Here is a 70,553-nt window from a genome sequence, read left to right as displayed (position 1 = left end):
ACTTATGTCATGGATAACACCGTGACATGTGTGCACACTCATGGCTATGTGCAAAACAAGAGCTGTGTTTGCGTCTTCTTGCACATGGGTGTGCAAAGAGATTGGTTTGCCCACAGTTGTGCACACACACATGTTCACACGTGTGTGTGAACATGTGTGTATGCAATGAAATCTTTTGCACATGAGTATGGTTTTGCACATAGTTGCATGAACATGAATGGTGTGTGCAATCAGTTGTCCAAACGTGCGTGTGTATGTGTGAATGCACAGGTATGTGAGTAGGGAAGCCTTTGCACATGTATGTACGCTTCTGCACATATGTTGATGTACAGATGCGTGTGAAATGGTGCGATTTGTACCCTCAGTAAGTTTGCAGATGACACCAAGTTGGGAGGATGTGTCAAACTGCCTGAGGGTAGGGAGGCCCTTCAGAGGGACTTGGATAGGCTGAATAGCTGGGCTGAGCTCAATGGGATGAGGTTCAATAAGACCAAGTGCCGGGTCCTGCACTTTGGCCACAATAACCCCATGCAATGCTATAGGCTTGGGGCAGAATGGCTTGAAGAATGTAGAGAGGAAAAGGACCTGGGGGTGTTGGTTGATGCTCGGCTCAACATGAGCCGGCAGTGTGCCCAGATGGCCAAGAAGGCCTACAGCATCCTGGCCTGTATTACAAATAGTGTAGCCAGCAGGAGCAGGGAGGTGATCATCCCCCTGTACTCAGCTCTGGTACGGCCGCACCTCGAGTACTGTGTTCAGTTTTGGGCCCCTCATTACAAGAAGGACATTGAGGCCCTGGAGCGTGTTCAGAGAAGGGCAACAAAACTGGTGAGGGGTCTGGAGCACAAGTCTTATGAGGAGCGGCTGAGGGAGCTGGGATTGTTTAGTCTGGAGAAGAGGAGGCTCAGAGGAGACCTTACTGCACTCTACCACTTTCTGAAAGGGGGGTTGTGGTGAGGAGGGTGTTGGCCTCTTCTCCCTGATAACTAATGACAGGACGAGAGGGAATGGCCACAAGTTGCGCCGGGGAAGATTTAGATTAGACCTGAGGAAACATTTTTTTTCTGAAAGAGTGGTCAGGCACTGGGATGGCATGCCTAGGGAGGTGGTTGAGGCACCATCCCTAGCGCTGTTCAAGAAGCATTTAGATGAGGTGCTAAAGGATTTGATTTAGTAGTTGGGTAGAGATAGTGATAGGAGGATGGTTGGACTAGATGAACTTGTAGGTCCTTTCCAACCTTATGAACTTATGATTTCCAAAAATGCACATGAACATGTGCAAGGATGGAATTGCACACATCTTCATGTCATCTTCATGTAAATGGGGCGTGCAAGGAGGCGTTTGCAAGTGAGAGTGCAGAGGTGGTGGGGTGGCCCCTGTGGGTATGTGCCTGAATGTGCGTGCATAAGGATGTAGTGACGCCATGATTTTCAAGCCATTGCTTCCTAGGGGCTAATTAAATAAAATACTTGAACAAAATTTCACACAGAGATTGCTGGTAAAGGTAAGCAATAACTGAAACGAGAGAGAAAGGCTCTGACCTTGCTGCTTGCTGTGCTGCTGGTACCCAGAAGGGCACAGGCATTTGGGATGGCTGCATGACTGAGGGGCCTCTTCTGAGTGCTTTCCAGCACCTTCAGGTTTATCTTGAAAGATGGTTCCGTTCCCATTTCTTCCCAGTGCTGCTCACTCCTTTAGGCAGTGACTCCTTTTCCACAGTGAGGCACAGCTAACTGGTGATAAAGCTTTACCCAAGGGGTGCACACCATCCCACTCCTCTGCCTGGTTGCAGTTGTATTTCATCTGCCTTTTCTTCAGGTCAAAGCAGAATGAGTTTGTCTGCTTCAGCAGAACAGCTGCCTTCATGGAGGTGCAGATGCAGTCCATAGATGAAATATGCTTTTGCTATCAAGGAGACAACAGATTTCCATGGTTATATGGGAATAGGGTAAATACGGCAACTATCATCTTCCTGAGAGAGCCACGGATGCTCTACAAGAACATACATCTGAATGTTTACCTGCTACCATTAGGTCCTAGCACTGAAAAGCCACATAGAACAACTTCAATCTTTTCCCCTTCTCCCTTTTTTCTTTTTAAAATCACTACTCATGTTAGCTGAGTAAACGAGAAGAGCACGAGCTCTTATTATTCCTCAGTTTGTTGCATCAGCTTTGATTATCTGACTAATTCCAACTAACTGATTAACTTCCAAGGAAGTTTGCACAGTCAGTGCAGTTATTACCACCTGTGGAGTTGTGGGGTAAATAACTCCCAAGGATGGTACTTCACAAAGAAATAGCATAGACGACGGTATATTTTGAGTTGTTCGATATAGAGAGTATACAAATAATACAAAAGAGAAGATGGCTCACCATCAGGATGTCAAGGCTCACACAGGACACCATGTGGGAGGAATCTCCAAGAAGAAATCCAACCCTAGTGGTGGTCAGCACTTAAATGGGGTTTGGGAGAGGTGGAGCCAGGCTCCACCCCTTCCAATCACACAGGTATATCACCTTCACCTGTGGCTCCATGGCTGACTTGGTGCTCACCTCAGGTGACCAATCAGTGATTCAGGCCGTGATTCAGCAGTTCCCATACATCAAGAAAGTGAACTATTTTGTAAATGTTTTGTATTTTTAGTTTAGATCAGGTGGAAAAAGCATTTGCACAGCTCTGACAGCAGCTGAAATCGCTTTGGGTGAAACATTTTATCTAAGCCATTTTCATTCATTTTTCTATATAAGCACTCCCTTGACTGCATAAAGCTTTTATGTTTAATAACTTGTAAATTTGCCGAGTCAAATTAAGCTGATAGACTTTTATTAGTGATACTGAATAAAATAAAAAATACCTCGACAGTTTTCCATAGTTTCAATTTTTTCTCTGTACCCCTAAATCTTGAAAGATGATGGCCATTTGCTAATCCAGGATCTGCATGTGAATCTAGTGGGAGTTTTGGTCACAAAGGGAATCGTGTGGGGAATGTAGGTTATGCTAAGATGAAAACAGCAAAGATTTTAATAAAACACTGTAGCTTGGGCCAACCTACATTGTGGTTTGTTCTCCGTTTGGTTGAAATGTTAATCATCCTACTTTATATAACAGCTAACCCTTTTAAAGAAGAACTCTTATTCTCAGCCAAACTTTATGAACTATATAGACATGAATTTACCTTTCAGGTATTGATGTGATTTCTTTTATTCTTCCTAATCTTATGCTGATGAAATTATTGCAGAATTCCTCATCTCCTTTTGTCTACTGTCTATTCATGCTCTTGGGGCTTTAATCAAAACTTCACTCCCTGTTACTGTGAGTCGACAGCAGGGATAAATGGGTGGAGGGATTGGCCTTACTGATTCCTTTGCAAATGTAGCATTTCTGGCAAAGAACCCAGGAAAGAATTCCTGAAAGGTAAAAACAGAATTTCCAGGAATTAATGCATATCTTTTGACTGAGCACAAAAGTTCATCTTTAAATAGTAGAAATAGCTGCCATATTGGGGTGGGTATTGAAACCGAATAAACCTGTGGTTGTCTTGCTGCTCCTAAAGTAGTGTACCAGTGAAGTTTGGGAAATACTTTCCTTAGAAAGTGCCAGCATCAGAACGTGTGATGATAAGATGTGACTTTTTATTTATTTATTTATTAGAGGAATGATTGTAGAGGAATGATAGGAAACTTGAGACCATGCAAGCTGCTAAATATTTTAGGAGCCTGGTTGAGATAGTACTTGAACATATGGGCAGTCATTTATGATGCAAATTTGTATCTGGCTGCTGCTTCCTCCTTTCCAGGTGGCCAAAGTTGACTACCAGACACGGTTGTTGTTTTTTTTTTTTTTTTCCTCCTGGTGTGAGCGTGATCAAACAGCAAGATTTAGTATAGCAAAAAACAAAGCAAGAAAAAAAAAAGCATGAAACTTGAGTAAAAGGGAGTATAGAAATTATTTAATGAAGCTTTTTTAGTTTAATATTCTTGAAGTCTTAGATGCTAGGTGTGAATGTCTGATTGAATGAGTAATTAATGTAAGTAATTCTCAAGCTGGAGCACCATTAGGCTTTTTGTCTATCACAAAGTAAGACCGTCTGTGCTTTTCTGTATGAACACCATGTCTTGTCCTTTTGCAGTAGTAGTTTCAGTAGGACGGTGGACACCTAAATTCTGTAAGCATTATGGGAAGGTAAAACAGCAGCTGATGTGTTTTGAAATACTACTGCTGAATTGATGGGCTGATGCTCGACTTAATTGAAGAGATATAACATTTAGAAGGTTCTGGGGCTGGCTGCTGGCTTTGAAGTAGAGGTTTGGATTCTCTGTACTTGTCAGTCTTCAGCCAGTCTGGGCTATGTGCACACCTCCACCAGCGTCCTCTTAACTTTTGCTTCTTTTATACACTATGGTACACCTGGTAGCACGTGCCGATTTGACTTGATTGAACTTGTACACAGACATAATTATTTTAGAATAGTAATTGCTTGGGCTATGTTCTCAGGCAGTTGGTTTGATTTTTGGATGGTCATCTGTGCAGCTGGACTCAGATTCTCGTGGATCCCTTCCAATGCAGTATAATCTAATTCTATGATGTTTTTTCTTTCCTCTTTTAAGCCTTGCAATATGTATTGAATAGCAAGAGATGACTGGTGTGGGATTAATGCATGTTCACAAAGCTTTCTGTCAAGTTGTGAAAGACTCCAGAACACAAAGTAGAAATACTCAGATACTTGAGCTTTCAAAACTTTCACCATTCTGTACTTGTTCTTCTTTAATACATACTGGTTTCTGAACTCATTAATTGAATTCCCATGTTCTGCTGTGAGTTTATAATATCATTGTGAAGACGGGATTAGAAGTTAAGTTTCACTGCGAGTTTATTGATGGAAATACAATAGTAAATGTCAATGAAAATACATTTTTGAAGAAGGAGATTTGAAGGGTTATGATTATTTTCCTTACCTCTACTCTAAACAGGTGGCAAACGTAGCCTAGCTCTTGAAAAGGTTTCCGTGTGTCGCCTGCACGTCGTCGTTTGGGGGGGGGGGGTTGTTGTGGGGGCGGGACCGGCCCCTGGCCGCGTTCCCTTTCCCCCACCACCAGCACCCCGGCCGCAGAGCCGGGCAGAGGTTTAAAGACTCGGGCTGTCCGCGTCGCGATCCGCGAGAGCGCGGGGCCGGAGTGCGGTCGGCCGGCCGGCGGGAAAGGGCGAGTGGTATGAGAGGAGACGTGGTGGCGCGCCTCCCCCCCGGCCTCTCCTGGCCGTAGATGTGTTACCCCGTCCTCCCCTCCCCCGCGGCCTCAGTCTCGGGCGGAGAGACTCCGCACGTTCAGGGCCACGCCGCCGCTTCGCCCCCGGGCCCCGTCGCGAGGCCGCGTCCCGTCCTTCGTCGCCGCCGCCTCCCTCCGCGCTTTCGCCCTCGGTCTCGCCGGCGTGGGGCGTCCCGCATCCCGCCTCCGGGCGCGCCCCCTTCCTTGGGGTTCGTCTCCCGCTGCAGCCTCAGATCTCGCGCCGCGCGGCGCAAAGGGGGAGGTCGGGCGGCTCAACCGGCGGGGTGCACCGCTTCCTTCCCTCCGGCACAGCTGGGAGTAGACCTGGCGGGCCGAGCTTCCTGGCGGCCTTTTCCGCCCCGAGCCAGGGGGTTGACCTGGCCGACTTTTTTTTTCTTTTCCCTTCCCTGCCCCTTTCAATTCCCTTTCTCCTTTCCTTTTTCTTTTCGCCTTTTCTTTCCTCTTTCCTTATCTATCTGTCTGTCTATCTACCATCTAATCTCTTCCAGAGCCCCCGCCCCCCACTTGCGGCGTCTGCCACGACAGCTGCCTGCCTGGCTGGCTGCGAGCAGACGGGTAGAGCTGTGGGCCGGCTCGCTTACCCCTCCCGTCCCCAGGGCTGCAGCGTATTTTTTTTTTCCACCTAACATTTCATTATTTCTTTAACTTTTTTTGCGGCAACATTTATTTATTTATTTATTTCCATGTATATATATAACTATATATATAATTTCAACATTCCAGTTCTTATTTATTTACCTTTTGCTCTTTTTAATTATTTTTTCATTCTCTCACGATTTTTTTTAAGTTTTTAAAAATTTTTAGGTATCATTTATTTTTTCCCTTTTCATAGTTATTTCAGAAAAAGAAAATTATTTTTGTATTTTTTTATTTCTGTACTTTATCTCAAAATATTTAACTTTCATAAGTATTCATTTCTTTAATTATTTACTTTTCATCCGGTTTTAATTGTATTTTTTAAATTTTTATTTTTTAATTATCATTTATTCGGTTCCAAATACATATATATTCAATTCTTTAATCAATTTTATTTAATTGTAGCTCTTTTTAATTATTTTTTCATAATTTAGTTCACAATTTATTTTTTCTCATTGTTCAACTTTTTAATTATTTACTTTTCCATTTCTAATTATTTATTTTTATGTATTTATTTCACGAAATAATATATTTTAAATGGTTTTTATTTTGTGACTGTTTTTAAATTATATTTCTTTATTTTTTTTTCAATAATTTTATTCCTTTTTAATTATATATTTTTCACAATTTATATGATTTTTTCCATTTTCAAATCTATTTTCACAAACTTTTGTAAAAGAAAACGTATTTTCATATTTATTTTTTTCATTTTAAAAATTATTTATTTCGCGAAAAAAAAAAAAATTTCATGTTTTGTTTTTGTTTCACAAAAATATTTTTTATACTATTTTTTATTTTTCACCTGTCGAAAATATCTATTTCATACTTGTCTCTCGAAAGTAAATTTTATTACAAAAATATAACATCGTTCGATTATTTTTTTTCCTATATATATATTTAACTATTTATGTAACTGCGATTGTGCCCCCTGCCCCCCCCCCCATCCTTCTCCCCGCCCACCGCTGCAGCGCATTCCATGAGGGCGGGCTGGCTGGCGGGCAGACGGGTAGACCTGTCGGCCTGCTCGCTTCCCCCTCCCAGGCCCCTCTGCCCCGTGTTTTTTTTTTTCATTTATTTATCCGTGATTGTTTTTATTTTTACTTCTTAATTATTTTTGTCCAGCCGAAGATTCCTTCTTCAGCGGGGTAGATGTGATGAGGCGGCCAGGCTGGGCTCCGCGTCTCTCTCCCTCTGCCTCCCTCCCTCCCTTAACACCCCCCCCCCTCCCCCCCTCCAACCTTACCTGCCACAGATCCACCCCGCCCGACATCTGTGTCATGTTTTTACCAAACTTTTTATTACTTTTAAGTGTTTTGTTTTTTTTTGGGGGGGAGGAGGAGTTGGTGGTGGTGGTGAAAGGCGGTGTTTTTTTGTTTTTGTTTTTTAATTAAAATGAATAATTATTGAATTAATTATTGAATAATGAATGCTTTCTTTGGGTTTTTGTCTCAAGACAAAAATACGTTTTCATCTTTTTAATTTGTTTTCCTCGTATTTATCTTTATTTTTTTGTTTTTTCAATTTCTGGCCGTTTTTTTTTTCAGTGGGGGGGAGTGGTTGGTCAGGAGGGCTGCCTCTTTATTTTTATATAACTTGTATACATATTTAGGTATGTATGTACGTACGTACGTTTGTATTGTGCACCTAAACCCCATTTCTTTTTTTTTTTTTTCTCCCAGTCACAACACTCCATCCAGACTCGGCAGCCAGCTTTCCCTGAACCTCCATCCTGGATCCGCCGGCCAATTGCTTTTGAATTTTTCCTCCCCCATATTCTTCCTCCCTCCCTTCCTTCCTTCCCTGAGATCAATCGTCTTGTCAGCTGCCTGTCCGTCCTTCCTTCTGCTCACCAGGTCTTCATTCACTTGAGCGAGCTGTGGGGTTTTTCCACCTTGCACCCTATCCCCCTCACCGTGGACGCACCCTGGCCTGCTGTCCTTCCTTTGGGCTGCCCTTCCTTTGGTTGTTTTGGGGCTGTTGGTTAGGGTCAGAGTTGAGCACTCCGTGGCGGCTTGGAGATGGCGCTGCCGGGTGGCTTGCTGTGTCCGGCTAAGTGTGCCCGTCTCGGGCGAACCTCTCACGCTTCCCAAACGGCGGCGGCGAGAGATCACAGCGCATGTGTCTTAAAAACGCCGGCCACGTTTACGCAGCTACAGCCGTTCCGCACTTCCCGAACGGCGGCGGCAAGAGCTCGCTGCCCGTTGCATCTCGAAATGCCGGCCAGGTCTACCCAGCTAATACCATCTCGCGAGTCTCGAACGTTGGCGTCCAGTGCTCGATGCTGGTGCCACTTGGGAACGCCGGCCACGTCTTCCCGGCTACAGCCGATCCGGTCGCTCGTCGCCAGCGGCGGCGGACGAGGGTGGCAGCCAAGCGCCGTGCCATCCGCGACCACGTCTACCCGGTATCGACGTAGTAGGGCGTGCCAAGCCGAGGCGCCTAGAGGGCGCTTCAGGGGCGTCGTGCAATGTCCGGCCGCGTCTACTGAGCTCCGATGGAGCTGAGCGATCCGAGCCGGCGTCTAGAGGGCGCTGCTAGGGCGTCTTGCCATCGCCTGCCACGTCTACCTGGTTCCGACGGAGTCGAGCGCTCTGCGGCGGATTGGAGATGGCGCAGCCGGTTGGCTTGCCGACTCCAGGCAAGTGTGCCCAGAACCGGGCAAACCTCTTCGCACCTGGCGATCCTCGGCCACGTCTACCCGGTTCTGACTGAGCTGAGCGATCCGAAGAGGCGGATAGAGGGCGCCACCGGTTCTGCTTGCCATCTCCGGCAACGACTACCCGGTTTTGACGTAGTTGGAGTGCCAATAGGAGGTGCCTTGAGGGCGCTACGATTTCATCGTGCAATGTCCGGCCACGTCTACCCGGCAACAGCCGTAACGCGCTAACGGGAACGGCTGCGGCGAGAGCTCGCTGCCTGTGCGTTTCGGAAACGCCAGCCAGGTCTACCCTGCTAAAGCCGTCTAGAACGTTTGTGTCCGGTGCTCCATGCCGCTGCCGCTAGGGAACGCCGGACACGTCTTCCCGGCTACTGGTCGCCCGTCGTGAACGGCGGCGGCGGCGGACGTAGGAGGCTGCGAGGGCGCCGTGCGATCTCCGGCCACGTCTACCCGGTTCCAAAGCAGTTGGGCGTGCCAAACGGAGGCGCCTAGAGGGCGCTCCGAGGTCGTCGTGCAATGTTCGGCCACGTCTACCGAGCTCCGACGGAGCTGAGCGAAATGAGGACGCGTCTAGTGAGCGCTGCCGGGGCGGCTTGCCGTCGCCTGCCACGTCTTCCCGATTCCGATGGAGCCGAGCGCTCCGCGGCGGATTGGAGATGGCGCAGTCGGATGGCTTGCTGTCTCCGGCCAAGTGTGCCCAGAATTGGGTGAAACTCGCGCTTCCCTAACAGCGGCGGGTTCTTAGTAAAGTTTAAGAAAGTTTCAGTAAAGAATAAAAAAAAAAAAAAAGCATTCTCTTTTTAAACTGCTCTTAAAGGGACTGTATTTCATCATTTTTTAACTTGTTATGCTCAGAATGTACTGGGACTTAATTAAGTTTGCCAGTCTGATCCATGGAGCTTGGTCTCTATATGATAAACTAAAAACACTGATGGACTTACCTACCTAGCTTTTGTATACAATGTGCCATTCATTTCCGGAGGGAGTAACTCCAGATGGAATTGCTAACTCTATGGAACTTGTGATTTTTAAACACTCCTGGCCTGTCCTTTGAATTCAGTATGCGTTTTCTGGATGCTCATCAAGTTCTCGTAATGATTGTGGTGTCAGTCTCCCTGAACGTACTCTTCATCAGTATCTGTATTTATAATACTTTGAGAAAGCCTTCCCCAGAGCCAGAGAATACTGACTGGCAGGAGGTTTGGAGGGACTTAAGAGAGACTTTAGAGAAATGGGCAACACCGGTGTCATGGAACTTTTCTCCTGAACACCTGCAAGATCCTGAGAACTTAAGCAGATATTTGAGACAGGGATGTTGCGGCTCAAAGAGACCTGAGGAGGCCCGAAGTACTTGGGGTCTGGCTTATGCTTACCGAGCCTTATTCAATACTATCCTAAAGAGGCATCGAGTTTTTGAAATAGAGCAAGAGAGTCTCCGAGCTGAAAGGGACAATCTCCTGATCCAGAAAGAGACTCATTTAGCTGACAATCAGACACTCCAGTCCAATCTAGACTCCCTCCAGACCAAGCGAGTTGCCCTCCAGTCTCAACAAGAAGCTCTCCAATCCAACATGGACATCCTCCAACCTGAAAGAGACACCCTCCAGTCCAAGTGAGACATCCTCCTGTCTGAACGGTACTCCTTCAGAACTGAGCGAGGTACCTACCAGCCACAATAGCCCCTGCCCCCCAGCCAGGGGGGAGAAACACGCTTCTCGGTGGCGAGAAATCACAGCGCGTTTAAAAATGCCGGCCACGTCTACCCGGCTAATCTTTCTTGCGCTTCCCTAACGGTGGCGGGGAGAGTTTGCTGCCCATTGCGTCTCAAAATGCCGGCCAGGTCTACACAGCTGTCTCTCGCGTCTCGAATGGTGGCGTCCGATGCTCGATGCCGGTGCCGCTAGGGAACGCCAGACACGTCTTCCTGGCTACGGAAACGACCCGGTCTCTCATCACAAGCGGCGGCGGCAGCAGACGGAGGTGGCAGCCGGGGCACCGTGCGATCTTCGGCCACGTCTACCCGGTTTCGACGGAGTTCAGCGTGCTAAGCGGAGGCGCTTAGAGGGCGCCCCAGGGTCGTCGTGCAATGTTCGGCCATGTCTACCCTACTCCGACGGAGCTGAGCGATCCGAGGAGGCGTCAAGAGAGTGCTGCTGGGGAGGCTTGCGGTCTGCGGTGACGTCTACCTGGTTTCGACAGAGATTAAATGGGAGTATTCTTGGCCATCCTAAGCGAAACCACAGCAACTAAAGAAAAAGTTTCAGGACGTGCACAATTGGTTTCTTTTTGATGAACTAATCTATTGGTTGATAGGCTAAAACGTGCATCCCTTTTGCTAATCCAGCCTGTATCACCTCCACAGTGCCTGCTGGCATCTCATTTCTCTATAGATACAGAGATAAGAACAGAGGCTGCGTGAGAGTCAGCACTGACCCAGAATTCATATGGGCTTCAGGAGACAAAGAGCAGCGTGATGCCTCAGTAGAAGCAGACAGAATCCAAATGCATGTTTAGGAATAATAACCAATAATATTTATTACACACTCACATATAAATGAACAGCAAAAAAATGTAGCAATTAATAGAAATAGATAACCATTTTAAAGGTGAAAATGCATAATATGAGCCTGCTACAGGAATGACAGTGAGTCAGTTGTAGAGAAAGATTCTCATGTTTAAACCCTGCTGAAATGTGTCCTTGCCATCATTTTCCCCACTGCATCCTTGAGTTCCTGGTTCCTCATGCTGTAGATGAGGGGATTCAGTGTTGGAGGCGCTACTGAGTACAAAAATGACACCACCAGGTTCAGGGATGGGGAGAACAGGGAAGCGGAATTCAGGTAGGCAAAGAAGCCCGTGCCCACATACAGGGAAACCACGGCCAGGTGAGGGAGACACATGGAGAAGGCTTTTTGCCGGCATTACTCAGAGGGCATCCGCAGTACGGCCCTGAAAATGTGCACGTAGGACAGCACTATGAATACAAAGCACCCAAATATGGCAAGAACACTTACCACAATAAATCCAGTTTCCCTGAGGTAGTCTGAATGCGAGCATGAGAGCTTGAGGATTTGTGGAATTTCACAAAAAACTAATGGTCCAGAACATTGCCCTGGCACAGTGGTATAGAAAATGTATTGGCAGTGTGCAGCAGAGCATAGAGAACAGCAGTGCCCCAGGCAGCTGCAGCCATGGTGGCACAAGCTCTGCTGCCCAGGAGGGTCCCGTAGTGCAGAGGCTTGCAGATGGCAACAAAGCAGTCATAGGCCATGACTGTGAGAAGGGAATACTCTGCTGAAAACAAAAACAAAAAGAAAAACCTGTGCAGCACATCCTGCGTAGGAGATGGCCCTAGTGTCCCAGAGGGCATTGGCCATGGCTTTGGGGAGAGTGGTGGAGATGCAGCCCAGGTCGAGGTGGATGAGGTTGAGGAGGAAGAAGTCCATGGGGGTGTGCAGGCACTGGTCGCAGGCTACGGCTGTGCTGATGAGGCCGTTGCCCATGAGGGCAGCCAGGTAGATGCCCAGGAAGAGCCAGAAGTGCAGGAGCTGCAGCTGCCGCGTGACTGCCAATGCCAGCAGGAGGAATTCGCTGATGGAGCTGCTGTTGGGCATCTGCTCTGCTGTTCCTGGGCATGGAGTTGCTGTCAGGAGTGCAGAAGATAATGACAAATCAAGATTTGGAAATGATAAAGTAGAGTCTCTATGGATAAGGATCAGGGTGATGGACATTAGGAGTGACATCGTGGTGGGGGTCTGTTATAGACCACCTAGTCAGGATGAAGAAATAGACAAGGTGTTCTATAAACAACTCATAGATGTTGCACGATGGCCAGCACTCATTCTCATGGGGGACTTCAACTTCCCTGACATATGCTTGAAATATAATACTGAGCAGAGGAAGCAGTCCATGAGATTTCTAGAATGTGTGTATGACTGCTTCCTGACACAGCTGGTGCAAGAGCCTACCAGGGGAGATGCCTTGCTAGACCTACTCTTCACTAACAGGGAAGGACTAGTAGGAGATGTGAAGGTTGGAGATTGTCTTGGCCAGAGTGACCATGAAATGGTGGAGTTTGCTATTCTTGGTGATGTCAAGAGGGTGACTAGCAAAACTGCTACCTTGGACTTCCGGAGGGTAGACTTATTCATTGACTTAGTCCTTTTCAGGACGCTTGTTGCAAGGGTCCCTTGGGACTCGCTCCTGAGGGGTAAAGGGGTCCAGAAAGCCTGGATGCTCCTCAAGATGGAAATCTTAAAGGCACAGGAGCAGGCTGTCCCGGAGTCCCGTAAGTCGAGCTGGAGGAGAAAAAGACCAGTGTGGATGAACCGGGAACTTTTGTTGAGACTCCGAGAGAAAAGAAGAGTCTATGTCCTCTGGAAGATGGGACAGGCTACTTGGGGTGACTAGAGACAACTGGACAAGATTTGCAGGCAGAAAATTAGAAACGCTAAAGCCCAGCTTGAACTTAGACTGGCTACTGCTGTAAAGGAGAACAGGAAACCCTTTTACATTTTTACATATTAACAGCAAGAGAAAAACTAAGGAAAATTTATCTCCTTTACTTGATGAGGCAGGGAATGTAACCACAGATGATAAGGAAAAGACTGAGGTTCTCAATGCCTTCTTCACATCTGTCTTTAATAGACAGAGCAATTGTCCACAGGGTGCTTGCCCTGTCCTGGAAGTCTGGGACGGAACACATATTGCACCCTCCGTGATCCAAGCAGAGACGGTCAGAGATCTACTCCTCCATCTGAACTGCCACAACTCCATGGGACCAGATGGGATCCACCCAAGGGTGCTGAGGGAGCTGGCAGAGGTGATTGCCAAGCCACTTTCTGCCATCTATCAGCATTCCTGGTTATCTGGAGAGGTCCCACCAGATTGGAGGCTTGCCGATGTGACTCCCATCTACAAGAAAGGCCGTAAGGAAGACCCAGGGAACTACAGGCCTGTCAGCCTGACCTCGGTATCAGGGAAAGTTATGGAGCAGATGATCTTGAGGGAGATCACACGACACGTGCATGGCAACCAGGGGATCAGACCCAGCCAGCACGGGTTCACAAGGGGCAGGTCGTGCTTGTCCAACCTCTTCTCCTTCTATGACTGGGTGACCAGACTGGTAGATGAGGAAAAACTGTTGATGTAGTCTACCTGGACTTCAGTAAGGCCTTCGACACGGTCTCCCACAGTATTCTCCTGAGGAAACTGGCAGCCTGTGGTGTGCACAGCTTCACTCTTCTCTGGGTGGAGAACTGGCTGGAGGGCCGTGCCCAGCGGGTAGTGGTAAATGGAGTTATGTCCAGCTGGCATCCTGTTACGAGTGGTGTCCCCCAGGGGTCAGTTTTGGGGCCCGTCTTGTTTAATATCTTTATTGATGACCTAGACAAGGGGATTGAGTGTACCCTCAGAAAGTTTGCAGACACCAAGATGGGACGATGTGTCGATCTGCCTGAGGGTAGGGACCTTCAGAGGGATTTGGATAGGCTGAATAGCTGGGCTGAGCTCAATGGGATGAGGTTCAGTAAGGCCAAGTGCCGGGTCCTGCACTTTGGCCACAATAACTCCTTGCAATGCTATAGGCTTGGGGCAGAATGGCTTGAATGTAGAGAGGAAAAGGACCTGGGGGTGTTGGTTGATGCTCGGCTTAACATGATCCAGCAGTGTGCCCAGGTGGCCAAGAAGGCCAACAGCATCCTGGCCTGTATTACAAATAGTGTAGCCAGCAGGAGCAGGGAGGTGATCAACCCCCTGTACTCAGCTCTGGTACGGCCGCACCTCAAGTACTGTGTTCAGTTTTGGGCCCCTCATTACAAGAAGGACATTGAGGCCCTGGAGCGTGTTCAGAGAAGGGCAACAAAACTGGTAAGGGGTCTGGAGCACAAGTCTCATGAGGAGCGGCTGAGGGAGCTGGGATTGTTTAGTCTGGAGAAAAGGAAGCTCAGAGGAGACCTTATTGCACTCTACCACTTTCTGAAAGGGGGGTTGTGGTGAGGAAGGGGTTGGCCTCTTCTCCCTGATAACTAATGACAGGACGAGAGGGAATGGCCACAAATTGTGCTGAGGAAGATTTAGAATAGATTTAGAAACATTAGAATAGATTTAGATTTAGAAACATTTCTTCTCAGAAAGAGTGGTCAGGTACTGGAATGGCCTGCCTAGGGAGGTGGTTGAGGCACCATCCCTAGCGCTGTTCAAGAAGCGTTTAGAAGAGGTGCTAAGGGATTGGATTTAGTAGTTTAGTGGGTAGGGATGGCGATAAGAGGATGGTTGGACTACATGATCTTGTAGGTTATTTCCAACCTAATGAATCTATGAATCTATGAGTCTATAAACTGCTCATCACACAACGCCCACCCTTTCTCAAGGGACGTGAGCAAGACCTCATCACTGCGCTTCTTAAAACAGACACCTAACATCCATTTCACCAACCCCACAGCATTTCCATGCATATAGCATCACTCTGCTTCTTCCCTCGACTTTGTTCTTCAGGCTATGGGAAAGATTTGCATCCTGAAGGTCAGATCACAGCTCTGAAGAGCCTCAGGGAGATGCATCATAACTCTCATTAAGGGAAAGCCAACACTTTTCCAGCTTCACAGACTGCATTGCCCACATCTGCAGGTACTGCAGAGGGTGACGGACACATGCCTGAGTAGATGTTCCTATACTCTGAAGGAGCTCTGGCTGCAGAGGATCTAACAGCCGTGAGGGCTGTTTCTGGGTGGGGGCTTGCTCTGCAGAAGGTGTCCACGATAAAGGCAGTTATATGTTTTCTTCCGGGAAATTCTTATTCTCAAAAGATTAAGCTATTACTTTTCTCTCATTCCCTGATCATATCTCTCATGCCTGCAGACTTTTCACCTGGAAAGGGTTTCCTCATCTTTTTCCTGTATGAACCTACAGACACCAGCTCAGACACAATGCATTCCTCTTTGTTGATCAGAACCAATCCTGTTAGCAGGCACTGTGTAGGTGCATGCTCATGTTTGCAAGTGAGAAAGGGAACATAAGAGAAACTCAATTGATTCAGCAAGGAAAATACATGCTCATTAAAGCAAGAGAGATTGATAGCATTTTAGGACTGAGCTGTGTGCTCAGCATTTTAGGACTGAGCTGTGTGCTTAGCTGTGTGCTCAAACATGATATATGATGTTCTGTTTCTCACTTTACATCTTTACACTCCCCTAGAAACTGTGTACTGAGCTGTGTGCTCAGCATTTTAGGACTGAGCTGTGTGCATAGGTGTGTGCTCAAACATGATATACGATGTTCTCTTTCTCACTTTACATCTTTACACTCCCCTAGAAGCAGAAAATAGGAAACACAGCAGAAAATCCCAGTATTGGTCTTCCTTGTGGAAATTCCCCTTTGGTGCAGAGTAGCTGTGAGCTCTTTGCCCCTGGGCAGGCTGAGTGTTGAGCCTGGCAGGCGGCAGAGTCCCTACCCCGGCACGCAGCCCCTTGGGGCACAGCATTGACCCTGCTCTGCACGACAGCCCTGGGCACCCGGCTGCACAGCCTGCGGCCGTCCTGGGACAAGTGTGGCTGGGCAAGGCTGGGATGCTGGGGGAAGTTTTCTGCTGTGTGCCTTGCTTTCATTAGAGACATTCTTCTCCTGAGGGAAGGCCATTTGTAGCACCCATCTTGGTATATGGATGTGCACTTCTAGGAGCTGGTTTGGAAGGTGCTGATAAATTTTGTTCCCAATGGGGTGCTCAGCACGTGGTACAGCACAGGGAGCTGAAGTTGGCAGGATGGGTGCTGGGAGCATTGTGAGGCAGAGGAGTCATCCAGGGATGGCACTTGGTATCTACAGGGAGACAGTTCCTTTGCACAGGATAATCCAGAGGCATTTACGATTGGTGGGAGCTGATTTCAGCCCACTCGTATCAGAAGGATAATGTTGATTAGATAAGGCCAAAGTGGAAGTTAGGAGAGTGGGCTCTCCCAAAGTGGGAGTTAGTGCTGGGGGCAGGAGGGGGGAGTTAAGGCTTTCATGTAGAGTTAAGGCTTTCATGTAGGTTCGACCTACAGCTCTCATTACCTGAACACCTGGTAATTCCTGGTCAATTGGCGCACAGTGCTTTTTTTTTTTTTTTTTAACTCTTTCTTCTGACTGCCAGACTTCTGTCTCGAACATGTAACAACTCTTCTAGACAGAAGCTTAAAACAACAGCTTTGCACAGTAACATAGGACCATAAGGTGCTGTTACTGAAACAGCCCCAGGCAAGGCTACAAGACTAAAAGAAGCTGAAGACAGGTCAGCTACTAAAAGCACATCTTCTTTATGATTCAAAGTAGCCATGAAACTTCTCTTTAAATAAAAAAAACACCACCACATCTGATGTAAGCACCTTTAACTTTCACAGCTGTCTCCTAACTGCAGGGCCTCCAGCTTTTTGATAAAACATCAGAGATTCCAAAGGGGTAGAGAAGTTCCTTAGCCACACAGGATGGGAGTAGCCTTGCTATTTATCAGTGAGCATTTATAAAGCCTAAATCTCAAGTATAGAATGCAATCCCTGTCTAATGAAATGGAAGTGCTTTATAAGGCGCGTTTGTAGTTAGTCCTGGGAAGTCTGGGAGGCTGCATGGCGTGGGTGCCTGGCTTTTCTTACAGTACAGAAAGCTTTTAAATACCAAGGACAGTGGTATTGGTGTATTACAGAGTGCACTGGCCTTCTGTCCCTACTTCTAACTGAATGCTGCTATCAGCTACACTTGTGGTACAGGAGGGAATACTGTTTCACAGCGCACACATAGCACACAACTATTCTGCATGTGCCACGACTTTGCAGGAATCCCCTTGCCTACACAGAACTGAAAGGTGTTCTGTGGCCTCCAGCTTAAGGTCAGTAGGAGCACTCACTGCTCTAAAAGCTGCAGGACCTGACCTGGGGCAGATAACTGGCAGTGCAGCTTACTCAGACAAGCACCCCTCAGGGCTGTGCTTGATGCTGCAGCAGGGAAGCCCTCAGCTGGAGCAGAGGTTATTCCCTGTTGAAGAAACTTACAGTCTGCAGCCTGACATGCAATAGTATGTCCCAGATTCAGTGAACCCTCCAGGAAAAGTGGCTTCATTGCCTGCAGTGAGAGACTTACCTTGCCAAGGGCTGTGAGAATTGTTCCTGCGGTGAGCTCACAGCCTGCTTATGTGCCACACAGCCTGAAAGCTCTCTTCCTACTCTTCTCTCCCCTTCACGGGCAGTTCAAGTCCCTAGCCCTGCTGTATGCTGCACGAGTGCTGCTCCTGGGCACAGCTGTCTCTCTGCAGCACTGCCCACTCATAGAAGCTCCTTGTGTCCCAGGTGCCCCACACAGCTCAGCAGCAGAGGATGTGATTTCTTCTTCCCAGTCATCTCCCTTGAGATGTCCTGGGGATTCCAGAGCTGACAGCTCCTGAAAGGCAGCGGGATGTCCACTGCAAAACATACTTCAAAGTCAGATCAGTTAATCACCACATGTCCACTGGATTCCAGGAGCATGGTTGGACACATCTGCACATGAGAGAAGCAGATGTCCAATCTGGAAACCTCTGCTCGTGGCATGTATGACAAAGGGGACAGATCAGGACAGGGAGGGGTTGGCTTCCCTTATACAGCACAGTGATTCAGCTGAGGCAGTGCTGATTCAGCTGAGATAGACACCTCCTTCCTGAGCATCAGTTGGAGCCAGAAGGAGGTATGCTTGGCCATCCTAAACGCCACCAGAGCCCTGTGCCTTTTGCACCTATCCCCATGGAGCATGTACTGTTATTCTGCTGACCAAATGGATGAGCTCACAAAAGAAGAGCCGGATCTTCCTCTCTGCTCCATCTGTGGCATACTGTGCAGTTGAAGGCATTACAAAGCTATGACACATCTCCATTCTTTCTGTGATGACACCTGAGTTTACTCTGGGCTCTCATTTTAAAGGCATCAGAAGAAGCCTAGGGATATGTCTGTTCCCAGTTGACAGGAAGGTGGCAAAAAAGGTTGTTCCAGTTTTAAAGAAGAGCAAGAAAGAAGACCCCAGCAATTAATAAGGACCTGTCAGTGTCACTTCAGTGCCAGGTAAAATTATGGTTAAAGTGATGCAGGGAGTTATTAAAAAACAGTTGTTTTTGGTCACAGCCAACTCTGGTTCATGAGGGGAAGATCCTGTTTAACTTCATGTCCTTTGGTGACACGGTCACCCATGTAGTTGATCAAGGGAAGCCAGCTGATGTTATATGTTAGGATTTCAGTAGAGCATTTGTTTCTCACATTACCCTTCTGGAAAAATGTTCTGGCATATGGAGAGATAGGAACGCACTGTGATGGGTGAGCGTTTGGCTGAAGGGTCAGTAAAATAACCCAGTGGGTTATTGTAAATGAGGTTCCATCAGCTTGGCAAGTGGTCACTAACAGGGATTCCCAGGGCTGTGCACAGTGCTGTCTCAGTTCACAGGAGCTCAGTGACAAGATCCATGTGACAACATTCTTGGTGGTGTGGACATCAGTGATGTCAGAATAACTGAGTTGTTGCAGTGGTCTGTATTACAGTGATGCCAGAGTCACTGGGCTGTCACAGCAGGCAGGAGTGTGTTGATGTTGGAGTTACAGCACAGAGTTGCCAGAGTCACAGTGCTGTGAAGGAGAGACAAGGAGTGATGACACATCAATACAGACTGAGGGCTGATCTGCAGGAAAGGAGCTCTGCACATGAGTTAGCATCAAACATGGCATCCCCAGAGCCAAACTCTCCCAGTGAGGCTGTGGTGCCTCCACCTTGGGCCTGAGAGATCTGAAGTTCAAAGGTTCATTGTGGTTGACTACTACTTTTTCAGACTGGGCCCTTCTCACATCCAAATCCTGTGCTGAGACACATTGCCCATGTGGGACTTGGGCCTCACAACATCTTGCACCCCACGCAGAGAGCTGCTGTCCCCTTGTCTATTCACTTGATATCACACAAACCTCCATCCCTATGCCACAGGAAGGTCCCTGAGCCAACATGAGGGACAAGATCTCCCTTCTAATGCTCTGAGGATAAGGGCTCGGCCTTTCTGCTTCGTGAGATAACAAAGGGTTTTCTCAGCATCACAGCCACCATCACAGTCCCTTTGTCAGCCTGTAACCTTGGCTTCCAGTGATCTGCTCCAACAAGTCCCTGGGGAGGCTGTGTTGATAATGGCCCTCCGTGGGGCCTATTATTACTCCAAAGTCACTGCTACTTCTGACTTTAACTTCTTGAGCTCTTTCTGCTAACTTCTCTCTGCACTGGATGTTGATGGACTCAGCAGCTAATTTCCCCTGGGGCCCATTACAGTCTAAAGAGCCCTCCTGTGCCTTCCTGTCATCTTCTTCAAGTGTTCAGAACTTGTACAGCAAGTTGGAGAAGTGTCTGGAGAGAGTCTAAAGATGAAGAGGCTCGTGAACATCTAATAGGCCAAATTGTTTATTTAATTACAGTCTGGCTTCAAAAAGAATTTGGAGCGGCACTCAGCAATGGATGTTGATCCAGGATGTCCCCGAATGAGTTTGTTCTGACACTGTGCAGACAAACATCCTCCTCAACTTTGCCACCCCATTTCTACTCACATTGGCCCCATGGGAAGTGCATGACTTTTCCTCTGAAGTCACCCTCTCAGTGTTAAACCTCCTTTGCACGGACTTCAACTTGCTTTCCTCAGAGAACCAGCTGCACATGGACAAAGAAAGATTTTTTTCTTTTTTTTTTTGTGAACAAACAGAAAGGAACACGATGCAATTGAATGAACAGTAAAACAGTCTTCAACTGCATGCCATGTCCAAGCTGCATCTCATAAATCTTGTCTTTCACAGGGAACATTTGTATAAGAAATGAGTTAGACAGAGATAGGAAGGGATAGATATAAATACAGTTAAGGAGTTGTCAGAAGAGTTCATTTGACTTTGGATAGATGGATGGAGCAAGTTCCAAACTCCCTGATGGTCACGAAGCAGCCAGGGAATTGGGAGGTATCTGAGTGAAGACCGAGCAAGGGATGGGGGGAATCTGGAGAGCAGTGGGAAGAGCATGTGTCCAGATGACCTGCTGAAAACATGCCCTGACATGTGGTCATTTATTTTTTTTATTCTTTTTTGCAATGTTACTGACATTAGCATCTTTCAGACTTACAGCTTCAAAAAGGAAAGAAGATCCATTTGTGCCTTGCACAGAGGCTGGTGCCCCCAAAACATCCTGCCCAGAACTGCCAGTGGCAGCCCTCAGGGTTTGCACTGACTGAGTCACACTGTGTACCGATCTCTTTTCATTTCCTCAGATCTTGTTTTAGATGGTCACATACAGCACAGGACGCTTCATGCCCTGTAAACATCTGATCACAATTCCTCACAAACCCTCCTTGCTGGTGAGTATGAGATCCAGTAGAGCACCTCTTCTCTTTAATTCCTCTTTGGCTTGGTCATGAAGCTGTCAGCTGCGCTCTCCAGGGATCTTCTGGATGGCTTATGCCCTGCTGTGCTATCTCTAGAAGATGCTGGAGTGAGTAAAGCCCCTGACAGTGACAAGGGCCTCAAAATGTGAGGCTCCTGTTTGTCTTTTTAGGTCCCCTTCCTCTTGTTCTTCCTGATCAAGAAACCAGTAACAGGCACTGCTGGTCTCCTCTTTAAGCCATTTCTATCAGTTCACAGTGGGATCCTCTGCCCTCTCCAGGCAGAGCTCAGTGTGCTCTCACAGACAGAGCAGTAGCCTATCCTTGTCCTCCTTGACCACCCCCTGTGAAGAGTCCTTATCCCTCTTTTTCATCGCTTCACAGGTGGGAACCATCCTGCCATGTTTCTGTGATCCAAGAAGATCCTAGGTCTGCAAATGCAAACAGATTTCTAGCTCAAGGAGTTCATAGTTTTGGTGTTCTCCTTAGTGTAAAGACACTTTAGAAAGCTTTCCATTCCCAAAGCATCACTGGATGTATCCTGGCTGGATCCTGTGTCTACACAATGGTAGTGGTGCTCAGAAGGTGGAACGCGGGCAATAGAGCCATTGTGGGGCTTGGAGCTGTCCAGCCAGCACCAACACTCCTAGGGCATGGCTTTCCAGAAGGTGCTGTGCTGCATTTTGCCAGCTGGCTGTGGGTGTGCTGGAGACCCCAGGGAACTGACATTCAAAAGAGAGCCCAGAACAAACTCAGGTGTCATCATTGAAGGAGCGTAGGTGTGTCCTAGCTTTGTAATGCCTTGAACTCCAGAATATGACACAGATGGAGCAGAGACAATGACCTGGCTCTTACGCTGAGCTCATCCATTCGGTCAGCGGTATAACTCGGCATGCTCCAAGGGGACAGGTGAAAAATGATACTCTCAGGTGTCCTAAAATCAGAGCTCTGGTGTCATTTAGGATGGCCAAGAATACTCCCATTCACATTTGGCTCCCAGCTAATGCTCAGAAAGGAGGTGGCTATCTCTGATGTTGTCTACCACAGCTTGCAGGCAGTGTTGCCCACATCTAGGTGCACCCCAGACACCTTGTTCATCAGCAATTGTCTGTAAGTGAGCAAGTGACTCTCCTGAAATTTTTGCACATGGATGGTGGTGAGGCTCTGGAACAGATTGCCCAAGTAGTTGGTGGATGCCCCATCCATGGAGGCATTCAAGGCCATGTTGGATGGGTTGTTGGACAACATGATCAGGGGGGTGGCAACGCTGCCCATGGCAGGGGGGTTGGGAGTGAGTGACTGTAATGTCCCTTCCAACCTAAGCCATTCTACGTCTCCATTATGTGTGATTCTGTGATCATCCAGCAGCCTTTCAGAAGCTGTTGGCAATGGACACTCACGGACATCTCCAGGGAGATGGGGAGAAGAAAATCACATCCTCTCCTGCTGAGTTGAGCTGGTCCCCTGGGACACAAAGTGCTCATACAAGCGGGCAGAGCTGCAGAGAAACAGCTGTGCCCGGGAGCAGTTCCTGTGAACCACGTATTAATGCTGGGGGCATGATCTGCAGGTGACAGAGGGAGAAGAGAGAGAGGAGAGGGAACTTACAGGATGTGTGGGATGTGAGCAGGCTGTGAGCTCACTGGAGCAGCATTACTCACAGCCTTTAACACAGTAAGTCTCTCGCTGCAGGCAATGCAGCTGCTTTTCCTGGAGGGATCAGTAAATCGGGGATATCTCATGGCAGCTCAGGCTGCAATCGCTCGTTGTTTCTTTCTCATGGAAAAAGACCTGCTCCATCTGAGGGCTTCCCTGCTGCAACGTCAGAACACAGCCCTGAGGGCTGCGTGTGCCAGGACGGCTGCAGGCTGTGCTGCTGGGGGTGCAGCCGGGTGCCCAGGGCTGTCGTGCAGAGCAGGGTCCCTGCTGTGCCCCAGGGGCTGTGCCGGGTCAGCGACTCTGCCGCCTGCCAGGCTCAGCACTCAGCCTGCCCGGGGAGCTGCCCAGGGTGCTGTGGGGAGACGTGTGGGCAGGGCAGGGGACTTCTGCTGCCACAGCTGCTGTCTGGGGCAGGGCATCACAGCTGCACTGCACCCCAGAATGTTTCCAAGGGTGCTTTGCAAGAGGAGAGACAAGGCAGGGATTTTCCATTTGCTGTTCTTAGGGAAGGGGAAAGGGTTGGAGGCAGGAATCTGAAAGGAGCTGGGAAAAAGCAACACATCTCTGAGAATCCTGCATTGCTCCTTTCTCAATCTGCCGTTCTGTGAACAGTCTCCTAAGATGCTTTCAGCCTTCCCTCTCCCTTGTCATTTACAGCAGACGTGAACACACGCTTACCCTGCCAACAGGACACTTCATCAAAGGCAAACCTAATTGCACAGAGTTTGGAATGAGAGCTCTGAGTGCAGACAGGGTAAAGGTATGGGATGTGGGAACTGATTTTCTCTGAGGATGGTCTTGATTTGTCATAATCTTCTGCACTCCTAACAGCAACTCCACGCCCAGGAATAGCAGAGCAGATGCCCAACAGCAGCTCCATCAGCGAGTTCCTCCTGCTGGCGTTGGCAGACACGCGGCAGCTGCAGCTCCTGCACTTCTGGCTCTTCCTGGGCATCTACCTGGCTGCCCTCCTGGGCAACGGCCTCATCAGCACAGCCGTAGCCTGTGACCAGAGCCTGCACACACCCATGTACTTCTTCCTCCTCAACCTCGCCCTCCTCGACCTGGGCTGCATCTCCACCACCCTCCCCAAAGCCATGGCCAATGTCCTCTGGGACACCAGGGCCATCTCCTACGCAGGATGTGCTGCACAGGTCTTTTTCTTTTTGTTTTTATTTTCAGCAGAGTATTCCCTTCTCACAGTCATGGCCTATGACCGTTTTGTTGCCATCTGCAAGCCTCTGCACTACGAGACCCTCCTGAGCAGCAGAGCTTGTGCCACCATGGCTGCAGCTGCCTGGGGCACTGGTGTTCTCTATGCTCTGCTGCACACTGCCAATACATTTTCTATACCACTGTGCCAGGGCAATGTTCTGGACCAGATTTTTTGTGAAATTCCACAAATCCTCAAGCTCTCATGCTCGCAATCAGACTCCCTTAGGGAAACTGGATTTATTGTGGTAAGTGTTCTTGTCATATTTGGGTGCTTTGTATTCATAGTGCTGTCCTACGTGCACGTTTTCAGGGCCGTGCTGAGGATGCCCTCTGAGCAAGGCCGGCAAAAAGCCTTCTCCATGTGCCTCCCTCACCTGGCCGTGGTTTCCCTGTTTGTTGGCACGGACTTCTTTGCCTACCTGAATCCCCCTTCCCTGTTCTCCCCATCCCTGAACCTGGTGGTGTCATTTTTGTACTCAGTAGTGCCTCCAACACTGAACCCCCTCATCTACAGCATGAGGAACCAGGAACTCAAGGATGCAGTGAGGAAAATGATGGCAAGGACACATTTCAGGAGGGATTAACTTCTCATCTTTCTCTACAACTGACTCACTGTTGTTCCTGTAGCAGGCTCATATTATGCACTTTCACCTTTAAAATGCTTATCTATTTCTATTGATACATTTTTTTTGCTGTTCATTTATATGTGTGAGTGTGTAATAAATATTATTGGTTATTATTCCTAAACATGCGTTTGGATTCTGTCTGCTTCTACTGAGGCATCACGCTGCTCTCTATCTCCTGGAGCCCATACGAATTCTGGGTCAGTGCTGACTCTCACACAGCCTCTGTTCTTATCTCTGTATCTATAGAGAAATGAGATGCCAGCAGGCACTGTGGAGGTGATACAGGCTGGATTAGCATAAGGGATGTTCGTATTAGGCTAGGGACCAATAGATTAGTTCATCAAAAGGAATCCAATTGTGCTCATCCTGAAACTTTTTCTTGGGTTGCATATAAATTGTTTTGACTTATAGTGCACCAAATTAGAAAGTTGCTCGTTACGTTATAACAAGCAATGGGAATTTGCCATACTGGGGAGAAAAGAGCTCACAGGTGATCCTGAGGGCATTGTGTTGAGGAGGAAAATGAAATCAAAGGGAGGAAGTAGGTGCTGTAGGAAGGAGGATGTGAGGAGTCAGGGGCTGTGCTGGGGGCACACCTCCGTAGCCCTGCATGCATGCTGCCCCATGCGGTGCCTGCACAGAGCTCCCAGGGGCTGCCTGAGGGGTGGTGGAGCCGGGCTGTCCTGCAGAGGGGAATAGACACGGAGACACTGTGCTGAAGGGCTGGGGCCCCAAAATCACCCCGGAACTCAGCAACCCCGGATGTGCTGTGCTCACCTTGCCTGGCTCTGCTGCTCTCTCACTGCCCCTCCTCAACAGGACATGGGGGGAAGTAAATTAAACAGCTCTCAGGTGGAAACAAAAAGCACCTTATTTTTTCCTTGCTTAGAGCCTAATGATAACAAATGTTGTGTATTAATGGCTGAAATGGAAGTGATTTGCTATGTTTGTATTTCAGTTTTGTTGTCTCACATCCTGACCTTTTCTTTAACATGGAACAATAATAACTTCCTAAATTAGCCCTGTGTACAAGTTAGTTATTGCTGTTCTTGCATGAGCCAGCAGTGCACGCTTGCAGCCTGAGAGGCCAAGTGTACCCAATTATGCTCATCCTGAAACTTTTTCTTGGGTTGCTCTGGTTTCGCTTAGGATGGCCCTGAATACTCCCCTTTACATCTGGCCCCCAGCTGATGCTCAGAAAGGAGGTGGCTATCTCTGAGGTTGTCTATCGCAGCTTCCAGACACTTTTGTGTAGGGTATTTTTGAGAAGAAGTGTAAGCAGTCCTTGCCATAACGTTAGCAATTGTTTGAAAAGTAGCACACACAAACAGAACAGAAACTGTGTAGAACAGCAGAAAGGCATTTACCAGCGAGAAGAAGATGTGTGCTTTGGCCACAGTAGCGACTAGATGAACAACTGGAACAAACATAGCAGGTGCACGATCGTATACTGTGAACCAACCAGATCTTAGCACATACTGCCTTTCTGTGTATATATGCTTTGAGTTATTGCTTAATAAACAAACATTAGCTTGCAAGAAAAAAAAAAAAAGAAAAGAAAAAAAAAGAAATAGCCTCCAGCCCTCACAATAACTGGGATTCCGTGTTTTTACTTATTGTTTTTTCAATTGTTGTATTGTAAATAACTTCTGCATGCCATAGTGAATGATGAAAAACATCTGGATTATCCACTGGATGGTATATTAGTAACAACACTGGTCATGGTATAACAAAAATGGGTGATTTTTCTGTGGTACCAATGTTGCCTTAAGAATTAGAATTATTAGGCATAATTTAGGTTGCTGTGCGCTATTTTTTTCTATTTTTAGTGATAGATTAAATATAAACTGTACAGGATTTATGTTTCCACTGCTGGAATCCATGGAAATAACTTTTTTTAGTGTAGTCTTATCTTTTCATTATGATGTTATTAGCCTATCAATTAGCTTTTTCTTAGTTTGTCAAGGCAAAACCAGGAAAGGAATCCCAGGCAAAACCAGGAAAGGAATCCCAGACAAAGGGATGGCACTGTACTGTAGAATGATTCACTCTCTTTCATCCACTAATCAGAATTTTAAAAATATGACTATGCATAACTTGAGACAAAGGCACACACTATCTTACTTCAATTTACCATATGATTCTAACAGAGAATGCTTGGGTATTGCCCAACAGATGTTTTAGTCCACTGATTCTTTCAATTGGCACCTATGTCAGGGGCCTTTAGAAGAACGATCTTGGGAAGGAACAATTACCTGCCATGAGAGAAAAGGTCTAGGAGGAGAAGCGGTTCACTGATTAAGTGCATGTTTTCTCCTTTGCCACAAGTGGACATGCCCTCTATTGCAATAGCAAGTAAAAAACCTTTGTTGCTCCACCAAGATCTTTGCCTGATAAAAATTGATTGATTCTGAGCTTTTCTTGCGCAAGAAAACATGAGGGAGGTGTGGGGATAGAGGGGAGAGTGGGAATAGAGGGGGGAATGTGGGGATATGGGGCGCAGAGACCCCATTCCCTCCCAAATGGGGGCCTCAGCAGAGCTTTTGGTTTCGCTTTCAATTCTGCATGGTATGGGTGAAAGCCGGGCAGCCATTGGTTCCAATGCGGCCCACAGGTGGAGCACACGCTGGGATTGTCTGTGTTGCAGTGCCTCAAAGCCCCTCTTGATGTGGGCAGAGTCCCAGCTTCAGGGTGGTTTGCAGCAATTGGGAGCAGTTTGGGGAATTTTTCAGGTCACTGGGGGCACTTTAGGGGTAATTCTGGGAGAACTTGGGACAAATCAGGAGCACTTGAGAGGGAGTTTGTAAAATTTTTGAGGCAGTTTGTGGCAGTTAGGGAACCGGGAGCAGCATGCGGTCCTCAGAAGGGCAAAGATAGAACCAGAGTCCATCTGCAGAGCCCCCTCAGCACTGGAATCCCAGTGGGTGGGTGGGCATGTGGGTGCAGCACACTATAGAGACATACTTGGCTAGTGGAGGACATGATTATGTGTGCCTAGGCTAAGGTCTAAGGCCTACAGGCTGTGGTGCGTGTGATACAGACTCTGGTCAGTCACAGTCCTTGACAAATTCAGCAAGAAAAGAGAGATGCATAAGCAGAAAATAAGCTGTATTGGCAGAAGAGCAAAAAGTTACAATTTAGGGTGAGGTAAGAAACTGCTTGCTGCCAACAAATCAGAGAAGAAACTTAGGTGCGTGACTGCCTCGTGCTAACCCCTTACCAATCGATTATGGAGGCGTTACACGTGATTCACACCTGCAAACAATCAGGAGTATGCTTTGTATTCTTTAAGAGTTGTATTTTTTCCTATAAACTGTCACTGTTATCACTCTAATAAAGTGGCAGAGTCCGTTCTTTTTCTGCTGACAGCACACGGCCATCCAGCAGCACCACTAGGGCTGGCTGTTGATGTTCTGTTCAAAGTAGCGAGGAATGCGTCTTGACACCTCCCAGCAGCCTGCCAGAGCCAGAGCCAGAGCCTGGGGCTCCTTTGTGTTCCTCTGCCCTCCTCGCAGCACTTCTCACCTTGCCCACCCCTCCCATCTTCCTGCAGGTCCTTCTGCTGGGAGCACCGCCCGCAGCAGGCAGTGGAGGCAGTGCCAGTGCAGGACACCATGTGCATCATCTGCATGGACCCCGTGGGGGACAGCAGCTCATATGGCACCATGGTGTGCCCATCCTGCAAACACACCTGGTTCCACCGGGCCTGCGTCCAGGTTAGAGCCCTTCCCTTGCCCCGTGGGAACGGTGGGAGCTTAGCAGCATCAGGTCCTGCTCACGCTGATGCTACTTGTGTTTCTGCTGCAGGAACAGGCCATGTGCGCTGGAATTTATTGCTTCCGGTGTCCCCTCTGCAGAGACAGGGACAAGTTTATCCCAAAAATGCTCATCCTGGGGATCTGAAACCCAGTCAGGTTGGTGTCTTTCAGCTAGTTCCCAAGATGTGAGGATACATGAGATGTTCCTGCCCAGGGACTGACAACCCCGGCAGGCCTGGCCCTTTGCTGCCATTAAACCAGGCCTCAGCATCATTGGGAAGCTGGAGCTGGGGATTGGGTGGAGGAGGAAGGATGCCATGGATTAGTTTTATTTCTGGCGTAGTGGGTGCTCATGATGTTCCCTCCCTTCTCTGACAGGAGGCCAACATGGGAGGACAATGATGCATATGCATCACTACCAGAGAGGCACGAGCGCTGCAATGCCAGCGAGTGCTGTTACCCACATGGCAGGGAGCAGGGAGAGGGAGCAGGGTGAGTTACCTCAGCAGCCCTCTGGGGCTCTGCATGGGATCACAGCCTCAGCGCAGGGTTGGGGAGCATGGACTGAACAGCAGAGCTGTGCCAGGCACTCTCTGGCTCAGGTCAATTAGTCCTCATGTCCACAACCCATTTGTTTCCCCAGGCTCTGGGAGCTGCTGCTCTGCACTCCTGCGCTGCACAGGGCACCCATCGGTGCTGATCCAACTTGAGTGAGAGCACCTCCACCTGGGAGTACAATGCCTGCGCTGGAGAGGGCACCAGTAAGAGGCAAACAGCTGTGTGCTGCATGCTCAGGGCGGCCTTGCTTATGTCCCTTTACCCTGGAGAGGTGGGAGTCAGTCCCACCCCCAGGCAGGAGTTCAATCCTGCTCACCTTCCTGCCTCTCTTACAGACTCCAGCACCACCAGCCAGCATGGACTGGGGCCATCCCAAGGCTCCCCAGCTCTGGAGAGCAGTACTTCCAGCACCACCAGCCAGGCACCATCAGAGCCAGATCGTGGGTCCCGTGTGCCTGAGAGCAGCAGCCTGTCCAGACGGTATGGGACAGACCATGGGAGAATCTCCCCACGTTTATCTCGAGTTGAAAATAGCTTTAATGAGCTCCGAGAGCACCATGGGAGCTGCCGTAATGCTGCCCCAGACTTGGCCAGACAGGGAAAGTCAGAGTCCTTGAGGCCCTCCCTAGCATGTGGCTACAACCTCCAGCCCAGGGAGGGCGTGCTCAGACACAAAGTCGCTCTCCACTGCAGTGCCAGGTCCCAGGTTCCACAAGCCAGCCCCAAACACGCCGTGGGAGCAGGCACCCACCAACCCCAAGTGCTGAGAGCTGTACCCACAGCTTCAGCCAACGGGCAGCACTGGGGTCCTCGAGGGGTTCCACAGCAGCTGATGGAAGCCAGTGCACACAGCCAGGGAGGGCCCGGACTCGAAGCTGCTCCCCTCACCAACGTTGTGATGCAGTGTCCCAGAGTCAGCCTTGTTTACTCTGCAGGAGTCGGTTCAGGAGGACAGAGCCAGCCCAGGAGCCAAGCCACTCCCGGGTACCACGTTGGGCCCTGAACATCAACAGCCAGTCCCAACAATGCCATGGGAGCAGCAGTTTTTGACATCTTGGGGCTGCTGCCAGATGCAGATGGGCCAGGACCTGGTTGGACTGTTGAACCTGATGACCTTTTTGGTCTTTTCTAATCTTAATGACTCTGCAAATCTAAATGCACTTGAGAGGAGGTCTGAGGAGCAGATAAAAGGCTGCGGGGCTCAGGCCAAGCTGAGGAGGTGCATGGACGGCAGGAGGAAAGGGATTTTCACATCTAGAACGGAAAGAAGAAGCAGAGGAAGAAGAGGAAGATCCAGGCGAGGGGCCCTCCTCAAACCCACTACCACCGAGAAAGGCAACTAAGAAAAGTGAGAGACATGGAGAGGACAGTGATATGAGGAAGTCACTGCTACCGCTATTGATGCCTGAAGATGATTGAAATCCAAAGCTCAAGAAAGGCGTTTGTACAGCGCTCAGATGAAACTATTGTCACCTGGCTGCTTCAGTGTTGGGACAGTGGTGCCAGCAGCATTTTAAGAATTAAATTTAGTGAAGATGTGAAGTTTTATCTTTACAGCTATTCTGGACTTATCTTTCCATGCTGAAGCATGCGGTCATATACAGAACAAAGTTATGGGGATACAGAAAGGAGAACAAAGTAGGTAGGGAGAAAGTAAATGATTTGCTAAATTTTACAGCAGGCAAGAAACAAAAAAATTCTGGAGATAGATCTGAAATTTGTGAAGCTGTAACCATGTTAAAGAACCCTTCTGGTTCTTTACTGAAATTGAAGGTACTTCTTGGGCTGTTTGCATACCCATTAACTTCTTTTTGTTCAATGCATCTTCCATCTTGTAAAGGTTTGTCTGATGTTAAAAGCTTCCGAAGGCATTCACTGCTATTAAGGCAAGCCCCCATCCTTAGATCCGTAGTAGTGTTAAGTTAAAGGTGTTTGGCTGAGGTGGCTTGGAACCTTCAGCTGTTCCTGCAATTGTAGCACCTTTTGTCTTTGCCAGGATGTAATGCGTGGACAAAAGCCTCCACTAGGACAGTCATTGAGAACTCTGTGGATGCCACCCTACTGCAAGCCTCTATCATATTGACCAGGTTAGCTTGTCTCGGTAATGACATCAAAATCCTATGGCAGTCCATATTTGCATTCTCTATGTCCAGTTTCATGATAATGGCACTTTTTGCATCCTCATCTGCCACCTGTTTATTAAGGGCACCAAGTAACCTACTGATAAATTGCATGTCAGATTCTTGTGGTCCCCGCCTAACTTGTGTGAATGATGTCTCCCTTTGTCCATCCTCAGAGAGGGTTAACAGCGCCTTCAAGGCAAATTGCACTGAAGTGCACGGAGCATCTTCTGGTAGTTGTGCTTGAAGTTGTGGATTATTAAAGGGAGTGGCTCCTGTCAATTGGGCTGTACCTATCCCAAATAGGGGATCTGGCTGAGGTCGCTCCAAATTCCTAAGTGCTTCATCTTCACACAAGTGCTGCCAATGATCTTTTCATAGCTACCTTTGTGCAGGTTTCAACAACAGACTGGCTAATTGGCCACAATCATATGGCATTAATAGCTGGGTAGCGAAGATATTGTCCAGCAATGCCTGAGTAAATGGCGCTCCCAGACCGCATGTAAGAACCGCCTTGCAGATTGTTTTTTATTAAATCCCAATGAAACTGTCTCAATTCTTGGGGTCCAGTCTCCCATACCAAGACTGTAAATGTTTGTGGGACAGGAATCTCCTCTTTTGCTGCCTGCTGAAATACCTTTTTAACTCTTAAAGAATACAAAGCGTACTCCAGATTGTTTGCAGGTGTGAATCACGTGTAACGCCTCCATAATCGATTGGTAAGGGGTTAGCACGAGGCAGTCACGCACCTAAGTTTCTTCTCTGATTTGTTGGCAGCAAGCAGTTTCTTACCTCACCCTAAATTGTAACTTTTTGCTCTTCTGCTAGTACAGCTCTTTTTCTGCTTATGCATCTCTCTTTTCTTGCTGAATTTGTCAAGGACTGTGACTGACCAGAGTCTGTATCACATGCACCACAGCCTGTAGGCCTTAGACCTTAGTCTGGGCTCACATAATCATGTCCTCCACTGGCCAAGTATGTCTCTATAGTGTGCTGCACCCACATGCCCACCCACCCACTGGGATTCCAGTGCTGAGGGGGCTCTGCAGATGGACTCTGGTTCTATCTTTGCCCTTCTGAGGACCGCATGCTGCTCCCGGTTCCCTAACTGCCACAAACTGCCTCCAAAATTTTACAAACTCCCTCTCAAGTGCTCCTGATTTGTCCCAGGTTCTCCCAGAATTACCCCTAAAGTGCCCCCAGTGACCTGAAAAATTCCCCAAACTGCTCCCAATTGCTGCAAACCACCCTGAAGCTGGGACTCTGCCCACATCAAGAGGGGCTTTGAGGCACTGCAACACAGACAATCCCAGCGTGTGCTCCACCTGTGGGCAGCACTGGAACCAATGGCCACCCGGCTTTCACCCATACCATGCAGAATTGAAAGCGAAACCAAAAGCTCTGCTGAGGCCCCCATTTGGGAGAGAATGGGGTCTCTGCGCCCCATATCCCCACATTCCCCACTCTATCCCCACTCTCCCCTCTATCCCCACACCTCCCTCATGTTTTCTTGCGCAAGAAAAGCTCAGAATCAATCAATTTTTATCAGGCAAAGATCTTGGTGGAGCAACAAAGGTTTTTTACTTGCTATTGCAATAGAGGGCATGTCCACTTGTGGCAAAGGAGAAAACATGCACTTAATCTGTGAACCGCTTCTCCTCCTAGACCTTTTCTCTCATGGCAGGTAATTGTTCCTTCCCAAGATCGTTCTTCTAAAGGCCCCTGACATAGGTGCCAATTGAAAGAATCAGTGGACTAAAACATCTGTTGGGCAATACCCAAGCATTCTCTGTTAGAATCATATGGTAAATTGAAGTAAGATAGTGTGTGCCTTTGTCTCAAGTTATGCATAGTCATATTTTTAAAATTCTGATTAGTGGATGAAAGAGAGTGAATCATTCTACAGTACAGTGTCATCCCTTTGTCTGGGATTCCTTTCCTGGTTTTGCCTGGGATTCCTTTCCTGGTTTTGCCTTGACAAACTAAGGAAAAGCTAATTGATAGGCTAATAACATCATAATGAAAAGATAAGACTACACTAAAAAAAGTTATTTCCATGGATTCCAGCAGTGGAAACATAAATCCTGTACAGTTTATATTTAATCTATCACTAAAAATAGAAAAAAATAGCGCACAGCAACCTAAATTATGCCTAATAATTCTAATTCTTAAGGCAACATTGGTACCACAGAAAAATCACCCATTTTTGTTATACCATGACCAGTGTTGTTACTAATATACCATCCAGTGGATAATCCAGATGTTTTTCATCATTCACTATGGCATGCAGAAGTTATTTACAATACAACAATTGAAAAAACAATAAGTAAAAACACGGAATCCCAGTTATTGTGAGGGCTGGAGGCTATTTCTTTTTTTTTCTTTTCTTTTTTTTTTTTTTCTTGCAAGCTAATGTTTGTTTATTAAGCAATAACTCAAAGCATATATACACAGAAAGGCAGTATGTGCTAAGATCTGGTTGGTTCACAGTATACGATCGTGCACCTGCTATGTTTGTTCCAGTTGTTCATCTAGTTGCTACTGTGGCCAAAGCACACATCTTCTTCTCGCTGGTAAATGCCTTTCTGCTGTTCTACACAGTTTCTGTTCTGTTTGTGTGTGCTACTTTTCAAACAATTGCTAACGTTATGGCAAGGATTGCTTACACTTCTTTTCAAAGATCCCCTACACAAAAGTGTCACAAATCCATCTCTCATATCTCTTCATAGAGATAAGGAAGTGATGTGGGACCATGCCAGAGGCCTTTCAGAAGTCCAGGTAAATCTCAGAACTAAGGTTGTGTTACAGTAAAACACATCTTTTTATAGCACATACAATTAAATTGTTCATTAAATTGTTTCTTTGCCTTGCAGTACCTGCAGCTAGCACCTTGGTAGATAAGAGTGTTTCTGTAACTAAGCAACCTTCACTTAGGAATCCAGAGCACTGTGACTGACAGTGTCTGCAGTTCAGCAGATGTCCAAAGCATTGAGAGGTGAATCGTTCCCAGCTCTCCAGTGACACAACAGTGTGGGTCGGACAGTAAGAACAGCAATAACTAACTTGTACACAGGGCTAATTTAGGAAGTTATTATTGTTCCATGTTAAAGAAAAGGTCAGGATGTGAGACAACAAAACTGAAATACAAACATAGCAAATCACTTCCATTTCAGCCATTAATACACAACATTTGTTATCATTAGGCTCTAAGCAAGGAAAAAATAAGGTGCTTTTTGTCTCCACCTGAGAGCTGTTTAATTTATTTCCCCCCCCGTCCTGTTGAGGAGGGGCAGTGAGAGAGCAGCAGAGCCAGGCAAGGTGAGCACAGCACATCCGGAGTTGCTGAGTTCCGGGGTGGTTTTGGGGCCCCAGCCCTTCAGCACAGTGTCTCCGTGTCTATTCCCCTCTGCAGGACAGCCCGGCTCCACCACCCCTCAGGCAGCCCCTGGGAGCTCTGTGCAGGCACCGCATGGGGCAGCATGCATGCAGGGCTACGGAGGTGTGCCCCCAGCACAGCCCCTGACTCCTCACATCCTCCTTCCTACAGCACCTACTTCCTCCCTTTGATTTCATTTTCCTCCTCAACACAGTGCCCTCAGGATCACCTGTTAGCTCTTTTCTCCCCAGTATGGCAAATTCCCATTGCTTGTTATAACGTAACGAGCAACTTTCTAATTTGGTGCACTATAAGTCAAAACAATTTATATGCAACCCAAGAAAAAGTTTCAGGATGAGCACAATTGGATTCCTTTTGATGAACTAATCTATTGGTCCTTAGGCTAAAACGAACATCCCTTATGCTAATCCAGCCTGTATCACCTCCACAGTGCCTGCTGGCATCTCATTTTTCTATAGATACAGAGATAAGAAGAGAGGCTGCGTGAGAGTCAGCACTGGCCCAGAATTCGTATGGGCTCCAGGAGATAGAGAGCAGCATGATGCCTCAGTAGAAGCAGACAGAATCAAAACGCATGTTTAGGAATAATAACCAATAATATTTATTACACACTCACACATATAAATGAACAGCAAAAAAAATGTATCAATTAATAGAAATAGATAATCATTTTAAAGGTGAAAATGCATAATATGAGCCTGCTACAGGAACAACAGTGAGTCAGTTGTAGAGAAAGATGAGAAGTTAATCCCTCCTGAAATGTGTCCTTGCCATCATTTTCCTCACTGCATCCTTGAGTTCCTGGTTCCTCATGCTGTAGATGAGGGGGTTCAGTGTTGGAGGCACTACTGAGTACAAAAATGACACCACCAGGTTCAGGGATGGGGAGAACAGGGAAGGGGGATTCAGGTAGGCAAAGAAGACCGTGCCCACAAACAGGGAAACCACGGCCAGGTGAGGGAGGCACATGGAGAAGGCTTTTTGCCGGCATTGATCAGAGGGCATCCTCAGCACGACCCTGAAAATGTGCACGTAGGACAGCACAATGAATACAAAGCACCCAAATACAGCAAGAACACTTACCACAATAAATCCAGTTTCCCTAAGGTAGTCTGATTGCGAGCATGAGAGCTTGAGGATTTGTGGAATTTCACAAAAAATCTGGTCCACGGCATTGCCCTGGCACAGTGGTATAGAAAATGTATTGGCAGTGTGCAGCAGAGCATAGAGAACACCAGTGCCCCAGGCAGCTGCAGCCATGGTGGCACAAGCTCTGCTGCTCAGGAGGGTCTCGTAGTGCAGAGGCTTGCAGATGGCAACAAAACGGTCATAGGCCATGACTGTGAGAAGGGAATACTCTGCTGAAAATAAAAACAAAAAGAAAAAGACCTGTGCAGCACATCCTGCGTAGGAGATGGCCCTGGTGTCCCAGAGGGCATTGGCCATGGCTTTGGGGAGGGTGGTGGAGATGCAGCCCAGGTCCAGGAGGGCGAGGTTGAGGAGGAAGAAGTACATGGGTGTGTGCAGGCGCTGGTCGCAGGCTACGGCTGTGCTGATGAGGCCGTTGCCCAGGAGGGCAGCCAGGTAGATGCCCAGGAAGAGCCAGAAGTGCAGGAGCTGCAGCTGCCGCGTGTCTGCCAACGCCAGCAGGATAAACTCGCTGATGGAGCTGCTGTTGGGCATCTGCTCTGCTATTCCTGGGCGTGGAGTTGCTGTTAGGAGTGCAGAAGATAATGACAAATCAAGACCATCCTCAGAGAAAATCAGTTCCCACATCCCATATCTTTACCCTGTCTACACTCAGACCTCTCATTCCAAACTCTGTGCAATTAGTTTTGCTTTACTGTCTTCACTTACTTGACATACGGTGTTAAAGGCTGTGACTAATGCTGCTCCAGTGAGCTCACAGCCTGCTCACATCCCACATATCCTGAAAGTTCCCTCTCCTTTCTCTCTTCTCCCCGTCACCTGCCGATCATGTCCCCAGCATTAATACGTGGTGCACAGGAACTGCTCCTGGGCACAGCTGTTTCTCTGCAGCTCTGCCTGCTTGTATGAGCACTTTGTGTCCCAGGGGACCAGCCCAACTCAGCGGGAGAGGATGTGATTTTCTTCTCCCCATCTCCCTGGAGATGTCCGTGACTCTCCATGGCCAACAGCTTCTGAAAGGCTGCTGGATGATCGCAGACTCACACATAATGGAGACGTAGAATGGCTTAGGTTGGAAGGGATATTAAAGTCACTCACTCCCAGCCCCCTGCCATGGGCAGCGTTGCCAACCCCCAGATCATGTTGTCCAACAACCCATCCAACATGGCCTTGAATGCCTCCATGGATGGGGCATCCACCACCTCCTTGGGCAGTCTGTTCCAGAGCTTCACCACCATCCATGTGCAAAAATTTCAGGAGAGTCACTTGCTCACTTACAGACAATTGCTGATGAACAAGGTGCCTGGGGTGCACCTAGATGTGGGCAACACTGCCTGCAAGCTGTGGTAGACAACTTCAGAGATAGCCACCTCCTTTCTGAGCATTAGCTGGGAGCCAAATGTGAATGGGAGTATTCTTGGTCATCCTAAATGACACCAGAGCTCTGATTTTAGGACACCTAAAGAGTCCTATATATATATATATAGGACTATATATATATACCTATATCCTATATACTGAGAGTATCATTTTTCACCTGTCCCCTCGGAGCATGCCGAGTTATACCGCTGACCGAATGGATGAGCTCAGCGTAAGAGCCAGGTCATTGTCTCTGCTCCATCTGTGCCATATTCTGGAGTTCAAGGCATTACAAAGCTAGGACACACCTACGCTCCTTCAATGATGACACCTGAGTTTGTTCTGGGCTCTCTTATGAACTTATGAACTTACGAACTCTTATGTACTTATGAACTTATGAACTCTTTTGAATGGTAGTTCCCTGGGGTCTCCAGCACACCCACAGCCAGCTGGCAAAATGCAGCACAGCACCTTCAGGAAAGCCATGCCCTAGGAGTGTTGGTGCTGGCTGGACAGCTCCAAGCCCCACAATGGCTCTATTGCCCGCGTTCCACCTTCTGAGCACCACTACCATTGTGTAGACACAGGATCCAGCCAGGATACATCCAGTGATGCTTTGGGAATGGAAAGCTTTCTAAAGTGTCTTTACACTAAGGAGAACACCAAAACTATGAACTCCTTGAGCTAGAAATCTTTTTGCATTTGCAGACCTAGGATCTTCTTGGATCACAGAAACATGGCAGGATGGTTCCCACCTGTGAAGCGATGAAAAACAAGGGATAAGGCCTCTTCACAGGGGGTGGTCAAGGAAGGCTACTGCTCTGTCTGTGAAAGCACACTGAGCTCTGCCTGGAGAGGGCAGAGGATCCCACTGTGAACTGATGGAAATGGCTTAAAGAGGAGACCAGCAGTGCCTGTTACTGGTTTCCAGGTCAGGAAGAATAAGAGGAAGGGGACCTAAAAAGACAAACAGGAGCCTCACATTTTGAGGCCCTTGTCACAGTCAGGGGCTTTACTCACTCCAACATCTTCTGGAGAGGCAGCACAGCAGGGCATAAGCCATCCAGAAGATCCCTGGAGAGCACGGCTGACAGCTTCATGACCAAGCCAAAGAAGAACTAAAGAGAAGAGGTGCTCTGCTGGATCTCATACTCACCAGCAAGGAGGGTTTGTGAGGAATGTGAAGGTCAAAGGCGTCCTGGGCTGCAGTGGCCATGGCATGGTGGAGCTCAGGTGTCTGTAGAGAGGGCAAAAGAGAAGCTCACAACTTTGGGCTTCAGCAGAACACAGCTTGGCTTCTTCAAATGTCTGTGGGGTACGGGAAGGCAAGGTAAGTCTCTGAGGGGAATAGGGTCAAAAAAGGTCTTATCTACATAAGGACCAGAACTTCCAAGTAGAAAAAGTCCATTCCAAGGAAGAGAAAGCCAAGCAGCAATGTCAGAAGTCTTGCAGGAATGGGAAAGATTGCCCTGATCAAACCCAAACAGAGCAGTGCAGAGATTTTTCCCAGTGTTCCTGCTGAGATGAGTTTAGCAAAGCTAGAGTTCCACTGCAATTGAACGTGTCCAGGCATATCAAAGGGAGGTAGAGCTTAAAGAAATGTGTAGGCAGGAAAAGGAAGGCTAGGGAGACTGTGGGCCCACAGTAGAATGGGGCAAGGAACCTGGTGAGACAGGACATGGAAAAATCACTGATACTCATTTCCTTCCTGATCTCACTGTTTATCAGTTGGATTGGGCCTCTTGGTATCCTATGTGCCAGAGACAGTTGGGAAATGCTGATGCAAGAAGAGGTGAACTCCGAGCACCTAAGGAAAGAGGATCCAGAGTTGGAAGAGACTGACAGAAATCACAGAATCCTTGAGTGGCTTGGGTTGGAAGGAGAGAAAGCAATACCCAGAGTAGTGCCTTCCCATTTCAGATGCTGGAGACAAGAAAGATGTCAGCAAGCTGAACGGGGCTTGGGAAGGCTCAAACAAGAGGTCTGGGTTTGAACGCTTCACGTGTGAGGAGAGGCTGAGGGACCTGGGCCTGTCCAGCCTGGAGAAGGGAAGGCTGAAGAGGATCTCACTGCAGCCTGCCAGAACCTGGAGGACGTGATGGAGAGCACAAAGCCAGGCCCTTCCCCATGGTGCGTGTTGAGAAATAAAAGAGAGGTTTGGCCTGTGCTTCAGAAAAGCACCTTTTTCACCACCAGCTGATGCAAGAATTGGTGCATGTCATCCAATGAGGCTCTGCAGTCTCTGCCCATGGAGGCTTGGAAAATCCATCAGGTGCAAATTCTGAACAACTTGGTGTGTCCCTCTTTCTGACAGGTTGGGCTGCAGACATCCCCCAGGTTCTCTTCCAGCCTGGCTTATCTTGTGATCCTATGGCCGACAGCTGATGGGAAGAGAGCAGATGTTTACAGGGCATGAAGCGTCCTGTGCTGTATGTAACCATCTAAAACAAGATCTGAGGAAATGAAAAGAGATCGGTACACAGTGTGACTCAGTCAGTGCAAACCCTGAGGGCTGCCATGGGCAGTTCTAGGCAGGATGTTTTGGGGGCACCAGCCTCTGTGCAAGGCACAAATGGACCTTCTTTCCTTTTTGAAGCTGTAAGTCTGAAAGATGCTAATGTCAGTAATACTGCAAAAAGAATAAAAAAATAAATGACCACATGTCAGGGCATGTTTTCAGCAAGTCATCTGGACACATGCTCTTCCCACTGCTCTCCAGATTTTCCCCATCTCTTGCTCGGTCTTCACTCAGATACCTCCCAATTCCCTGGCTGCTTCGTGACCATCAGGGAGTTTGGAACTTGCTCCATCCATCTATCCAAAGTCAAATGAACTCTTCTGACAACTCCTTAACTATATTTATATCTATCCCTTCCTATCTCTGTCTAACTCATTTCTTATACAAATGTTCCCTGTGAAAGACAAACTTTATGAGATGCAGCTTGGACATGGCATGCAGTTGAAGACTGTTTTACTGTTCATTCAATTGCATCGTGTTCCTTTCTGTTTGTTCACAAAAAAAAAAAAAGAAAAAAATCTTTCTTTGTCCATGTGCAGCTGGTTCTCTGAGGAAAGCAAGTTGAAGTCCGTGCAAAGGAGGTTTAACACTGAGAGGGTGACTTCTGAGGAAAAGTCATGCATTCCCCATGGGGCCAATGTGAGTAGAAATGGGGTGGCAAAGTTGAGGAGGATGTTTGTCTGCACAGTGTCAGAACAAACTCATTCGGGGACATCCTGGATCAACATCCATTGCTGAGTGCCGCTCCAAATTCTTTTTGAAGCCAGACTGTAATTAAATAAACAATTTGGCCTATTAGATGTTCATGAGCCTCTTCATCTTTAGACTGTCTCCAGACACTTCTCCAACTTGCTGTACAAGTTCTGAACACTTGAAGAAGATGACAGGAAGGCACAGGGCACACGAGGGCTCTTTAGACGGTAATGGGCCCCAGGGGAAATTAGCTGCTGAGTCCATCAACATCCAGTGCAGAGAGAAGTTAGCAGAAAGAGCTCAAGAAGTTAAAGTCAGAAGTAGCAGTGACTTTGGAGTAATAATAGGCCCCATGGAGGGCCATTATCAACACAGCCTCCCCAGGGACTTGTTGGAGCAGATCACTGGAAGCCATGGTTACAGGCTGACAAAGGGACTGTGATGGTGGCTGTGATGCCCTTTGTTATCTCACGAAGCAGAAAGGCCGAGCCCTGATCCCCAGAGAATTGAAAGGGAGATCCTGTCCCTCATGTTGGCTCAGGGACCTTCCTGTGGCATAGGGATGGAGGTTTGTGTGATATCAAGTGAAAGACAAGGGGACAGCAGCTCTCTGCGTGGGGTGCAAGATGTTGTGAGGCCCAAGTCCCACATGGGCAATGTGTCTCATCACACGATTTGGATGTGAGAGGGGCCCAGTCTGAAAAAGTAGTAGTCAAGCACAATGAACCTTTGAACTTCAGATCTCTCAGGCCCAAGGTGGAGGCACCACAGCCTCACTGGGAGAGTTTGGCTCTGGGGATGCCATGTTTGATGCTAACTCATGTGCAGAGCTCCTTTCCTGCAGATCAGCCCCCAGTCTGTATTGATGTGTCATCACTCCTTGTCTCTCCTTCACAGCACTGTGACTCTGGCATCTCTGTGCTGTAACTCCAACATCAACACACTCCTGCCTGCTGTGACAGCCCAGTGACTCTGGCATCACTGTAATACAGACCACTGCAACAACTCAGTTATTCTGACATCACTGATGTCCACACCACCAAGTCTCTTGTCTCATGGCTCTTGTCACTGAGCTCCTGTGCACTGAGACAGCACAGTGACTCCAACATCACTGTGCTCATATCCACTATCACAGAATCCTAGAATATCCTGCAATAGAAAGGACCCACAAGGATCATTGAGTCCAAGTTCTGGCTCCGTGTGACCATCCAAAATAACAGACCATATGACTGAGGGTGTTGTCTTGCTTCTTGAACTCCAGCAATTTTGGTGCTGTAACCACTTCCCTAGGAGGCCTCTTCCAATGCCCTCCTTTGGACACTCTCCAATAGTTCTATGTCCTTTATGTTTTGCATTGCCCAGAAGTGCAACCAATGCTCCAAGTGAGGCCACAGCAATGCAGAGCAGAGCAGGGCAACTGCTTCCCTTACCTGTCTAGCACTGCTGTCCTCATTGCTCCTCAAAGGAAGGTTGGCCTTCCTGGCTGAGTGGGCACACTGCTGACTCACGTTCAATTTGCTGTTGATCAAGACTCCCAAATCCCTGTCAGTAGAACCACTCTCCAGTGTCCCATTCCCTACTCCGTGAGTACAGCCAGGGTTGCCCCTACGCAGCTGCAGAATCAGGCACTTGTTCTTGTTTCACTTCAAGTGGTTGGTGATTGGCCAGTTCTCTAAGTCATCCACATCTCTCTGCAAGGCCTATGCACCTTCAGTGGAGTCAACAGCTCCACCCGATCCAAAATCATCAGCAAATTTCCTGAAAAACTCTTCTAGTTCTTCATGTAAGCCGGTGATGAAAACATCAAAGTGAAGTGGCTCTAAAACACAGCCCTGCGAATCCCTGTTAGTGACCACTTGCCAAGCTGATGGAACCCCATTTACAATAACCCACTGGGTTATTTTACTGACCCTTCAGCCGAATGCTCACGTATCACAGTGCATTTCTCTCTCTCCATATGCCAGACCATTTTTCCAAAAGGATAATGTGAGAAACAAATGCTCTACTGAAATCCTAACATATAACATCAACTGGCTTCCCTTGATCAACTACATGGGTGACCGTGTCACCAAAGGACATGAAGTTAAACAGGATCTTCCCCTCATGAACCAGAGTTGGCTGTGACCAAAAACAACTGTTTTTCAATAACTCCCTACATCACTTTAACCATAATTTTACCTGGCACTGAAGTGACACTGACAGGTCCTTAATTGCTGGGGTCTTCTTTCTTGCTCTTCTTTAAAACTGGAACAACCTTTTTTGCCACCTTCCTGTCAACTGGGAACAGACATATCCCTAGGCTTCTTCTGATGCCTTTAAAATGAGAGCCCAGAGTAAACTCAGGTGTCATCACAGAAAGAATGGAGATGCGTCATATCTTTGTAATGCCTTCAACTGCACAGTATGCCACAGATGGAGCAGAGAGGAAGATCTGGCTCTTCTTTTGTGAGCTCATCCATTTGCTCAGCGGAATAACACTACATGCTCCATGGGGATAGGTGCAAAAGGCACAGGGTTCTGCTGGCATTTAGGATGGCCAAGCATACCTCCTTCTGGCTCCAACTGATGCTCAGGAAGGAGGTCTCTATCTCAGAGATTTTCCACCACAGTTTGCAAGCACTAGCACACAGCACCCCAGCACCCCATGCACCTTCATCATCACTGAGTAGCGTGTGAGCGACTGAGTTACTGTTGAATAAAGACCAAGGATTGGATGTGGGGCTCACAAGCAGACACCTCATTGTACACATTGAACTCAACTAAGAGGATTCCTGAGTGCCAGAGTCCAGTGGGGAACTTAATCCAATTTCAACCCAAGGGTTTCCATCAGTGGATGAGGTGCCTAACCCTAGAGTTAGGATGAGAGTATCTGATAGTTATAGGACAAATTTCTGTAAGCACCATCCAAACTTGGAGAGATTCAAGGCCAGGTTGGATGGGATCCTTGGGAACCTGATCTAATGGTTTATAAATCTGCCTGTGGTTAGAGGCCAGAACTAGGCGATCTGTAAAGTCCCCTCCAACCTGAACCATTCTATGATTGTGTAATGTTATGTCTGCACTGCCTGAGCTGAATCACTGGGATATATAAGGGAAGCCAACCCCTCCCTGTCCTGATCTGTCCCCTTTGTCATACATGCCACGAGCAGAGGTTTCCAGATTGGACATCTGCTTCTCTCATGTGCAGACGTGTCCAACCATGCTCCTGGAATCCAGTGGACATGTGGTGATTAACTGATCTGACTTTGAATTATGTTTTGCAGTGGTGATCCCGCTGCCTTTCAGGAGCTGTCAGCCCTGGAATCCCCAGGACATCTCAGGGGAGATGACTGGGAAGAAGAAATCACATCCTCTGCTGCTGAGCTGTGTGGCACCTGGGACACATGGAGCTTCTATGAGTGGGCAGTGCTGCAGAGAGACAGCTGTGCCCAGGAGCAGCACTCGTGCAGCACACAGCAGGGCTAGGGACTTGAACTGCCCGTGAAGGGGAGAGAAGAGAAGGAAGAGAGCTTTCAGGCTGTGTGGCACATAAGCAGGCTGTGAGCTCACCGCAGGAACAATTCTCAAAGCCCTTGGCAAGGTAAGTCTCTCAGTGCAGGCAATGAAGCCACTTTTCCTGGAGGGTTCACTGAATCTGGGACATACTATTGCAAGTCAGGCTGCAGACTGTAAGTTTCTTCAACAGGGAATAACCTCTGCTCCAGCTGAGGGCTTCCCTGCTGCAGCATCAGAGCACAGCCCTGAGGGCTGCTTGTCTGAGTGAGCGGCACTGCCAGCTATCTGCCCCAGGCCAGGTCCTGCAGCTTTTGGAGCAGCGAGTGCTCCTACTGACCTTAAGCTGAAGGCCGCAGGACACAGCTCGCTGTAACCTTTCAGTTCTGTGTTGGCAAGGGGATCCCTGCAAAGTCGTGGCACATGCAGAATAGTTGTGTGCTATGTGTGCGCTGTGAAACAGTATTCCCTCCTGTACCACAAGTGTAGCTGATAGCAGCATTCAGTTAGAAGTAGGGACAGAAGGCCAGTGCACTCTGTAATACACCAATACCACTGTCCTCGGTATTTAAAAGCTTTCTGTACTGTAAGAAAAGCCAGGCACCCACGCCATGCAGACTCCCAGACTTCCCAGGACTAACTACAACCCCGCCTTATAAAGCACATCCATTTCATTAGATAAGGATTGCAAGCTGTACTAGAGATATAGGATTTATAAATGCTCACTGATAAATACCAAGGCTATTCCCGTTCCGAGTGGCTAAAGAACTTCAGCATCTCTGATGTTTTATCAAAAAGCTGGAGGTCCTGCATTTAGGTCACAGCTGTGAAAGTTAAAGGGCGCTTACATCAGATGTAGGGTTGTTTCTTTTATTTAAACAGAGGTTTCATGGTTACTTTGAATCATAAAGAAGATGTGCTTCTAGTAGCTGACCTGTCTTCGGCTTCTTCTAGTCTTGTAGCCTTGCCTGGGACTGTTTCAGTAACAGCACCTTATGGCCCTATGTTATTGTGCAAAGATGTTGTTTTAAGCTTCTGTCTAGAAGAGTTGTTACATGTTCCAGACATAAGTCTGGCAGTCAGGAAAAAAGAGTTATAAATAATAATAAAAAAAAAGCACTGTGAGCCAAGTTACCAGGAATTACCAGGTAGAAGAGTTAGTTTCTTCATGGGGAATGCGATTTGTTGCATTTTCCTTTAAGGAAAAAAAACAAAAGCAAAAAGATGCACAGAAAGGAGGCAGTCGGTGAGCCACGCTGTGGGCCATCCCCAGCCCTCGGTGTGAGAGCAGGGCAGTCTGGGCTGAGCACAATGGATCTGTCATGACAAGGAGCAGTCCTGCAGTGCTGAGCACAGACTGCCTGAGGTTGCTGAGGTCTCCATCTGAACGAGAGGCAACACGTTTGGCTCAGGCTGTTTGGGATTCAGGTAATGAAATGAAAGCCTTAACTCCCCCCTCCTGCCCCCAGCACCTCTCCTAACTTCCACTTTGGCCTTATCTAATCAGCATTATCCTTCTGATACGAGGGGGCTGAAATCAGCTCCCACCAATTGTAAATGCCTCTGGATTTTCCTGTGCAAAGCCACTGTCTCCCTGTAGATACCAAGTGCCATTCCTGGACAACTCCTGTTCCTCACAGTGCTCTCAGCACCCATCCTGCCATCTCCAGCTCCCCATGCTGTACCACATGCTGAGCACCCCATTGGGAACAAAATTTATCAGCACCTTCCAAACCAGCTCCTAGAAGTGCACATCGATATACCAAGATGGGTGCTACAAATGGCCTTCCCTCAGGAGAATGTCTCTAATGAAAGCAAGGCACACAGCAGAAAACTTCCCCCAGCATCCCAGCCTTGCCCAGCCACACTTGACCCAGGACGGCCGCAGGCTGTGCAGCCGGGTGCCCAGGGCTGTCGTGCAGAGCAGGGTCAATGCTGTGCCCCAAGGGGCTGCGTGCCGGGGTAGGGACTCTGCCGCCTGCCAGGCTCAGCACTCAGCCTGCCCAGGGAGCTGCCCAGGGGCAAAGAGCTCACAGCTACTCTGCACCAAAGGGAAATTTCCACAAGGAAGACCAATACTGGGATTTTCTGCTGTGTTTCCTATTTTCTGCTTCCAGGGGAGTGTAAAGATGTAAAGTGAGAAACAGAACATCGTATACCATGTTTGAGCACACAGCTGAGAGTCCTAAAATGCTTTCAGTCTCTTTTGTTTTTATGAGCATGTATTTTCCTTGCTGAACCAATTGAGTTTCTCTTATGTTCCCTTTCTCACTTGCAAACATGAGCATGCACCTACACAGTGCCTGCTAACAGGATGGGTTCTGATCAACAGATGAGAATGCGTTGCGTCCGAGCTGGTGTCTGTATGTTGAAACAGGAAAAAGATGAGGAAACACTTTCCAGGTGAAAAGTCTGCAGGCATGAGAGATATGATCAGGGAAAGAGAGAAAAGTAATAGCTTAATCTTTTGAGAATAAGAATTTCCCGGAAGAAAACATATAACTGCCTTTAACCTGGACATCTTCTTCAGAGCAAGCCCCCACCCAGAAACAGCCCTCATGGCTGTTAGATCCTCTGCAGCCAGAGCTCCTTCGGAATATAGGAACATCTACTCAGGCATGTGTCTGTCACCCTCTGCAGTACCTGCAGATGTGGGCAATGCAGTCTGTGAAGCTGGAAAAGTGTTGGCTTTCCCTTAATGAGAGTTATGATGCATCTCCCTGAGGCCCTTCGGAGCTGTGATCTGACCTTCAGGATGCAAATCTTTCCCATTGCCTGAAGAACAAAGTCGAGGGAAGAAGCAGAGTGATGCTATATGCATGGAAATGCTGTGGGGTTGGTGAAATGGATGTGAGGTGTCTGTTTTAAGAAGCGCAGTGATGAGGTCTTGCTCACGTCCCTTGAGAAAGGGTGGGTGTTGTGTGATGAGCAGTCGGTTCCTCTTCTCTCAGCAGGGTCTGGCTTCTTTGGAAGGTAACTTGTGAATGCACTTGCCTTCCGTCTCCAATCTGTGCTATTTCACAGCAACTGGAAACAGGCCCACGAGCTCCCCTTATCCTGCACTAAGCAGCAGTGAATCTCTTTGCCTCCCAGGTCTCAATCACAGCCGTTCACACTGAGTGCAGCAGAAGTGCTCAGGATTTCTGACTTCACTGAACAACCTTTGGGCATCATGAGTAGGATGAAACCATGGGAGAAAAAGCATCCCTAAGACTTCTTGTGTCAGTTGTACAGACGCCTACAGGTACTTTTGCATTAGAAGTGATTTCAACTGACAAATTCTAAAAGAAAATCTGTGACCACAGCACCAACACATTCCTCACAGGGATGTGGTTATTTCCTTGAGAGAAGAAAGGCAGACGCCTTCATGGCAAACTCAATGTCATGAACTGCAGCTTACATCACTAACCTCAACAAACATTTCACCCTTGGAAAGACCTGTCTCTAACTTTCATACTCCTTGGACAGGTCCTCATGCCCACAGGTCCTGATACCCAGAAGTGCCAAAAGCCCAACAGCAGCTCCATCAGCGAGTTCCTCCTGCTGGCGTTGGCAGACACGTGGCAGCTGCAGCTCCTGCACTTCTGGCTCTTCCTGGGCATCTACCTGGCTGCCCTCCTGGGTAACGGCCTCATCAGCACAGCCGTAGCCTGCGACCAGTGCCTGCACACACCCATGTACTTCTTCCTCCTCAACCTCGCCCTCCTCGACCTGGGCTGCATCTCCACCACTGTCCCCAAAGCCATGGCCAATGCCCTCTGGGACACCAGGGCCATCTCTTACACAGGATGTGCTGCACAGGTAATTTTCTTTCCCTTCTTCATGACAGCAGAGTATTTACTTCTCACAGTCACTGCTGTTCTCTATGCTCTGCTGCACACTGCCAATACATTTCCTATACCACTGTGGCAGGACAATGCTGTGGACCAGTTCTTCTGTGAAATTGCCCAGATCCTTAGGCTCTCATGCTCACAATCAGACTACCTCAGGGAAATGGAAATTATTTATTTTAGCATTTGTTTAGTCTTCTTATGTTTAGTTTTCATTGCTGTCCTACGTGCATATCTTCAGGTCTGTGCTGAGGATGCCCTCTGAGCAAGGCTGGCACAAAACCTTATCCACGTGCCTCCCCCACCTGGCTGTGGTCTCTCTCTTTGTCTACACTGGCTCGTTTGCCTACCTGAAGCCCCCTTCTCTCTCTTCTCCATCCCTGGACCTACTGGCATCATTTCCGTACTCAGAGGTGCCTCCAGCAGCAAATCCTCTCATCTACAGCCTGAGGAACCAGAAGCTCAAGAATGCAGTGAGCAATACGTACTTGTTCAACTTCCAAAAAATGCACATCAGCCTAACAGGAGCCCCAAGGTAATTCAGAAATCGTTTGGATAGTCCCTTGTTATTATTTGCCTTCATTATTGTTTCCACTGGCATGACTGATTTATAAAGTTTTCTTCTTGGCCTGCCACATTTCTGTCATGCTTTGACACACTTATCTCATGTACGTATAGATCAAGGCTCTCAGTTCATAAATACAATAAAGACACCAGCAGAAATACATGTCTCCATTCCCATGTTTTCCCATCTTCTCTGAAACTGGGAGAGCAACTCACGTATGCAGGAGTAGTTCAGGGGCCAAGAGCCCTTCTGCACCACAGAGCAGCGGCCCCAGTGCTCATGCGGGGCTGCCCCTCACTGCCCAGTGGGCCTGTCCTCTCATCTGTGTTTGAAACGGGGTTGCTGCTTCCCAGGTCCAATGGCCACGGACAGCAGCAGGACGCGGTCTTGCAGTGCTGCTCTCTTTGCACTTCCACTCTTCCCTTTTTGTCTATGCCCTTGGGGACATGGGCAGACCACGAAGGTGGCTCTGGACATTTGTCACCCCCAGCCTCTGGCATCGGTCATTTCCAGCACTGACTGCATGTTTATGGCAGAGCTTTTCCCAAGCTCCTGAAGTACACCGATGACATTGCTGTGTGGGGGAGATACAGCAGAGGAAGTTTTTGATAAAGGAGAGCAAATAATCCAAATTCTTCTGGGTGCAGGATTCACTATTAAGCAAAGCAAATGAAAGGGCCTGCACAGGAAATTCAGTTCCTAGGAATAAAGTGGCAAGATGGATGTCATTACGTCCCAGTAGATGTGATTAACAACATTACTGCCATGTATCAACCCACTAGTAAAGAAGAAACTCAATCTTTTCTGGGCATAGTGGACTTTTGGAAAATGCACATTCCTGTCTGTAGCCTCATGGTAAACCCCCTTTATCAGGTAACAGAAGAAATACCATTTTGTGTGAGGGTCCTGAGCAGCAGCAGGCCTTTGAGCAAATTAAGCAGGAGATTGCTCAAGCTGTGGTCCTGGGGCCAGTGCAGATGGGACAGGATGTTAAGAATATCCTCTGCTAATACACTGCTGCTGGAAAGGAAGGTCCCACTTGGAGTTTGTGGCAAAGAGCTCCTGGAAAGACCTGAGGCTGACCCCTTGGGTTCTGGAGTCAAGCATACAGGGGGCTGAGGAGTGCTATGTGGGAATACAAAAAGTATATTTAGAGCTGCAGCTGTGGAACAGGATAAACAGCATGAGAAAGGAAGGCTGAGAACCAAGGACACTTCCAGAAGAAGAGGAAAACAAGTTCAAGTAAGCTGCGTGATGGCAGGCCCTAATTGGAGGAAGAGTGCGTGGCTTGGGAAGATTCACAGCCCTGATTGGATCATCGCCTGTATGCACCGTTAAGGACTGTTTTGGGAAGTTACATTGTTGATATGTAAAGGTGGGTGGGAAAGTTACAAGAGAGAACTTGTGAAAGTATATAAGGGATGTTAAAATCTGTAATAAACGATTTGGATCGTTCGCATCTGAGTCCGTGCCCGAGACACTGCAAATGGCGCCCACTGCGTGGTGCAAATCAAGCCGCGGCTGAGCGAGCCCGGTCCGGCAGCGTCGCCCGACTGAACTTCAGAGAGATTGTTTCGCGCGCGCCCGCACCATTCTGCAGGACAGAAGGTGAGCAGTCGGGAACCATGGGGAGTTCACTAACGAAGAAGCAACAAGTAAATCTCGAAGTACTACGGTTAGTTTTAAACTTCCAGGATCAGCCTGTATCTAATTCGGAACTAGCTACTTTTCTTAAATGGATAAGCAAAAATGTCCCCGAGTTTCCGAAAACTGGGTTCTCTCTTGATGCAGAACTCTGGGACAAAATTGGCACAAAACTGTGGGAGGCTTCTGTTACTAAAGACAGAACGGCTGCCAAACTTCTACCTGCTTGGCACCAAATAATGGAAGGGCTTAAACAGATTCGACAAGGAAGAAGTTCTTCTGGCTATTCTCTGTCGCCCTCCTTCCCACCCCCGCCTCTGCCTTCCGATTCGGGAAGCAGCCCCTGCCCGGACCCGATCCGCGGCTCCGAGCCCCCCCGCGACGGGGGAGAAGAGAAATCGCAATCTCCCCCCGCGCTCCCGCCCTCCCCCACGCGTCCGTCGTTCATCTCCGCTCCGCCCTCCGCTCCGCCCTCCGCTCCGCCCTCCACTCCGCCCTCCGCTCCGCCTCCGACGCTCCCCGCGCTCCCGCCCTATGTTCCGCCCTCGTCGCTCGTCGCGCCGCTCCCGCCCTCCGCTCCGCCCCCGATGGTTGCCGCTCCCCTGCTGCCTTCCGCCCCTGTTGCGTCGCTTACTGCTGCTGCTCCGCAGCCTGCCTGTAACTTGGTAAAAAATGAGAACGAACCAGAACCAGAGGATCTTTCAGATCCTGGTTCAGTAGATACGGACGACAAATCGAACATTTCCCCCCCTGATGATAATTTGAAGGGAGTGGGAAAGAAAAATTTTCCTACAGCATACTATGGTGCTTTAGAGCAGTGCAGAAAAGAAGCAATATTACAGGGTGATGCTGATACGTTGCAAGCCTTTCCTGTGTTGTATCATGCAAATCAGCCCCCCCAGTGGGACTCCCTGCCTTACCAGGCAGTGAAGGAACTAAGGAAGTCAGTGAGAGATTATGGAATTCAGTCTCCTTTTACATATCATCTTTTGACTGCAATTGGTGACAGTTACGTTATGACCCCTCACGATTGGAAAATTTTGTTACGAACAATTCTGTCTCCCATGCAATACACCGTGTTTATGACAGAGTATCGGGAACTGGCTACCATTCAGACTATGAATAATCTGAATAACCTTAATCACATTGGCATAGAGGAACTCATGGGGGAGGGGGTCCGGGCAACACCTCAGGCTCAGGCACAAATGGACAGGCAATGCTTTGAACAAGTTAAGACTTTGGTGTTGCGTGCTATCCGTCGGATACCCGACACTAATTCATCTAATACATCATTTACATCAATTAGGCAGGAGGCTGCCGAGCCCTACATAAAATTTCTTGACCGTTTACAAAATACGCTAGAGAGACAAGTAGAAAATCAAGCTGCTCGGGAGGCTTTGCTTAAGCAATTAGCAATAGAAAATGCAAATGCAGACTGTAGAAAGGTCCTACAATCCTTAAAGAATGCAGATCCATCCATTACTGACATGATTAAGGCCTGTCAAGATGTAGGGACAGAAAGCTATAAAATGGCATCGCTAGCAGACACCCTGGCAGCCCGACTTGGTGCAGGGACAGCTCAAAATATAAAGTGCTACAACTGTGGGGAACTTGGTCATGTACAAAGGGACTGTAAAAAGCCTAAAAAAGCAGATAAAAATGCTTCTGCTCTTCCTACTCGACCCTGTCCCTGGTGCGGGAAGGGGCTACACTGGGCGAGAGACTGCCGATCTAAGCTCCCTGTTGCTGCACGGCCCTGCTATCTCCCGGGAAACGGGAAGAAGAGCGCGAGACCGCGCGCTATGACAGTAAATACGGTCCCGAATCAGCTGGCCGCTGCCTGGCCAGCGCACTCAGACCAGCCACTGCCGGCAGCGCAGGAGTGGATTTGGCCACCGCCCAGTCAGTGACGCTGACTGATACCGACGTAACTCTTATTCCAAAAGGAGTAATGGGCCCCCTTGGGGACGGGCGCAGTGCCCTTCTGATAGGACATTCTTCTGTTACACGGATGGGACTTTTTGTTTTACCAGGAGTTATAGATGCTGACCACACTGGGGAAATTAAGATAATGGCATGGACACCCTCCCCCCCCTGCTTTATCCCCAAAGGCCAAAAAATAGCACAATTAATCCCTTTTCATTCTATGACTAAACCTGGTATTGGGGATCGAATTGGGGGATTTGGAAGCACGGACAAGCCTGCCGTGCTATGGACTACACAAGTATCAAAAGACAAACCATTATTATCATGTCTAGTAAATGGCAGGCAGTTATTAGGCCTAGTGGATACCGGAGCTGATGTTACCATCATTAAGTCAAGCGATTGGCCCTCTGAATGGCCGCTAAAATACCCTAGTTCTGCTATTGTAGGAGTTGGGGGCTTACAGCAGCCCAAACAAAGTGCCCGAATTTTATCTTTTGAAGGGCCTGATGGTCACATTGCTCACACTGCTCCTTACATCTTGCCAGTTCCCTATACTCTGTGGGGTCGTGATCTTTTAAGTCAATGGGGCATGATTTTGCAAACAAATTTTCAATAAGGGCCATTGATTGGCAGCAACCTATACCCCTAGTTTGGAAAACAGTACAACCAATCTGGGTAGATCAATGGCCCTTAACAAAGGAAAAGTTGCTGCATTTACATGAGCTAGTTCAAGAACAACTGGCTGCTGGTCACATAGTGCCTACCACCAGCCCTTGGAATACTCCAGTGTTTGTTATCCTCAAGAAGAGTGGAAAATGGAGGCTTCTACAGGACCTGCGTGCTGTCAATGCGGTAATTGAGCCCATGGGGGCATTGCAGCCTGGTCTCCCTTCACCTTCAATGTTACCATCGAATTGGCTTATAGCAGTCATTGACTTAAAAGACTGTTTTTTTACCATTTCGCTTCATCCAAAAGACGCACCACAATTTGCTTTCTCAGTGCCCTCCATCAACCAACAAAGCCCTGCTCAGCGCTATCATTGGACTGTGTTACCACAAGGAATGCTTAATAGTCCAACGATATGTCAACTGACTGTAGCAAATGCATTACAGCCAGTACGAGAAGCTAGACCCCACGTCCTTATCATTACATGGACGATATATTAATAGCAGCAGAACGAGAAGAGATTCTGAAGGACACTTTAATGCTCGTAAGGCAGGCAGTTCAATCTGTTGGTTTACAAATAGCAGAAGAAAAGGTGCAACTTAGTTCTCCATGGAAATATTTAGGATGGAAAATTACATCTCACATCATTCAGCCACAAATCCTCAAAATAATACCTCACATAATGACATTGAATGATCTGCAAAAATTGTTAGGAACCATCAACTGGTTACGACCGCTTTTGGGTATTACTACTCAAGAGTTGCACCCTCTGTTCCAGCTACTCAAAGGAGACCCGGATTTAACCTCTAAAAGACAGTTAACACCACAAGCGTTACAATGCTTAGACTCTGTAATAACATCACTGCAACATCGATATTGCCATCGTGTTTATCACTACCAGTATCTCTTGTAATAATATCAAATACCTATCAGCCATATAGCTTGTTATGTCAGTACCTCAAGAAAAGATCCTCTCATTATCCTGGAATGGATATTCTTACCACACACCTTTTCAAAAACCATTACATCACGAGTGGAGATGTTTGTAATGCTAATACAGCGAGGTCGTCATTGTTTACAAATTTTACGAGCTCTTGACCCTGATTGCATCTACATACCTGCTACTAAAAAAGATTTAGATTGGTTGCTTGCACACTCACTTTACAAACTGCTATGGCAGGCTATACAAGACAGATCTCCACCCATCCCCCCAAACATCAGTTACTGTATAATTTGAGTGATCTGTTCCTTTCTCCTAACGTTTTACTTTCACATGTTCCAATACTAATGCTGTTACTGTATTTACAGACGGCTCCGGCAAGACATATCGGGCAGTGGTTCTCTGGCATGCGACTACTACACAATGGCAGTCAGACGTATATGCTGTGGATGGATCACCTCAAGTTGTAGAACTCGCTGCCGTAGCCCGAGCTTTTCAAATTTTTTCAAATCAAAAGCTTAATATAATAACTGATTCTTTGTACGCTACAGGTATCATTCAGTGGATTGAAAGATCTTTTCTTAAGGAAGTTAACAACCCTGCTTTGTTTGCGCAGCTCGAGTTTTACATTATGTCTCTCACCGTACGCTCCCTTATTTTATTATGCATATTTCATCACACACTACGTTCCCTGGTCCTTTAGCTGAGGGCAACTGTAAGGCTGATCAAGCCACTGTCGCCTTTGCTACACCTCAATTGTTCCAGCAAGCGCGACTCTCTCATCAATTTTTTCATCAGAATAGGAGAGCTTTACAAAAACAATTTCAACTGACAGCGGATCAGGCCCATAACATTATTCTAACATGCCCAGACTGCAAGGCAATTGCCCCTTTGCCTCTAAGTGGGACAAATCCCCGTGGCACAGCGCCTCTTCAACTGTGTCAAACAGATGTTACTCGTGTTCCCGAATTTGGCCGTCTAAAATTTGTCCATGTAACAATAAATACTCATTCTTCATACATATTTGCCACAGCACATACAGGTGAATGCAGTCACGATGCCCGTAAACACTGGTTATCTGCTTATGCTGCTATGGGGATCCCACGTACTATAAAAACAGATAATGAGCCTGCGTACACTTCTAAGGCCACTCGAACTTTCCTCCAAGAATGGGGCATTAAACATTTTACAGGCATTCCTCATTCTCCCACCGGACAAGCTATAATTGAGAGTGCTCATCAAACACTGAAATCCATTCTTAATAAACAAAAAAGGGGGGATACAGGAGATACACCACAAGAAAGATTATGTAAAGCTTTGCTTGTGCTGAATTTTTTGAATCGTGATCATACAGATACAACTCATGTGGACCGCCATTTTGGGGCCTCCGCAATGCTCAAGGAACAGCCAATGGTTAACGTTCGGAATATGGCCACAGGGCACTGGGAAGGTCCCTTACCACTGATAATTTGGGCTCGTGGATATGCTTGTGTTTCCACAGGGACTGGTCCTACACGGGTTTCAGCACGATATATTCGGCCTCATCTCAAGGCAGAAAATAGCATCCAGCCTTTATGATTACTGGGACTGTGTGCTTCTATTTTAGTGGTAGATCAAGTGTGAAGATTTATTAGGCATTATCTAGGTTGTTGTGTGCTTCTTCTATTTTATTGGTAGATCGAGTGTGAATTAGACAGGATTTGATGTTACCAATGCTGGAGTTTATGGAAATAGCATTTTTAATGTATTAGGAATGCACGGTTATGTTATTAGCCCATCAATTAGCCTTTTTTCTAATTTGCAAAGACAAAAACCTGGAAAAGAATCCTAGGCAAAGGGATTTTGTGTTTTAGAATGATCAACTCTCTTTCAATTTGCTAATCAAAATAGTTTTTTATAACCATGCATCATTTGAGACCATGCTAAGAGAGCTAACCTTGATAGTTTATTCTGTTTTGCAAGCAGGTGTTCCGCTTGGGCTCCGCATCACGCACCAGCCACGTGGATTCAGTGTACAAATGGAAAAAACTCTGCAGACCCTGAGAAGAGTAGGAGCAGGGGGGAGTCTGTGGTGGATGGGAGAGGAAAAGTGCACCTTGAAGCAGGGGACGCCCTGCTGGCACTGCCTATCGCGTCCCCCGCTGGCATGTTCCTTTTCTCTCTTCTTTCTGGTGGTTTGCCATTTCTCAAGGGTCAATAGTTAATAATGCGTTTGCTTAGGGAGTTTCTGCTTCTCGCTTACACTTATCTAAAATGGATGTCTGCATGTGTGCAAGTGTGTGTATGTTGGCTAAAACCCTAACCCTCTGTGTTGCTCTGAATGGACAATTTGCTTGCTTCTGCTCTTGAGATGTCTTGTCTCTCGGATCCAGGATACCCTGAAACAGCACCGCTCAAGCTTCAGTCACAGTCACCAAGTTAGGATGTTAGCTGGCAAAGGAAAGCCATACCCCCAGTGATACTCTAGCAGGCTTACCCACTGATGTTCATTCCATTTGGCATGCAACTTTATTTCTTCTAATCAGTTACTGGTACACAAAGAATGGGTCAGGGATTCTTTTCCAGGTTGCAGGAACCTAAAGTCATGGGTGAAAGGTGTGTTTGTTCACTTCTTATTAAGTTTAAGAATATTTCTTGTCCTTATAATATGATGACCTTGTCTCTTTCCTTACATTCAGCGTCTTATTAATTGAAGCCTTGACTAAATTGTGATAGCCTAAATGCATTCAGAAATACTGTTACAGAGTGTTATTAATTTATAGTATGTTAATAGTTTGCTAATAAATAAAAAGGAGGAATTGTGAGAATACAAAAAGTATATTTAGAGCTGCAGCTGTGGAACAGGATAAACAGCATGAGAAAGGAAAGATGAGAACCAAGGACACTTCCAGAAGAAGAGGAAAACAAGTTCAATAAGCTGCATGATGGCAGGCCCTAATTGGAGGAAGAGAGCATGGCTTGGGAAGATTCACAGCCCTGATTGGATAATCGCCTGTATGCATGGTTAAGGATTGTTTTGGGAAGTTATATTGTTGATATGTAAAGGTGTGTGGGAAAGTTACATGAGAGAAATTGTGAAAGTATATAAGGGATGTTAAAACCTGTAATAAACTATTTGGATCATTCACATCTGAGTCCGTGCCCAAGACACTGCATTTATATGAACAAGACCATGGCTAGAAGATGGAGAGAAAGCATTATTCGGAGTAGTGTCTTCACATTTCAGATCTTCAGCATAAGAAAGATGTCAGCAAGCGTGACTGGGTTTGGGAAGGCTCAAACAAGAGGACTGGGTCTGGAACACTTCACATGCGAGGAGAGGCTGAGGGGCCTGGGCTTGTCCGGCATGGAGAAGGGAAGGCGGAAGAGGATCTGACTGCAGCCTGCGAGAACCTAGAGGAGATGATAAAGCAGAGCCAGGCCCTTCCCCATGATGCATGTTGGGTGATCAAAGAGAATGTGTGGAGTGGTTTGTCCTGTGCATCAGAAAAGCACTTTTTTCACCAGCAGCTGATACAAGAATTGGTGCAGGTCACCCAATCTTTTTCTGCAGACTCTGCCCACAGAGGTTTGCATAATCCAACAGGAGCAAATGCTGGAGAACTTGGTGTGTTCATCTTTCTGACAGGTTGGACTGCAGACATTCCCCATGTTCCCTTTCAGCCTGGCTTATCTTGTGACTCTATGTTCTCAATGCCAGCATGGCGGTACCAGTGCCAATGCCCTGTGAGTAATGCCCAGCGTCCACCACTGTTCCACCCTGCTGTGTGTTTGATTTCCTTCATCCTCCAGGTGTCTCCAGCTCTCCTAAATAAATGACAGTGATTCAGAGTACGTTTTCAGCAGGACATCTGGACACATGCTCTTCCCACTGCTCTCTAGATTGTCCCCATGCTATGCTCTTTCTTCATTCAAATACCTCACAACTCTGTGGCTGCTTCATGACCTTCAGGGAGATTGGAACTTGCTCCATCCATCTCTCCAAACTCTATTGAACTCTTGTCAACTCCTTAACTGTGTTTAGATCTGTCCTTTCCTGTCTCTGTCTTGTACATTTCTTGTACAGAAGTAGAGATGGGGTGGGGAAGTTGAGGACGATGTTGTCCACAGTGTCAGAACAGAACTCGTTTGGGGACATCCTGAATCAACATCCATTGCCAAACACTGCTTCAAATCCTTTTATAAGCCAAACTGAAATTAAATAAATAAAGAGACCTATTAACAGCTCATCAGACTCTTTGTCTTCAGATTCTCTCCAGACACCTCTCCAGTTTGATGTACAAGCTCTGAACACTTGATGATGAAGATGACAGGAAGGCACAGGGCACACGAGGGCTCTTTAGACTGTAATGGGCACCAGGAGCAATTTGCTGCTGAGTCCATCAACCTCCAGAGCAGAGAGAAGTCAGCACAAAGACCTCAAGAAGATAAAGTCATAAGTAGCAGTGAAGTTCTTCAAGTAAAAATGGGCCCCGCTGAGGGCCATTACCAACACGGCCTCCCTAGGGACTTGTTGGAGCAGATCACTAGAAGCCATGGTTACAGGTTGACAAAGGAACTGTGATGGTGGCTGTGATGCTGAGAAATCCCTTCTTTGACTCACGAAGCAGAAAGGTTGATCCTCGATCCCTAGACCCTTAGAAGGGAGATCCGATCTGCCATACTGGCTCAGGACCTTTCCTGGGCACTGGGATGGAGGTTTGTGTGATGTCAAATGAAAGACAAGGGGACAGCAGCTCTCTGTGTGGGGTGAAAGATGCTGTGAGGCCCAAGTCCCACGTGGGCAATGTGTCTCATCACAGGATTTGGATGTGCAAAGGGCCAGTCTGAACAAGTACTCAATCACAATGAACCTTTGAACTTCAGATCTCTCAGGCCCAAGGTGGAGGCATCACAATTTCACTGGGATAGTTTGGGTCTGGGTTTGTGGTAAGAATAAATTCTATACTATTCTAAAAAGGGGCAATAAGCAAACAGGTCAATTCATAGGGCTCTAATGGGACAAAGAGCCATCCCGTCATGCCATAGGGCTCTAATGGACCATTGAGCCATCAGGTCAAGCCATAGGGTGCTTTGTTGGAAAGGAGTCATCAGGTCAAGTCTCAGGGCGCTAGGTGGGCAACGAAGCTTCGGATCAGTCCCTAGGGAGCTAAAGGGTGAAAAGTGTTATCTGGGCAACCTATGGAACTCAGGGCAAGGAGACATCTGATCAATCTATGCATCTCCAGCGGCAATGAGCAAACAGCTCAATTCATAGGTACCTACTGAGGATAAGAGCCGTCAGGTCAACCAATAGGGTGCTAATGGGGCAGATCCTGCAGATCAAACCTTAGGGTGCTATTGGTGCAAAGAGCCAACAGTTCAAAACAAGGTGCTAAGGGGTAAAAGAGCCATCAGGTCCTTAAAGCTCTACTGAGACACTGAGCCATCATATGAAGCCTTAGGGCACTATGGAGGAAAGAACAATCAGGTCAAGCCATGCTGCGGTACAGGGAAAAAAGCCATCAGGTCAATCTATAGGGTGCAAAGAATAGAGCCATCAGGTCAACCCATAGCGTGATAAGGAAGAGCTATCAGGACAAAATATAGTGCCTAACCAGGGCAATATGGCAAGCCTTTCGTTAATGGGGTGAAGGGAAATCAAGTCAACTTATACCACTCTACAGGGGCAATATGCAGTCAGGTCAATCCTTCGGGCACTATGGTGGAAAAACCATCAGGTGTACTTCAGGGCGCTGTGTGTAAAAAGAGTCATTAGGTCCATTTTAGGGCAAATGGCGGAAAAGAGCAATCTGCTCTGCTTTAGGTCTCTATAGGGAAAAGAGCCATCAGGTGAACCCTTAGGCTGCTATTTGGGCAGAGCCAACAGATCAAGCCAAATGGGATAAAGAGCCAACATGTCAGTTATTAGGGCTCTACTGGGCCAATGAATCATCAGATCAATCCATTGAGCTGCATTTGGGCAATGAGAAATCAGGTCAACCGATAGAGTGCTATGGGTGTATAGAGCAATCCGGTCAAGCTATAGGGCACAATGGGGGAAAACAGCCATCAGGTCAGTCCATTGGGCGCAAAAGAATAGTGCCATCAGGTCAACCCATAAGGTTCAATGTCGGCATAGAGCAGTCAGGTCAACCCATAGTTCAGTAAGGGGGAAAAGAGCCATCATGTAAACCCCTGTGGTGCAAAATGGGAAAAAGCCATCAGGTCCATGCATTGGGTTCTAAGGGAGAAAGGAGCTATCAGGTCAACCCATGTGGCTCTACAGGGGCAATGTGCCGCCAGGTCAACCCATAGTGTGCTCTGTTGGAAAAGACCCATTACGTCAACCCATAGGGCACTAAGGGAGAAAGGAGCAATCAGGTCGACCTATAGGAACATAATAGGGCAATACGTCTATTTGTCAAGCTAACGTGGCAAAAAGCCATCAGGTCAACCCATACGGCTCTACAGGGGCAATGTGCAGTCAGGTTAACCCCTCGGGGTCTTATCGTGGAAAAGTCATCAGGTTAACTTCATGACACTATGTGTGAAAAGAGCCTTTAGGTCAATTTTAGGGTGCTATGATGGAAAAGAGAAATCTGGTCAACATGAGGTAGCTATGGGGGGAAAGAACCACTAGGTGAACCCTTTGGGTGCAAAGAAGAAGAGAGCCATCAGGTCAACCCATAGGGCTCTAGCTGGGCAATGAGCCATCATGTAAATCCATAGTGCGCTCTGGTGGAAAAAAGCCATCAGCCCACTAGAGCTCAGAAGGGGAGACATCAGGTTAACCAATAGGGTGCTGAGAAAGGAGTTATCATTTCAACCAGTAGGGCCTTAACAGGCCAGTGTGTCAAGCCTTGTTTCATTAACGGTGTTTAGAACCATCAGGTCAACCCATACAGCTCTACAGGGGTAATGTGCATTCAGGTCAAACATTAGGGTGCTATGGTGGAAAAGAGCCATCAGGTCAACCCTTAGGGCACTGTATGAGCAGAGCCAACAGATCAAGCCATATAGTTCTATAGGTGCAAAGAGCCAACATGCAATTCATAGGGCTCTGCAGGGCAAATCATCAGTTCAATCCATTGAACTGCATTGGGGCGAGATATCAGGTCAACCCTGAGGGCGCTAAGGTGGAAAAGAGCCATCAGGTCAATCCCGTAGGGCGTGAAGAATAGAGCCATCAGGTCTACCCTTAAGGCTCTACCTGGGCAATGAGCAGTCAGGTCAACACATAGTGCACTATCAGTGAAAAGAGCAATCAAGTCAAACCCTAGGGCGCTAAGGGTGAAAGCTATCAGTTAAACCTATAAGGCCTTACTGGGCAATATGTCAAGCCTTGTTTTGCTAACGGTTTGAAGAGCCATCAGGTCAACCCTTACAGCTCTACCTGTGCAATGAGCCATTAGGTCATCCCATAGTGCGCTATGTAGGAAAAGAGCCTTTAGGTCAATTTTAGGGTACTATAGTGGGAAAGAGCCACCAAGTCAACTTTAGGGCTCCATGAGGGAAAGAGCCATCAGGTCAACCCATCATGCGCTACGGGCAGAGGCAACATGAAAATTCATAGGGCTTTACTAGGCAAACGAATCATCAGGTCAATCCATTGAACTGCATTTATGCAACGAGATATCAGGTCAACCAATAGAACACTATGGGTGGATACAGCAATAAGGACAAGCTATTGGGCACTATGGGGGAAAAGATCCATCAGGAAAATCCATAGGGCTCTATTGTGGTTCTGAGCCATTAGGTCATGCCATAGAGCTCTACTGGGCCAATTAACCATCAGGTCAGCTCATAGGGCTCTACTGGGGCAATGAGCCATCTGGTCAACCCACCAAACTATGGGTCAAAGAGCCATCACTTCAACCCATAGAGTGCTTTGGAAGCAATATGATTTTAGGGATCTACTGTGGCAATGAGCCATCAGGTCAACCCATGGAACTATGGGGGCAAGGAGCCATCAGGTCAAGCAGTGGAGATTCATAAGGGCAGTGAGCAAACAGGCCAATTCATAGGGCTCTAATGGGGCAAAGAGACATCAGATCAAGCCATAGGGCTCTCCTGGGCCATTGAGCCATCAGGTCAACCCACTGTGCTCTATGGATTCCAAAGAGAAAAGGTCAAGCCATAGGGTGCTAAGGTGGAAAAGAGCCATCAGGTCAACCAGTAGGGCACTAAAGGGGAAAAGAGTAATCAGGTCAACCCATGGAACTAGGGTGGCAAGGAGCCATCAGGTCATCCTATGGAGCTCGAGGCAATGAGCAAACAGGTCAATTCATAGCTATCTACTGAGGATAAGTGCCATCAGGTCAACCGATAGGGTGCTAATGGGGCAATCATCAGATCAAGCCTTAGGGTGATACTGGGACAAAGAGCCAACAGGTCAACCCATAGGGTGCTAAGGGAAAAGAGCAATCAGGTCCTTAGTGCTCTACAGAGGCAATGAGCCGTCATGTGAAGCCATAGGGCACTATAGGAGGCAAGAGCAATCAGGTCAAGCCATACTGCGCTATGGGGGAATAGAGCCATCAAGTCAACCCATAAGGCTCTACCTGGGCAATGAGCTGTCAGGTCAACCCATTATGCGCTATGGATGAAGAGAGCCATCAGGTCAAACCATGGGGCGCTAAGAGGGGAAGAGCCATGGGGTCAATTCGTTGGAGTCTACTGGGGGAATGAGTCATTAGTGCTGAGAGAAAGGTGCACACCAATTGATACCAATTTAGTTCAGAATTTATGGAGAAAGCAATAGATGAGCAAAACAGCGCTGGGCGGCTGGGAGTCTGCTCCACCAGAGGCGCGTGCGCAGGGCCTCCCATCCCCTCCATTTATTGTCTCTTACTTCCACATTCATGGCACATCTTCTTTTCTTTCTGCATCTACACTGGCTGTTCCTAGGGGGTCGTTCTCTGCCTCCTGGTGGTTGAGGTGATGAAGGCCATAGTTTTCCTCAGAGCGTATCATGCACACTGAAGAGGAGATTTCTACATATTTCTCACATTTTCTCAGAAGGTCATCGTTATCTGTTGTCCATTGTCCAGGATGTGAGAACTAAGCGCTGTGGCTCCAATTTGCACAAACTACACAGTTTCCAGACAAAACGTCGATATCTATTTCAAGACTTGTACAAAATACATAATTCCCAGCAGGAACATATCCAGGTCAGGAGGGGAGCATATGGGATAACATGGGGTGGAGCAGCATTGCTGCCCCACGTGGGTCTGGGGGAAGGCTGCGGGTCCTGGGACCAGTGCTGCCCTGGACTAACCTGGGAGGGCAACCAACTCCTGGGAATCAACATGGTAAGTGCCTCTGAATGCCTCTAGATGCGTACTGAAGGGCACCCAGAACTGGAGGTGTGGTCTTTCTCTGTTGAAAAGGGGCCAAGTAACAAGTCTCAGTGGGTTGTAACTACAGCACAAGGTCCAGCTGGACTGCCTCAATGAGCATGCCAGGGAATTCCAGTGGGTCCTTTGCTCTTTAACCTCTTCCAGGCTGCCTGGAAAATGGGCTGCAGTGCACCCTCAGCAAGGTGCAGATGACAAACAAGTGAGAGAAGTGCGTTCTGCCACCCACAAAGACCAAAACAGGGTGGAGAAACCTCATGATGGGACACAAGGAGAAATGTAAGTCTTGCCCACAGCGAGCAAGAATCCCCTGCACCGGTGCAGGTTGGGGTTTGACTGAGGAAGTGAGAAGGACTGTGGGGTCCTGCTGGGCAGCAAGCAGGCCAGGAGCAGCTTGTGTCAAGGATGGCCAACAGCCTCCTGACTGTGTTAGGAAGACCAGGTCGCCTCCAGGGGCCTCTTCAAACCCTCATTATTCTGAAGAATTTTCTGTGGTACCCCCATTCTCCAAGGAGTCTTACAGCTCTTGGAGATGAGCCTCTTTTTCACAAAGAGCGCATTCACTGAGCTGTCCTGAGGAGAGGGCAGACAGGGATTGCAAAGGCCAGCCTCACCTCAACATGCAGCGCTGTGCAATTCTCCCAAATCCAATGTTGAACCTTGACAGGGCTTTGGGTGACAAGGGATCCCGGGGGGTCTCTTGCATCACGGTCTGCTCTGAGTGGGGATGTGTTGGACAGTGAGAGCAAGTTGCTCAGTCCTTCCTCCTGACCTAGAGCTGTTCCACACTTATGGCCTTGTTCCCCTTAAAACAATCTGACACTTCCCTTTCTGCCCTTTCAGCTTTTTTTCCTCATCGTCCTCTGAAGAAGAAGCGTCCTTCTTCTAGAAGCAACTTTGCAAAAGCGGGGAATTGTCTCTTCTCGCGATATCTTGTTCTGTGCTTGTAACACCTCCCCCCCCTTTTTGCCAAAGCAAGTCTAATACAACTCAAGAGGACCCTATCGTGTACATCCCAAAATCCACGCGTTGCGCCTATACATACTATTGTCCTCTCGAGTAAGCCATGTAAGCCTTGCCCCGTTACACCGCAAATGCAATTTTCCCAATCCTACACCCTTCTATCTAATGGCTACCTTTGTGCCTTAATCTACAAGCTTTCCTTAACCCTATGATATTCTATTATTTGATCAAAAGCGCGATCTAGTGCATTCTGCAAGCAATTCTGTGTGCATCGGAGTATGCATGGGATGATCAGCAACAATATGACAAGTGTCAAAAGGGCACCTCCTTGCCACTTGAATACAGGGGATAACCAACTAGCCCAGTTCCCAAAGATATTCCTCAGCCAGTCCCCAGTTGGGTCGTTTTGAACTGTTATCTTTTGCATGTGTTGCTTCAGCCAGTCCAACCGTTTATGCAACGATTCTGAGTGGTCGCTAAGACTGAAGCAGCACGTTCCTTCTAAGTGTGTACAACCGTGACCATGAGCCAAAAGTAGGAAGTCGATTGCAGCTCTGTTTTGCAGTACGGCATGTCTGATACTGTCGACGTCTGTTAGAAGATCCGTCAGAAGCTGCGAGGTGACGTTTGCTTGCTTCGCCGACCAACGCGCCAGTCTCTCTATTTCTTTCAGGGCTTGGGCTGTGCCAATTGGGCTGACAATGGAGGCAAAAATCCGAGCAGTAGGTCCCCATAGCCAAACCTCGTCGCCACAGTCCTCCTTCAATGTGTGTATTGACCTTCCGTCGCTGTGTGAAACTCTGGGCTATGTTCATCCAGTCCCTCATCTGTGGTGATAGAATAGTTAATTTTCCCAGGTAGCACGGCCCCCCAGTTGCCTTTCTTGGAATTCCTTGCCACGCTCGATCCCCACAAATCAAGAACACTCCCGGAGGTAATACCCTGTTTACATTTACCCGTAATCTTTCTTTCTGTCTTAGACCATCGCTGAGACTGTATGGACGGCATGGATATCCCCACCCATATTGCTCCCACCGTCTGGTATCATTGCAGCAACAGTTCCAGGTGGTCGGTGTGCAACTCTGTTGCTTTGGTGCACGTGCATGACATTCCTTATCGCTCCTGTTCATACGATTTGGGAAACCGTATCGTGTTACCTCTGCAGTGCATCCACAATAAGAACCTTCCCATGAGAATGTATATATGTCCCTTGGATTAACTAATTCATAAGCAGTGGGGCGCCCTTTATGTTTGTCCCAGTACGGGTTTGCCTTTCTGTTCAACCGCCACCATACATCAAGATTCCCTAATTGTCCATTTGTTCCAAACCCTGCAAAACTGACACATGTCTCTTGGGCATCAGGTACCCCTTCTGACCCAAGCAATTGTAATTTCTGTGGAACCCATGGGGAAGTCATATTCGGGAGCTGTATGAGACATCTCATGGTATTAGCCGGGGTGTCTCTAAATAGCGACTCACAACGAGTGAAATTGGATACATAACCCCGGAACAGAGGAAGGTCTAACGGAAGATTTAACGGGACACCGACCAAGCAGGTTCGAAATGGGGAGGTAGCTGATTGTAGAGCCAGACAAAAATCTGGTTGCCCATTTTGCTTTGCCCACGTGACCCATACATTGCCTAGCTGCGGTTTCATGATTACCCCTTGGGCCTCTTGCAACAGAGCTAAGAGACTGATTATACCAAACACAGTGTGCTTCCGAGGTACCGTCCTTCTCACGCTCTGTCTGCCCTGCAGGTTATCCAGGTTGAGAGCTGGAGGCCTCATCAGGAACGGCTGCTTCTCCTCTGTAGGTCGCCTTCAGCCCGCAAGAAGAACCTAATTGGGAAACTGAGGTGTCTAATGTTTTACTTGCTGTGTCTGGTTTAATCTTTCCTGAGGGGACCCATACAATGTTCCCTGTTTCCTGATGTTTTACCGCAGCAAATCCTCTACCCCATACCAATATTGACCAACCCTTTTCCCAAAGTCCTCCATCTGTCATAATCCTCACTGGTGGTCCCTCCGCTATGATCCTCAGCTGCCAGTGTTTCTGTATTGGACACTGGTTGTTATCGCCCCATTCAAAATGATTGAGTGAATAAATAGCTTTGGACAGGATTTCTGTCTGCCGCTTAATCGGAATACGGTCCCTGTATCCCTCCCCCTCCCCTAGCACGCGTATCTTCTCCTTAAGGAGGCAATTTGCACGTTCAACAATCGCCTGTCCCTGGGAGTTGTAGGGGATACCAGTTACGTGGGAAATTCCCCAGGCCTCTAGCCATGCTTGGGTGGATTTTGAGTTGAAGCAGGGGCCATTATCTGTTTTAATCTGATCAGGGACGCCTAATACTGCGATAGCGGTGGCCCAGTGATTCTGGGCCGCTGCTGAATTTGATCTTGCATGCAGTGTAACTGAAATCATGGTGGAGGCTGTATCTATAGTAACTGCAAGCCAGGCCCGTGGGGCCATGCGGGATTCGAATGTGAAATCAGTCTGCCAAATTTGTAACGGCCTTAAGCTGCAAGGATTTACACCAGCACCAATGACAGGAGCAGAATTACAATGTGGGCATGCTTGGACAATACCACGGGCTGCCGAAAGAGAAATTGAGCAGGCTCGAGCCAGCGCCTTGGCCCCGATGTGGAGGGACGTGTGTAAATCGTGTGCTGTCCGGATGGAGTAAACTGCAACACCTGCAGCCTTGTCCACTATCATGTTGCCCTCTGTAAAGAAACCCGGGACCTCTGAGAGGCTTCGAACATGCAAAATCGCAATGGGGGCTGAGCGGGCCACTAGGGCTTCCTCCAATATGCAATCTGCTTCTGAGCGAGGTAGCCCCTCCTTTCCCATCTTTACCAATAATCTATCAGCGAATGCCGAGTCAGTCACAATATTACACGGAATGTGCCGCCATAGACAAAGGGCCATAGCAACAGCTCTGACCTCAAGAATTTGGACACTAACAGAGGGGTCTGTGAAAATGATGGTCTCCCATTTTTTATCAAAGCCGTGCCAAACATCCGCCCCCTGTTTAGTCACAGAGGAAGCGTCGGTAAAAAGCGTTGGCCCTTCCAGGGGCGTTAGCAGAACGTGAGATCTTAGGGAGACGTCGAGAGGTCTGGCCAATACAAAGATTGACAGTGCATCCGAGTAGAGCACCTCCCCTCCAAAACACTGTAGCACTAACAGAAAGAGGTCTGGTTAGGGCTGGATATCACGAAAAGTACTCTGCAGATAAATTGTGTCAGGCTCTTTGGCAAAGACTCTGATTGTAAACATACGCGATTTCTGAATTAAAGCTGCCAGGATCTCGATCCAAGGGGTAAAGGCGCGCGTTGGCTGCACAGAGAACAACCACCAAAGCAGCTTAGGGGTTGCACTCAGGGTGTGTCCTTTCACTGCCATGGCCCCTTCTTTACACCGCGAGACCGCTACCTCCAGTGGCTGCTTAGAATCCCAGTGCGCCAAAGATTTATCCATGCACTGAGTAAAGATCTCCTGCCAAGCGGCGTTCATGCTCGCATTGAACTCTCGGGGTTCATTTGGGTCGGTTCCTTTAAGCTGATCATAAAATGGCTTCATCAAACGAGGCGCAATTCCCAGTGCCCCTCGGACCCACTGTAAAGCCCCTACTAGGCGTTGTACATCCCAGAGGTTAGAAATGTGAGGCTTGAAGTCCAAGCTGTTTGGGTGCACAGTGTCAGGCCCGAGCCCTGGCCCTCTCTGCATTTTCTGTTCTGAGATAATGAAACCTGCTGATGTTAATGTCCCAACAACCCGACTTTCAAGCACATACAGATCTAGATAACACGAAGCGGCAAGCAAGGGATCATCCATATGGTGTGCTAATATACAGTGTGGGAAATCGTGACGCACCCCTTCCGACACCTTTCCTACTACTAGCTGACAAATCGTGGGGGAGCAAGCCATTCCTTGTGGAAGAACGCGCCACTGGTACCGCGCGGCAGGTTCCGTGTTGTTGACAGTCGGTACTGTGAAAGCAAAAGCTTCCCTGTCTTGCTCAGCCAGTGGGATAGAGAAGAAACAATCCTTGAGATCCATTACCACCAATGGCCATTGCTTAGGTACAGAACAGGTCCTCCCTGTTGGACTGACCCAAAGGGAACGAGCTGTTTGTTAACGGTGCGCAGGTCATGAAGTAAGCGAAAGGCCCCAGACCATTTTTTGATAACGAAGATGGGGGTATTCCACTGGCTGAGTGAAGGCTCAATATGCCCCAGCCTAAGATCCACATCTACAAGGGAAATAAGTGCTGAAAGTTTCTCTTCAGGAAGCAGCCACTGATCTACCCAAATGGGACAAGCATCCCGTTTCCAGCGCAAAGGAATAGCATGACAGAGGGACAATTGGTAGACAGTGGCCCTTAGCATAAATTTGTAATGTGTGCGCCTACGGATCTCAGGAAGTCTCTCCCCAGTAGCGAGCCCCTAACCTATGCTACCAGTGGCCTGAGCAGTACAGGTTTCTCTAGGGTCCCGTCCCTATTGATAAGCACAATCTCAACCTCACTGCCGGCCTCCCACATATTTGCCGACCCCCCCACTCCTGATACAACCTGGTTGTCACCCAGTGGCCAATCAGCTGGCCAATCTACAAGTGAAATAACAGTGATATCTGCCCCAGAGTTGAGCAGGGCGGTAACTTCAATGGACCTCGATCCCTGAAAGGAAGGAGGTAGTGAGCCAGCGAGCAAAATAAAAGCCCGCACTAGAGGTCGCTCTTGACAGTCAAGCATTAATTCCATGGCGGGTGGGTAATGTGTTTTGGTGGGGGAACCACGCTCTCTGTCCCTGTTGGCGGGATTGCTGCCGCAGGTGCCAGCCCCCATTGACGTACAGGGGAGGGGTCCTGGGCCGGTGGGTCCCTCCCTCTGGCGTTTCCCTGCATACCCGCAGCGTGGCATCTACACTGTGGGGCCATGTGGCCGTATTTACCACACAACTGACAAGAAACGGTGGTCTGTTTGCATTGCGACTTCAGGTGACCCAATCGGCCGCAGCGGTAGCAGGGGCCCTTAGGAGTTTCTCCGCTTCCACCTTGGCACATCGCTATAATGGCCACTGCCACCTGGGTCAGCTCTATTGGGTTAATGTTTTCCTTATCTAGCACATATTTGATGTCCTCCCCTGGTGTTTGAAACTTAGTGGGAGCCAAACGCAACAGGGCTTTTACCTCCTTGGATGACCTTTTTTTAAGGCAGTCTAAAATAACCGGATTATGGACTGCTCTCGGTAGATCTGAGGCCTCCACAGCTCTTAGAAGTCTATTAGCAAAATCCTGAAAGGACTCTGTTGGCCCCTGACTGATTGCCGTCCACGGCGTATAAGGTTCCGTGCTTCGTGCAAATCGCCTAAACACTGTTAAAGCTGATTCTGAGGAGGCCAGCATTTCACCTGGCCGCAAGCAAGCGACCTGGTCTTGCGGTGTTAGCAATCCCATCCGCAGCCCCAGTTAATCGGGTGATATCAGACCCGTGGACTGTGTGGCTGGGATCCCCCTGAGCTGTGGCTAATACGCGCTTAAGCTGGCCAATCCATTCTTCCTTCCATACTGTAAACTGAACCGGCTTTAAAACAATCCGCATAAGTGCCTCTATGTCATACAGCAAGAACGGGCTGGCTCCTGCCAAAAGATTTAGCGCATTCAACGTTAGTGGTGATACCAAGCCTTTTTTCTCAATTGCCTCTACTAAGCGGGCAACACCCTTCGGGTCCAGCGGGACCCAGAGGAGGCCTCCTTCCTCAACCACCACCGGAAAGCAGCAGTTGATTTCTGTGTCTTTGCGTCCCCTTTCCTTCCAAGCAAGCAAACAAGGCCTTTCAGAAATTGCTGCTTTACTCAGTAATGACAGGGGCTGTGTAGATGGAATGTTTGATTCCAAAAGTGCTCGCAGGTGCCTGGGGCTTGATCAGCCTCACCTGGAAGGAGGAAAAAGGACAGGCAGATCAGCAAGGGCCCTTCTCTTCTCTGCTGCCCTGGCAGCCCGCTGTCCCAGTGCATCCCACTGAAGGGAAAGGGAGCGGGAAGCTGCTGTCCCTTCCTCTGCTCGGAGGTGGGACGATGGCAGGGAGCAGGCCTGCTGTCCCGGCACTGGGTCCCTGCAGGCAGCAGCCCTTGGGCTGGAGGAAGCCTCAGGGGAAGGGACAGAGGCGTGAAGGCTGTGCTTGTGAAACAGAGGAGGGGGGAGAGCTGAGCAGCTGCCTTACCCCCCGGCTCACGGTGTAGTCTGCCGGCCCGGGATTCAAAGCATTGAGCACATCAAGTTTCGGTCGGGCTGCCATGGTGTACGCGGGAGCCCTGGTTTTGCAGGCATTCACAGTAATTCTGGGGAGTGCTGCAGGACCCGGAGTCTGCAAGAGAGTCATGGACACACGGGGCTGGCATCACACCCAAGGCTCTCTTTCTCCCTGCAAGCCTGCATCAGGCAAAGGCGCAGCAGGCTTGGAAGCCCCTGTGGCACAGAGAGAGAGGCCCACGTTCCAATGATAACATGGAAAAGAGGAGCAGCAGAGCTCACCTTGGCAAGGTCTTCATCAAAGCGACCGCGCTGGCTCCTTCCTCTCAAGGAGTAGCAAGGGCTGGCCGATGTGTAGGCTGTGTTGGGCCCCAAAACCCTGGGCAACGTGTAGGAGTTAGGACCTGCAAGAGGAGCAGCAGCAGTGTGTGTGTGAGGGGCTGGGCTGGAGGAGACAGAAGCAGCAGAGAGGGGCAGCCTGCCCAGCCCGCTGCTGGGAGCAGGACAGAGGTCTCGCCCCTCTGCCAGTCCCTCCCTCGACTCTGGCACCGGGCGAGTGCAAGCAGCTCCAATCCCGAGCAGCCGGCGCTGCTGCGGGCCGAGAGGAGCTGGTCCTCCAAGAAAGCTTGCGGCCCCAGCACCGCCTCCTGCCATGCAGGCTGTGCAGTATGCCCACTGCTGGTGCTGAGCAGCAGCCCGGCTGTCCCTGGAGGATGCTCAGCCCAAAGGGTCTGCCTTTGTCTCTCTTTGGTCAGCGTACCTGGAGTGCGGTCTGCTTTGATGGGCTCCCGCCGGGAGGCCATGGACAGCACTGGAGGGCACTTGAAGACGTGCTTGCTGGCTGTCTCGATGCTGTAGTCACCTGTAGCAGAGGAGAAGAGCAAGGAAGACATGAAGTCCTGGTCTCC

General features: G+C 48.2%; 4 protein-coding genes and 2 pseudogenes across 4 annotated transcripts in view; 2 read left to right on the top strand and 4 right to left on the bottom strand.

The window, feature by feature from the left end:
• Nucleotides 1-10,426: 10,426 nt before the first annotated feature.
• Nucleotides 10,427-12,198, bottom strand: LOC136055872 (olfactory receptor 14A16-like; annotated as a pseudogene).
• A 1,373-nt stretch (nt 12,199-13,571) lies between these two features.
• LOC136055898 (olfactory receptor 14C36-like) lies at nt 13,572-24,424 on the top strand. Its single transcript, XM_065747764.1, has 4 exons — nt 13,572-13,607; nt 16,274-16,300; nt 19,854-19,878; nt 23,481-24,424. Exons 1-4 carry the CDS (start codon nt 13,572-13,574, stop codon nt 24,422-24,424), a joined length of 1,032 nt encoding a protein of 343 aa, XP_065603836.1.
• A 1,451-nt stretch (nt 24,425-25,875) lies between these two features.
• Nucleotides 25,876-29,832, top strand: LOC136055871 (PHD finger protein 7-like; annotated as a pseudogene).
• Nucleotides 29,833-35,043: 5,211 nt separating this feature from the next.
• On the bottom strand, nt 35,044-35,982 carry LOC136055862 (olfactory receptor 14C36-like). Its single transcript, XM_065747737.1, has one exon. The coding sequence runs from the start codon at nt 35,980-35,982 to the stop codon at nt 35,044-35,046; it is 939 nt and encodes a 312-aa protein (XP_065603809.1).
• A 31,791-nt stretch (nt 35,983-67,773) lies between these two features.
• Nucleotides 67,774-69,198, bottom strand: LOC136055870 (endogenous retrovirus group K member 24 Gag polyprotein-like; the record flags this gene model as incomplete). Its single annotated transcript, XM_065747745.1, is given in 3 exon segments — nt 67,774-68,190; nt 68,247-68,846; nt 68,848-69,198. Coding segments are annotated over 3 exon segments (1,368 nt in total), but the record flags the coding sequence as incomplete, so codon positions are not given.
• A 46-nt stretch (nt 69,199-69,244) lies between these two features.
• The window catches only part of LOC136055894 (ciliary microtubule associated protein 1A-like), a 2,990-nt gene continuing 1,681 nt past the window's right edge, over nt 69,245-70,553 (bottom strand). Inside the window, exons 4-7 of the mRNA XM_065747761.1 lie at nt 70,406-70,507; nt 69,928-70,049; nt 69,617-69,760; nt 69,245-69,328 (exon numbers count right to left, since the gene is read on the bottom strand). Of these exons, the coding sequence (XP_065603833.1) occupies nt 69,245-69,328; nt 69,617-69,760; nt 69,928-70,049; nt 70,406-70,507 (452 nt within the window). The remainder of the gene's footprint in view (nt 69,329-69,616; nt 69,761-69,927; nt 70,050-70,405; nt 70,508-70,553) is intronic.

The sequence above is a fragment of the Cyrtonyx montezumae genome, unplaced genomic scaffold (genome assembly GCF_038088225.1).
Source record: "Cyrtonyx montezumae isolate F1298 unplaced genomic scaffold, pur_monq_1.0 scaffold_49, whole genome shotgun sequence".
Taxonomy (NCBI): domain Eukaryota; kingdom Metazoa; phylum Chordata; class Aves; order Galliformes; family Odontophoridae; genus Cyrtonyx; species Cyrtonyx montezumae.
This window is presented reverse-complemented; position numbering and strand designations above follow the sequence as displayed.

What these genes read in the sequence shown, in the direction of transcription:
- LOC136055862 (XM_065747737.1), bottom strand. Translation starts at nt 35,982, where the DNA reads ATGCCCAACAGCAGCTCCATCAGCGAGTTTATCCTGCTGGCGTTGGCA.
- LOC136055898 (XM_065747764.1), top strand. Translation starts at nt 13,572, where the DNA reads ATGGAGCAGATGATCTTGAGGGAGATCACACGACAC. An exon ending in TAAATTTTGTTCCCAATGGG is followed by an intron (nt 16,301 to 19,853) that starts GTGCTCAGCACG and finishes TGGACTCAGCAG; the next exon opens with CTAATTTCCCCTGGGGCCCA. An exon ending in TTCCCCTGGGGCCCATTACA is followed by an intron (nt 19,879 to 23,480) that starts GTCTAAAGAGCC and finishes CAGGAATAGCAG; the next exon opens with AGCAGATGCCCAACAGCAGC.